Consider the following 57,318-nt stretch of genomic DNA (forward strand, 5'->3'; position numbering starts at 1 on the left):
AAACAAGCATCAAGACTGATAATGGGTTTGAATATGGAAACATTGGGGTAAATACAAATGTTTGCAAATGTCCTTGAGACCACAGAAGAAGCTTGGCAGATGAAAAATGAATCAAAAAACTCAAGGGTACAGAGAGCCGGGGAACACTGGGAAGTGAACCAGCAAACAAAACAAAGTGATAGCAGGGGACACCACTGTAAGTCAGATGAGAAACGGCTGGGGAGTAATCATGAGGCCGTATGCCGAGGGATCACTCAGGTGATGTAGGTCAACAACAGATCTCTTAGTCACACCTAAGAGACGTACAATCCCACATCTCATGGTTAACCTGTATACTTACAACCAAATGTCATGATTCATAGATGGATGCACTTTGAGATGCAGATGTTGGACCTGCAGCAGCATTTAGGACCAAATTAGGTTAAATTACAACATGAAACTGCTCGCAGTCTTGACCAAAACTAGCAAAAAGTGATTCAATGTTAACCTCAGAGGATTGTGCAACATAACAGGTTTCACACTGACAGTAAATTCTAGTTTAGAGTAAGTCACAGTTGTTTATATTAGACACTTTACCAGCAACTCTTGTCGAAGACAGGAACGGGTACATAAACAATGTGTACATCCACTTTGGGCAGACAGTAAGAGACATACACAGTCTGGTAGGTGGAGCAGCTGAAGTTCCTGGTGCTGAGACAGGACAAGAAGTGCTTGGTGATGGATTTCAGCAGCGGTTTCATGTTGACCTCCATCCACATCTTGAACAGATCTTGATTCAAACTCCAGGCCTCAAGGGGCGGTGTCCTGCAGGTTTTAGATGTGTCCTTGATCCAATACAGCTGATTTAAATGGCTAAATTACCCCCTCAACATGTCTTGAAGTTCTCCAAGCACTGGTAATGAACTAATCATTTGATTCAGGTGTGTTGACCCAGGGTGATATGTAAAACCTTCAGGACACCAGCCCTCGAGGCCTGGAGTTCGACACCCTGCTGCAGAGGGACTGCTGCCAAGTCTAATTCCCTCCACACTCAACACTGTCCCGACAGTCATGCTTGATGTCTGTGGCAGCAGTGAAGGAGAGGCTTTATTCATGTGTTTCACCAAAAAGCTAATCAGCATTCATATGGTTACATATAACCTAATGTTTAGAGCAGTAAGTTAGCATATCATGGGATGGAAAATATCCATGTTGTGACACAGCAAAACAAAAAGAAGGAGCAGAAAAACTCATTGTATCCCTCACTGGTCTTCTGAAGAAAGCTTGTTGAATTCATACCATAAATGATGCACGTGTCTGTTGTGTTCAAGAAAAACAAGTTCAAGATAGCATCTGGGACCTTCAAATTTATGACAAGTGGAAAAGTTAAATGGGAAGAAAAAAAGAAACTTACGGGAGAGCTGAACATGACCTGAAAGCAATGTGTTAATTAACCCTAACATCTGACTGTGATTCATTAAATAAATAGCCCAATGCCTCCCAAACATCCATGAATATCAATAGCCATGTTCTTTTCATAAGTAGCTAGAGAGATGTAATACGATACACTGAAAACAAACAATGTGCATAAACAAACCGTCAACTTTAAGAGGAGCAATAAGACTTGTTATACACCAGCGAGTGTGAGTTAGGATTGTTTTTCTTGAAGTGCTCAAGAGTGTGTCACTCACAGATGAACTGCGGACAGATTTGTGAGGCTGTCTAAAGGTTCTCATATGTCCTTAATAATGAACTAATGTTAACTCGCCGTTAATTCACCGGCTTAAATTAGTACATCTGGACATCACGTTGTAATAAGAACCTGGTGCGTGACATCAAAAGTAGTTCAAGGTTGCGTTGCGTGTGTGAAAATGGCTTGATTATAGTGAGACAAAAAGGTAATGGAGACATGCCGTGATTTCTTCTCCTTTTTCATATTGTGAAATAACTTTGAAGTATGTTCTCACTGCACCCGTCGGACACCATTTTTCCTGAATCGATTCACTCTGGTAAAACCTGTATTCATTTCTCTTTTCAGCCAGAGCAGCAAACCAGTTTAACTGGATCTGCGTGTGCATGCCATGCTGTGTACGTGTTTATGATAACAGGCAAATGAAGCCTCTCAAAACCCAAAATAACTTGTTTTCAAAATGATTGGACGCAGCATTTACTGTAGATATGTTGATTTTACAGAGCGAACGACAAAAGTTACTAAATGACAGAGGAAAGCCTGAAGACTGACAAAATCTCTTTTTCATCATTGGGAAAAAAGTCAGCCTTTATTTTGGTGTCTACAACAAGTTGCCAAGAAATCCAAAAAACAAAGTGGAAGTGCAACCTGCTATTCAGAAATAACTTTATGCTGTATGTCTCTTGCTCCACTTTATACACACATTCACAGACAAAGCAGCAGATTCCTTGCCGTCATCTACATAAAAGCTCTGATTACAATATGATACACTCCTACAAAAAAAGAAAAAGGGCCAGCCCTCTTGAGCAACAGGTAGGATTCAGCCATCATCACCGGTGTCACAGTCACAAGGAAACACACCCTTCACTCGTGCGCCGGTGCCTCCAGTGTCAGAAGACAGTGTTTAACAGAGGCGATTTACAAGACCTGAACAACTCTACCTACAGACGTGATCTGGTAAGAAATCTGGCTTTGATTTGATTTGCTGTTTTATCATTTTAAGTTCCTACTCAGCCTTGAAACTCCATCAAAAGGACATATTGCTCATTTTAAAGCTTATCACAGACTTAACTCATAGATCTACTTCTATTCAAGAGATGTTTTTAATCACTGCTGCATGTAGGCTTGTTATTCAGTAGCAAACAGACGCAGACAAAGCAGAAAATCCCTTCAGCTCATAATAATTTGGTCTTTCTTGCCCTGCGAGGGTTTACCTCCAGTGACAACGCGCTATTTGCGGATTGCATGCATGGGAATAACAGCTACCTTATTAAACCAAGAGTCTTCAGGTTGGTGTGTTATCCTCGAAGAAATGGCATCACTGTGCTCTTTACAGTGGTACCAATAAAAAATATGACTTTCTAAAGGAGATCAAAATATTTTACTCTTGTTCATAAGAAAATATACTACACTGAAAAATCTTTAAACACAGAAGCAGGAAAATATTAAATTCAAAGTGCATACAGCAAATGGTACAAGTTATTACACGTCTATAAGTAAAGCATAAAAAATAAAGTACTTCTTATAGTTACTTATTTTTACTCAAACATAAAAGGCATCTTTAGCGGGGATGGCTTGTTTTATTTTTTTCACGTTTTCTTATTCTCTATTTTATTCTCCACAAACTGACAGTTCAGATGACTGCCAGTAACAATGCAGTACTATTTGCTTTATATATCTCAAGCTAACATTTAGAAAAACAACAACTCTGAAATGTCATTTTTTATATATATATATTACATGTGTTTATTTTGAAATGTTTGCAAATTTGGCTATGCTGTGTAACCAGCATTAAAAGTACTAAAGTTTTCCAACACGTTCTGTCTTTGAAAATGGCAAATTATTCACAAAGTGTCTCAGTGGTGTTGGTCTTTCATCCGACAGGCGTACAAAGGGCCGAGGAGGAGGAGGACTGATACTGAGCAAACATTTTAACCTTAAATAATTATTTGTTCTCGCTGTTGCAACATATGATGAGGCATAAACAGGGCGAGAGTTTTGGGGGGAGCCGATGTGTAAAATATTTGTATGATAAGAACTGCACAATTTATCTATAACATTATAGGTTTTTCTCTTCTTTTAGTAAATGATTACATTTTGACTGTTGCTGGATTAGAAATGGTCATTGTGTGTGGCATAAGTAAAAATCAAATTTGACCTCTTTTTTAAATTTTTTTTACAAAAGTCTTGTAAAATAAAAAATAACAGTTGAGGAAAAACTCAAAAAGCTAAATAAGTCATGTTGGTTTTGTATGTTTCGTGAGTGTGTGGCCGCTTTGTGGAAACAAACAAACCTCCCAAATGCAAATCAAAGCTGCTCCTTATAAAGTAATCACATGTATATTGATAAAGCTTTTGGTCACCATATCAAACCCCTTACAAAAGAATTGACATGTAGGTGGAGGCCCATGTTTGGTTTGAGTGACTAACGTGTAAAGGAGCAGCATTTCAAGATACCAGCATGACTCTCAATATTGCGTGCGAGAATGTTTGTACTTCTTTATATGTTTCTCAAGGAACAGAAGCAAGTGCCTAACATTGTGACAATGGTGTCCACGGCCAAGCGTAACGATGAAGTCATCGGTGCATTGCGTGATTTCACTGTACTCAAACAAACGGACAGTTCTGTGAAAAGCAGCAGCAGCAGATTTGGATAAAGTTTTAGGTCATTTCTGAAGGAAAGTGCCACAAAAGTCAAAATTAGAAGGTTTGTTAAAGGAATCACTCTACTAGTGATGACAATTTGCAATGTGGTTTATGAGCAGGGTTATGTGAAGGTTATCTTTGTTTTCATTGTTATAAGCCGTGTGAGGCAGGGTTTCAGCATTCTTTCCACTAATGCTTCAGTTCTCCCATCATGCTTTAATGTCACTTTGTTATGGGTTACTTTAGGTGGCTGTATGTAAGACATCTAACAGCCACTCCCTGATTCCTTTCAGCCACTAAACACACAGGCATTCGAGTGAAAGGTCAGTAATAGACTGACTTTTCATTGTTTGCCTAAAAAGATTGGTTATATAATGTTTAAAGCTTTAGATGGCTTGAGCCACAAGCGGTTCGCCCCTAATTTGATGATGTCTGACCAAGATGTGATATATAGCACTTTGATACTGAGTGCCAGTTATTTAGACAGCCCGATCATTAATCCACCTGTTAGTTATGTGATGCCTGTAGTTCCTGTAATGCCTGGATGACTGTGTCAGCTGCTTTCTCTTCTTCTCTCCCCAGTGATTTTCAACACAAAGCCCTCACATCTCATGAGACTGGTTGCATTATGAGAGCTCGCTACCTGTTCCTATTGGTTTACCTACTGGGGAGCTCCTTTGGTAAGAGGAAGTTTTGTGTGTTTAATGTATATATGTATAAGAATCAGCAGCTCATTAAAAGGAAAGACCGGTGGCATGATTGGGGGAAAAATCTCCTAAACTGACAATAAAATCACATCATTACAAATGTTGTTGAGATATTTTCATGTCCCTTTATTCCCATGACCTATGAATCATAAGGAACATGACTATTGTAGCCCCACAAACATTACTCTGCTGCTGTAAATACGCACTAGAACAATAAATCTGCATTCATCCACACAAGCTTTATTTGCTCAGGTTCAGTTAATGTTGATTAAAATCTTGCCAGAGTGTGGAGGGAAAGTACTCAGCTGATGTGCTTTGCTGACACTCACATAAGACCAATGGCCATTTTGCCTTGGACAGTAGATTAAGAAACTTACACATGATACACTTTAAATACTATAATCTAAAATTAACGTATTAATATTTATAAGATAATATTAATACTTCTTTTTTTTAAAAACCCACTCGTGTTCAGGTGGCTCATGAACTTCTCGTAACTGTCAACTTTGCTTTTGATGCTTTTGATGAGGACTACTTTCAGCTGTGGATTTATACATATTTGTTTTTTCATGACACCAGTATTTATTTAAGCCATGAATAATGAAAATGAGTCAAAATGGTGCAACAATGGTGCGGTTCATGGGTGTGTTTAGGTAGTTTCTAGACAACAATAACGGGCTTAAGCAGATAAATAACAATGGGTTATTTCTTAGAATCAATTCTTACCACTGGTTTTACAGAAAATGTTTTTATCCTTTTACTGTTTATATTTTATGCTTTGTAAGGTGGCCTTGGGCTTTAGAAAGGTGTCCAGAAACCAAATTATTATTATTAATATTATTATTGTTATTACAAAACCAGAAACATTTTGACCAAATATTATTTCAGCAGCACAATTTTAAAGCTACGTGTACCTTCTTGGTCATTTTGTGACATCTTCTCCCGTATATGATGCCAGTATTGTTGACAGTTTCAACACTTCTCTGTAACCAGTCTCTTAGAATAGAATAGGAGCTTCTTTTTAGCATCAGCATTTTAATAATATACACTCGGGAGAGAAAAAAAAGCATTTTACTATTACAAATATACAAATCCGGGTGGTTTTTGATGCCCTTCTACAACCTCATTAAACAACAAGCTGGGACTTTGTGTAAAATTGTAACTGAGAGGTGTGGATTGTATGCTTCTGAAAAACTCAAACCAAATCATTTATACTAAATCATGTCACTAATTAGCCCCACACAGCCTTTAAATCAGCAATTTAAAAAACAAGAAAAGAGTTTAAACATTTGGTATGCTATTTCCTGGCTAATTTTGCATTAAAAATAGGACTTAAATAATTTCCAAACTCTGCTGCTTAAACAAGTTTTGGGGAAATGCATTGGTAGGATTCAGCTCTAACATGCAACTCTGTCTTATCCCAACAGCAGGATCCAGTGCACAGAGGTAAGATCAGGACACAGAAACAGACATAATATTTACACTTGTAAATTTTACACTCTTCTAAATGCAATAACCTGCATAATCTTTATTTTCTGTAATTGGTGGATCGTGCAGTAATGGAGTATGCACAAAAGATGCCTGCACACAGGTTAGTGTAACTGTAGCACAACACAACACAAAGCTACAAGTACAAACGTCATATTGTTATTGCTTTCTATTCTTTTAAAACATTTTTTCATGCAACATATGTTGAGCTGACTTTGAATATATGCAAACAGTCAGTATGGCTAGGATATTATTTCGTTAGCGTGGTTGTGAGATCACAAATACCGTCATGAGATTCTTGTTATGACTAAAGTTGTCAAACTGCCCAAAACGCATACCAAAAAGATCAAGATTAGCTCATGACCTGTTCACATCGTTTTTTTCACTGAGCTTGATTAAATACTTTTGAAGAGTGACTGTGAAAACACTGGGTAGTGCACTGGTGTGGGTAAACATGTCAAACAATAGATTTCCCAGTATTTGATGCGAGTATGGCGAAATGCTTTATCACGTTAAGAAGATGAAAGATTATGTTTCATGACAAATATTTTCAATATTAAAGATTTTTCTTTAATATTGAAAATATTTTTCTGTGTTATCTATGAATACATTTTATTTCGGAATTAAATCACTTCTACTTTAATAACTTTTATTTTGTGACATATCCTGTTTTAAGAGCATTAAGCAAATGTTGTAAAAAGATTAATTTAGCTAGCTAGCAGCTAAATTAACAACACCTACCTTATTATAAGAACAGGAGACAGTTTAGAAATTAATTCAAGTGGCATAAATCTCACAGCATAGCATAATATTGTTCCGATTTGTAGTGTCAGCCCAAAGTTCGCTAAGATATGCATCTGAACAAAATCTCCCCTGGGCAACTGGAAACAAACTAAGTGCTGTTTATATGTGTATATGTATATAACAACGATCAGCATAGAATCAGCACACCTAAATCAGATACACTTGCCATAAAAACTGCGTCATCTATGGTGTGAACCTGTTGTTTAAACTAAATGACAACAGTAACTTCAGGACTTCTGACATAGTCACATTTAAAAACAAACTCTTTATATATCTTGCTATAATAATTCAGATCATTTTTATTGTCTTATTTTATTATTTTTTATTTTAACAGTTATTTCACATAATAAGGCCTTCAGTGTGGTGCTGTGGTGTTTTAAACAATGATGTTTTTATTGTTATTCTTTATGCTGCTGCCATAATACAGCAATTTCCTTTGCGGGATCAGTAAAGTATTCATATGTACAACTATATGAGAGGAATTATTAATCATGTAACCAGGCAATCAGTGTAATAAATCACAATCAGGCACAATTAATCTCATTGCTTTTGCTTTTTAGTTATTGAAATATTATTGTTGTTTTTGGTTTCCATCTTAGTAATTTTTCCACTTGTCATAAATTTCAAGGTCCCAGACGCCACCTCGAACTTCTTACAGTGTGTGGGCCTGCCTTCGACAGACACGGGCGCAGATGAAATGCGAAAGCTGAAAGGAATTCTTGAAGCCACAATGGATGTGTACACGTTTATGGTATGACTTCAACAAGCATTCAGCAGAAGAACAGATGTTACAAATTCCAGTATGACCAGTCAGGGATGGACTAAGTTTGTTTTTTTATTCTGTCACAACACTGACATTATTTGTTGGTCACTAACTTATAAATCCTGTTGACAGTAGGTTTCATGTAAGCAGATGAATGCTGAGTAGCTTATTGGCGAAACGTGTGAGTATAAAGCCTCTCCATCCCTGTTGCCACAGAAATCAAGCATGACAAGAGGACCAATTTTGAGTGTGGAGGGCGCTCTGGAATTAGACTTGACTGCAGACGCTCTACAAAATCAAGATCTGGTCAGGATGTGGTTGGAGGTCAACATGAAACCGCTCCTGAAATCCATCACCAAGCAGTTCTTGTCCTGTCTCAGCACCAGGAACTTCAGCTGCTCCACCTACCAGACTGTGTAGGCCTCTTACTGTCCTCATCTTTATTTCTGTAATTTTGAGATTTTAGTATAATAATCCAACATCCCACGTCTCCTCGCAGAGTGGAGGAGCTCAGTCAACACTATTCTGAGATGGATCCAGTCAGGCAAAAGTGGATCTACACATTCTTTATGTACCCGTTCCTGTCTTCGGCAACAGTTGATGGTAACGTGTCTAATACCAATAACTTTTTCTTCCTATAAACTAGACTTTACTTTCAGTACAAATATGTCACACGGTATTGTGAGGTTAGCATTTAATCACTCTTTGCAAGTTAAGGTCAAAAATAGAAACTGTTTCACATTCATATTCCAGCTAAACCTTAATTTATCGTAACTGCTGCTATAGGCCTAAGCGCTGCATTGTGCATGTGTTATCAAAATTGTACTTACACAGGTTATCAAAGTGTTATCTAATAGCTGTTAAAGTACTGTAAGCAGATTTGGAAATGACCGTGTGCCGGGAAATGTATCTGTATCGCCTTTCAGACACTCACACCGTGGCCCTTTACATGAAAGTTACAGTGCCAGTCTTTGTAGATCAAACATGTTAACATCATCTTAATATTTACATATTTACAACTCAAAGGCATGCAATGGTATTTCCTACAACTTTTTTCTAGAAGTGTCTCTCATTATCATGTGACCCTCAACAACTCTTTCACAAGCAACAAAGTTGCTTCTTGCTTGTACTGGCATGGAGACAGCACAGCACACAGCTAAGCATCTAATCATTTACTGAGGTTTGCTAAACGGTGTGTGGATGTGTTCAAAACAACAAATAAATAGGTTTTCTCAAAAGTTTTGAATGTTTCTGTACCAAATTAGCAGCTGTCACTAACTGAAGGTGCCAACGATGTTATAAATGTCATTCATGCAAAAAGCCTGTTTGCATAATAACGTCCAAATAAGCCTCTTGCAACAACTTGTGTTACTTTCTTGAGGTCTTTATTTGGTGGGTTTTGAGGTATTAAACAACATTTGTAGACAGAAAAAACAAATAGAAATAGCTTTTAAAGTGTTTAAAGGCTTTGATAAAAAAAAAAAGGAGGCACCAAACTTACTAGATTTGGAGCAGTCACACACACAAAAACCCCGACAGGGAACACTGTGCAGGGAATGGGGTGGGGATTGCATTCTTCTGTGACAAAGAGGAAAATCATTGTCCAGAAGTTAAACAACACAGGACAGGGTCAAAGTGCAGCTAGGGCTAATAATGTGTTTTGTTCTTAATTAAGTTATTTGGGTTTTTAAAATGGATAAAATCAAATTTAAAAGAAGAAGCAAAGTTCTCATGTTAGACAATAAAGCATCAGAACCAATCAAGTGCTATGTTTTACTAAAATATGTTTGCAGTTTTTATCTTTGACAATCTGCATTTGTCTGCAGACAGACTGAAATTCATTAAGTCACAATTAAAGCTTCAGTTTGTTCAAATGTTGGAGCTAACTGCTAGTATGTACACAGTCGGTCAATGTGTGATCTGTGTGCAGGCTGTGTGAGGCCAGATGAGGGCAGTGCGGAGTGGCTGATGAAGAACTTTGGTGCCTTCAGTGTCATGGCCCGCTTGAAGGACTTTTCAGAGCTCAATGTGGTCTTCAATGGAGTGAGTTAAACTGAGCCTTAATTAAGATTTTATGAATTTTATACAGCTGTTTTTATGGCAATCTGGACACTACAGAGAACTCCACCACAACAAATATCGCTGCTCCACACTTCTTCCTGTTCTTCTTCTCTTACTCCTTTTTTTTCTTCATTCACAGCTGGAGGTTCTTAACTTGTTGTCTCCAGCACAAAAGGCCGAGCTGCTCATGAGCCCTTATGTTGCCAGTTTAGACAATGGCACATTAGCCTTGGTCTTCCACAGTCTGCTAACAGGGGAATCTGGCCCATCACCCACTGCTGGCCCTGGATGGGGCCCCAACTGGACAACCCCTGGGTACCCACCCTCCTATCCAGTACAGCTGTCACATCAGCCAGGCCTCCAACAGGTACAGTAACAGAGTGCGCATCCACCTGCAAAATAATTGAAGATGTTTTCATCTCTAGAAAAAATATTCATAAAAAATTTAATTCAGTAAAATTTAACAGCCTCTGCTTCATTGCACATCCAGGTCGTAAATGGATTCATGTCAGCCTTCAAACCCATCGGGAGCTTTGTTCATAATTTTGTGTCCTTCACACGTGAGGTACACAAACACACGCGCACACTCATGTGTTGCCACTCTCTAAGCTGTCTAAACAGCTCTACAGCCAGTTAGAAAAAATGACCCCTGACCTGTTTTTTCCAGAGAAATCCGTCAAATATAAGAAGCACCACTTTGACCCAGTTCCTGCTCAACTGGACTCTTTCTGAGCTGGCTGGCAAATACCAGCCAAGCGCACCTGAGGTCCCAGAGGGACCTAAGTTTGATGTGACAAATGTAGTAGACTGGTATCATTACGTTGTAAAGCCGCTGTTACGGAGGTTTTTGCCCGATGAAGAACTCCTGATGCATGAAAACATCACGCTCGCTTTCCACGAAGTGTTGTAAGTCGGAATTCCTCATTTACATTAATGGTTTCCATTGAAAATAGGAAAACTATCAATAATGCATCAGTGATGTAGACACATCAGCGGCTCTAAAGCTCTATCCAGCAACGCTCTGTTAAGCCTGTTTTAGCTTGTTTTTTTGGTTTGCTATGCTGTATAGTGACCCCATTCTCTTTGCTGTGCTTTTAAAAGCTCAATTTCTTCTTACGTATTAGTGCAGACTGAAATTAAGCTAAGAGTGGTATTAGAAAGCCAGTCTGCAACTAAAACAAATCTTTAAATAAATACCACAGTAATTAGCAGTCAGAGGCTTTAGCACCATTTAGGAATGATTATTTTTCTAATTAAGTAATTATCTGGTTTCAAAATGTGAGGAGAAATATACATAAGAGCATCTCATAGTCACTCAAGGTCAGAAGAAATTCACTAAGTCAATGTTACAATTTGCAGTTTTACGTTCCTTGTAGAACCTTCGTACTTGTCACTCTTTGAGGAACTTTTGTCAATTTCACATGTGCTAGAACACCTTTTAAAATGTGTCTGTTTGCCAGCATGGTCAGTGTGAACGTTGCTGTGCTGTAAGATGATGCATCACTATGTCTTTTGTGTTCAAGCGTGTTCTTTACTTTTGTGCAGCCGTCTGGACAACAGTATGGACAACATGACGGTGATTGAAATCCAGGATGTCTGTAGCATCACCCTTGATAAGAGCCCTTGCGGGGTGAGGTTTTATTTACCTTTGATTATTGACACTCGAATGTTTTGAATTCTTCACTTAAATTCCTGACATATAAAAAAAAATTGAATGTCAAAAGTTTTTCTAACTTCTGTGCCGATGATTTTTCTTTCCGTGCCGTCAGCTGACCGACGCGGTGGCAAACGTGGCTCATGTCTTGCACTGCGCTGCTCGTAACAACCTGACCATGACAGAAGCCGTCGTCTTGAAGCTGGTTCTAGAGCTGACTCAACGTCTGAACTTGCTGATCAAGGAGCTCTCCACAGCAGTGAGTACTGTCCAACAGCTCCACGGTGACTTATAGCTTCACAACATTGCTTTCATAGGCTTGTGTTTTCACTACACACATTGCAGCTTCAGCAAATCAATGCTTCCTCGTTCTTCATCCTCTGTAGAACTTCACGCAGTTGGAATCCGAGTTTAAGCAGATCTTCAGCGAGTCAAACTCAGCAACTCTGACCCAGGAGCACCTGACGGACCCAGCTTTCATCCAGCTCTGGTTCAAGGTCAAGCTGCTGCCCCTCCTGCCCGACGTACAGCCAGAGCTCCTCTCCTGCCTCAGCACCAAGAACTTTTCTTGCCCCGTTTACCAAACCCTGTGAGTCAACCGTTTTCATTTCTCTTTCATTTAACGAGAACGTGGTTTGGTGCAGTCGTTCTCACTTTGTCTTTGCCCTGCTGTGTGCAGTGTGGCGGCGCTCAGTGAACGCATGAACTTTTTGGATGCTGATCCGATGTACAGCAGCAACATCTACGAGTACTTCATCTACCCCTTCCTGCTAAATCACAACACCTCGGGTAAGAAGAGGACACAGACAACACAGATTAACACACAGATACTACAAAACCAGTTCCTTTGGCATTTATGTTAATGTTTGTACAAATGCTTCAGACCCCCAGTGTGTCTCTGCAGTTAATAACAGCGCAGAATGGCTGCAACTCAACTTTGGTTTCTTCTCGAGCTTTGCCTCTATCTTCGACTTCTACGCACTCAACCCTTATTTCTCTGGAGTAAGTTTGCAAAACACAGATGTGCTCAGACTTAACAGAAGCAGTAATTTTACTATACAGTAATTGTGCTCTCCTCTTCTGCTTTGTAACCCGCTCAGCTGGAGGCTCTTGACCTCCTGACTCCAAATCAGACGGTAGAGTTGCTGCTGTTGACTCTCCCAACTCCACCAGAGAAAGACGTTGTCATCAGCCAAGTGTTTAACTTCCTGACGGAGTCACCTGCAGCCAGGAAGTACCCAGAGGTCCTCAGCGCTTTGGTCAGGCTCGCTGGAGAGGTAACAGCTTTGGCTGAGATGTGTACACAGCAAAATCTCCCGTGTTAAATTAACACTAGAGAGTGTACTGGAATATTTCTAACATTTTGAGTTATTTTCCAGTGTTAGAAGATCAGCACTGCTCGGTGTTAGTCATTGTTAATCTTCAAAACTGACTAGGTTACTTTTAAACATATAACACTGTCAAAAGTGTTAATTTAACACTCAACAGTGTTGTATTTAACACCCAGAGGAGTGGACCCATATAGACACTCTCTAGTGATAATTTAACACTGGAGATTTTGCTGTGATAGGTGTTGAGCATGCTTTAGCCTTTCTCAAATATTAATCATAAAATATGCAATTTTTCAGATCAATCCTTCCTGCGACATCTACAAACAAATGTGAGTAACTTTAACCGGTTTTCTGACTAAATGAACCTCACAATTCTTTCCAAGCTGTTTTGTTCAGTGAATCAGGAGAGCTCTCTCACTGCAGACTATACCTGCAACCATGTTCAAGCTAAGGCTTCGTAGCAATGCATTAATGGCTAAAACTGAACCACTGCTATTGCTATTATTAATTCAGAAATGAAAACAGAAAGAGAAAGAAATGAGATTACAATATACATTGTGGCATTAATATAGCTTATTAACTGGATTAATACAGGATAATGTAGAAAATTAATTACATGACAGGTAGTCATTTTTAATGCAGATTTAATTTCAGCTTTCAATAGTGGACATCACAAAAACAAGGTCTGAAGGTCTGATTGGGTAGCTCTCTATATACTCTTTATTTACATGTGTGTTTTGTGTTCTTTTGTATTCCAGCTTTACACAGCTCTATGCAGCCATACCATCTCTGCCTCCAGAAATGGAACCAGTCACCTGGGCCACTATAGAAGCCCTGATAAACATTGCACCTGTCGGTACGTTTCACTGCCTCACAAACACAAAGACAAAAAACGACTGAGTGCACAATGTAATGGCTTAAGCTAGTCCATGTAAGTAGACCTAAACCTGTGCTTTTGCTGACTGAATATTTTTTTATTTTCTGATTTGGACAGAGTGCGTGCCGGCGAACCTCAGGGTGAGATTTTTTCTTCTATACAATTTAGTTTAAATCCTAACAAATCACAACAACTGTTGTCTTTTCTGCTCATATCACATCTTAATTTGAATGCTCTTAAGCTGTGGTTGTCACAACGGTTTGAATAATATTTCAATCATTGTTTTAATTTGTTAATCCCGTCTTTTACAGTGCCCGGTAATCCCGCTCAATGGTAAGACTTTTTTTGACTGTTGCCAGCGTAAACACTAATACATTCTGTTTGTATGATTTCTGAAAAGAAATAATTTTCTGTTTTTTGACAGAAACTCAGAGCTGTGCAGGAGTCAACAGGTAACCCTTTTAATAGGATTTACATAGTAAGCAATGCTACTGCAGTTGTTTTCTATTCTGACGTGTATTTCCTGTCTTGTGTGACCCAAAGCTCTGATCTGCTGTCTTACTTGGACACCTTTAATCAAGTTCCCTGCAACGTCCCCTTGGAGGAATATGCCTGTGCACAGGTAATGATTTACTTTAACAGAGCCGGTGAGGACTCATTACTGTTTATTGCAGAGAATAACTACACGTCCTCTGTCTCTTTCACACATCCAGCTGGACAACTTCACAGCCAATCAACTGGCATCTCTTCTGATGTGTAATCTTTCTGGGAACAGCGCCCACTCCAAAACTCTGTGGAAAATCCTGCTCACTAAAGTCTCCAATGTTTTAAACCCAGCCCTGGACATCCTGGCTAACATGGTTAATGACTTTAATAAGCTTTAACAAACAAATAAGGATTCATGAAATGAATCATTCAAACACTAAGTTACAAGAATTGTGACCTGGGGAAAAGTTAATCCGCCTTTAAAATAACTCAATTATCTCTTGTTTAGCCGATGCCCGTGATTCCATCAGCGCCACAGGTCTTGGATGTGATTGGAGAGATCAGAGTGTCGCTGCTGACAGATGAGCAGCTGCAGAACAGCGAAGTTATCAGGTTGTGGTTCTCAGGCCGCCTGAGGAGCTTCTTGCCTTACGCATCAGGAATGTTTCTGCGCTGTCTCAGCAGCACAAACCTGACCTGTCAGTCATACCAGGAAATGTGAGTATTTGTCAGAATTGCTGCTGCACACGCCCAACAGCATGCATCCAGTGTGGTTCACAGTTCACGTTTTGATTTCCAAGATTCATCTGTGAAGATGAACCCTTCAGAGGATTTCTGCAATTAATATTTCTAAATTTGATCTGAACTTCATTCAGGTCTAGAATATTTCGTGTCGTATCCATTAATTAAAAAAAAACTGTCAGCGAATGGAGTGTGGAGTTGTTAAAGAAAGACGCAAAGGGCATGGCAAATCATAGGGCATGGCAGAGAGAATTAATCTGCAAAAGTTCACAGTTTTACTTACAATGAAATCTCAGTTAGCTGTTAGTTTGCTATTTTTCATATTTAAGATGAGTAATTACATAAAAAAAATCAGTCGTAAATGTAAGGAAGCGATAATAACGATTCATTATCAGATGAAAACAGTCTGGAAAATCACAAACAAGTCAGTAAAGCTGGCACATGGCATGAAAGTAAACCAACCTTCGCTGTAACATCAAGAACAAAAAGACAAGTAGGACAGGAAGTGTAGAAGGCACGCAGATGAGACTAAATCAAGAGTCGAAATACAACAATACAACAACGGTTGGTTTAGTCAAAAATCCAAAGGGTTCTCTGTTATATCCATGCAGTACAAATATAAATTTGTTTTTCAGTTACAAAATGTTATTGGTTAGTTAGTTCTCTTTTTTTTTCTTTTTGCCGTGATTTCATTTTCAGACTGCAGACGTTTATCAGCCAGTTTAACCAGATGACCTCAAACCAGCAGCAGTTGGTCTTGCAGGATTTCATACTGCAGTTCCTGACGCAGCCACGCTCAGGTACGCGCATGCTTCGTATTTTAATTTAACAACTAAAAAAATAAAATTAAAAATCAATCATTTACAGTTATTTCTACTTTTTCAAAACTTCTTCTAGATTCCAGCTGTGTGTCCACCTCCAACAGCACTGCAGTGTGGATACAGCAGAATTTCGGTCCATTTTCAGCACTTCTGTCGCTCACTGAGCTGATCCATCTCAACCCACAATTCAACCCTGTGAGATGGGACTTCGGTTAATTGACGCGATTTTAAAAAATACAAACAAACAAAGCTGTGAACTAATAGAAATAACTCTCACTTGTTTCGTATCTCCTTTTAGATTGAAGTCTTGACACTCCTGACTGCACAACAGAGCGCAGAGCTGCTGTCGCTGTCGCTTCCAAATCTGCCGGACAAAGCTGTCATCATCAACGCGCTCTTTGACTACCTGACCGTGTCTGCTGAAAAGAATAAATTCACAGAGTTCCTGACCAACCTCACCGTGTTCATTCACCCGGTAAAAAGAGCAGCTGCCTTCCTGTTAAGTCATCATTTTTACTTTCCTGTGCTTGTTAAAGTAATGAATGATGTTTGCTTTCTTTCTCCTCCAAGGAAAACTTCACTTGCTCTTCATACAAAACGCTGTGAGTTTCACATCTACTTATACTCGGCACTTTTGAAGTGGTTAAACTTTTTTATATATATATGGCACTATGATTAAAATCTGTGTGTTTACATGTTACAGGTTTGCCAGACTGGACTTGGCCATACCTGTGGTTTCTCTTGGCATTGTTGCAACTATCACACAGACTAAAGAGGCTCTATCCCACCAACTACCACCTGGTGAGTGTTACATCAACATAAAGATTTAGAACACTAATTCTCAAAGTCTTATATCCAGCTTTGTCTCTTCACTGTTTCATCTTATTCCACACACCACCTACTCTATGGACACGCTAAATGTAAATTGTCAATAATTAGCAAGCGTCAGGAATAACATCCAGTCTAACTGTAGCTTATTACTGAACTGATTTTTTTTTTAAATACATTAAACTGATTTGCATTTCCTGTGTTTTTATTTCAGACTGCATCATTGGAGAGGTAATTGTATGTTTTAGATTATTTGTTTTGTCTTACATTAGTCTTAATATAGTAGATTTGTAATGTGCTCTGTGTCTGTTTCTCTTACAAGTGTAATGTCAGCACGGCAAATGGTAAGTTCTCCACTTCTTTATGCATAAAAATGCAATTTTTTTTATTGTCAATTTATAACTTTTTTTTCTCCTTTTTTTGGTACAGAAACGGAAATCTGTATCGGTTTGAACAGGTAGGATTTACATGAACCTGTTGGAGAGTTTACTTTTTATGCAACGTTGTCCCAGATGTCAACAAAGTACCAATCACATGTTTTATTTTGAAACCACAGAACAGCAGTGCAGCTCCAACTCACCAGTGCACAGACGAGCGGAAACCTCTGTGACTTGGCCGTTGAGCAACTGGCTTGTGCCTCGGTAAGAGCGTCACATAATCTTTTTTAATTAATTTATTTTTTTGCCTGTCCCATTTGGTTCTTTAGCCGTCAGAATTGTTGTCTGAAGACCAGCAAGGATACCCAACGGATTTACTTTGCCAAATGGATCATCACGGCCTTGCCGTATTGGTCCATTTGATCGACCTTTGTTGTTATCATTTATTTTATTTTATTTTCAGTTGTTACAGACGAGACAGACATGACTGAGGGATAGAAAAGGGAGAAAGAAAGATGAAGGAAAAGAAAAACAGAAGGGAAGAGGGACAGTGAGGAAGGGCACTTAAAAAGAGAAAGAAGAGAAAAAAAATCTCCTGGATCACCTGTTGAGAGAAAAAGAAGAGAAAACAAGCAAAAAACCAGAGCAACATACTAAACACAACACCGTCACGTTAATCTAGCTAAGTGTAAACAGCAGTAAATACTAAATATTGAATGTTGTTGTGTAGCAAGCAGGACCGACAGCGCACAATGTGCTTGGAAGTAGCAGCCAATAAAGGTGTAGTTTATGTCTATGAACAGTGGACACCCGCGTGGACACCTGTGTGGATCAGCGTGCTTGTATTCAAAAGGTTTGAGTGTGAGTGAACCGAGCCGCAGGCCCAGAGGCCCGAGGGCCCCTTTGCCCCGGAAGAGGCCTGACCAAGCAAAAAAAAAAAAAAAAGCGTCACATAAGTCAACAGCCGTCTGTGATTCAGCTCGTTTTCACTTTCACTGTGGAGTCTAAACTGTTCTCTGTCGTCACGCAGCTGTCAACAATAACAGCAGAACAGCTGGCAATGATACTGAAGTGCAACCACTCCTCCAGCTCGAGTGGGTCCAAATCTGTCTGGAAACTTGTCCTCTCCGAAACCTCTCAGGTCCTGGACCAGGCTCTGGATCTGCTCGTCAACACGGTATGAAAGCATTACACAATATTTTGTAAGACGAGAAGAACCTTCTGCAAACCGTCTGTTGTTGAAAGATAAGAAAAGTCAGTAGTTACATCACATTTTGATCTTTGTTATAGACTCTGGACGCCAACAACCCAGCAGTGTCCGTGATTCTGGACACCATACAAGAACTCCGAATAGATACTGTCAACACGGCCACCCTCAATAATCTAACCTTCATCCAGACGTGGTTTGGCCGCCGCCTTCTCCCATTTCTGCCAGCTGTTTCACCTGACTTCCTTTCATGTATCTCCACAAAGAACCTGACCTGCAGCTCCTACCAGGCCATGTAAGAAATTAGACCATACAAATTACATCAAATGTGACTGCCTTTCTTGGTATACCAAAAGCCTGCCATTTTTTAATTAATCTAATCCCAATTTCAATTCAGTCAGCAGATTTTGAGTCAACTCCGGCCACAATTGACGTTTGCCAGGCAGGTGTCTGTCTACACGCACTTCATTAAGGTTTTCCTGACCAGGAACAACAGCACAGGTACACTGCTGTATTACAGCCCAGTAACAATCAATGGCAGCCTATTAACAATTACAGTCTATGTATTGTTCACGTCACATCTGAATTAATCCAACATTCACACATGTTGATAGAATTGGTGGGATTCAGGAATACAGTAATCCAGGGTGGTCACGTGTATTGCAAAGTGACATAACAATGTATGATAGATGCTTTTCCTTCAGCACAATAAAGCTGAATTTCCTCTGTGTGTGTTTGTGGTTCAGACCCCGCCTGCAGCTCAGGCATTGCCACCAGTGCACAATGGCTGCAGGTGAACATGGGAGGTTTTGCCTATCTTGCGACGTTCCAGGACATTCAGACGATCTACTCCAACTTCTCAGCGGTGCGTTATGATGCACTGCATTTTCTGTCTTTACATCTGTTTTCTTGTGGGGTGGGGTTTCCCTCTGTGATAACCACAACTGTCACTGACAACATGTGTGTTTGCATATGCAGATGGAAGCCCTGTCACAGCTCACGGTCAGACAGCTAGCCGAGGTGTCCACAACACCTGGCCAGCTCACAACTTCTGAGCAAGTCAACATGGTGATGAAATATGTGCCTGACCAGTCTCTGGCTGCCTTCTTTGATGATTTCTCATCTGTTCTCCTGGTGAGCATGCATCATGTTATAAAGTCACCTGGTGTGTTTTGTTGATACTAGAGGTCAAGTCAAGCTGAGTTTATCTGTTCATCACATGTAAAACATTCATACGTTTTGTGTTTATGTTTGCAATGATGGTAAACTCTAACATTTTTCTGGTTAGTCTTCTCACACAGAAGTTGAAGAAGGTCCTGTTACACCTGTTACATCTAAAAAACATGATTATTACTTTTGGTTTTTTCTACAGGCTCCTGAAGACGCATTGCCTTCAGTCGTGAGGTCAGCCATGTTGCAAGTTGTGTTTGATCGTGCAAACCTCTCCCTTCCTTCGATGAGTGATGCGGACGTAGAGGTGTGGCTTACCTCCCGGCTGCCACCTCTGCTGGTACAACTTTCACCAGGACAAGTTGCACCTTACTTCGGAATACTGGCAGGACGGAGCTGCAGCATTGAGCAGCTGGGGTGAGCACAAAGCTTCAAGCACCATATATGGAAGTATTTAAGCAATCTGACTGGAAATAAACCTTTGCATTTTTTTGTTTCAGTGTACTGAACCTGAACATGACTATCTCAACGCTCAGCACAGACACACAGCAGAAAATCTATGATCAAATCCTCCAGACCCTCGGAGGTAAAGCTAACCCAGGAAACCAGTAAACTCAGCTTTAATTTTTTTTGTTGGATGCTTTATGAAATTGGGCTGTAACATTCCTGTAAGCGAGTAGCCCATTCACATTTCTTAACATAATGGCTGCCAGCCTTGTGAAAGTGAGAGAGGAGTCAGACATTGAGTTTTCTCCTATGCTCGCTCTTGTTATTTTTTCATTAAACATGTACTACTAAGGACAGGACTCCTCGGACTCGGATGGCCTTATTTAATGTTAGGTCTCTTTCTAATAAGGCCTTCCTCTTAAATGACTGTGCCTTTTTTAGCTCATCGAGGCTTACTGGTAGAGGTGGTGGCTTAGCCTCGGTTTTTATAAATAAACTTGAGGCACGGCTGCTACCCTCCCCAACCTATTCTAGCTTTGAAGCTCAGCTATTGGAATTGACTGGCCCTCGAACTACTCTGTGTGTCGTGGCTTATCGTCCGCCTAAATATCATAAGATGTTCATTTCTGAATTTGCTGATTTTTTGGGTTCTATTCTTTTTAAATATGATTCTGTAGTTATTTCTGGTGACTTCAATATTCATGTTTGTTGTATGGATGACCACCTGTCTAAAGATTTTTCCAGAGGTGGGACCAAGTCATTGTTTTGCAAGTCTCAAGTAAGTCTCAAGTCTTTATCCTCAAGTCTCAAGTCAAGTCTCAAGTAATGTCAGGCAAGTCAGAGTCGAGTCTCAAGTCACTGGTGTAAAAGTCCGAGTCAAGTCACAAGTCTGAAACTTTGAATTTCAAGTCCTTTCGAGTCTTTAAAAAAAAAAAAAACGAAAAAATAATGTTGCAGTTATGCTAAATGTAAATATTAGACCATGTAATTTAAAAATCTGTGTTTTTCTCAACACATGACAAAATAGTGAACTTAGAAAATATACACAAATTGTGAAATTGCACCTCTTTAAAATGCAGCTCAATTAAACCTAGCTCCAAGAATAATTTTCACCGACAGTTCTGAGATAAGCTGCATGTTATTCTTGGATGCGGTTGTAGGACCGGCTTTAAAATCGCATGACAAAAATATCATACACATTAAAAAAAACTGTATCACCAACGTAGCCTGGACAACATTTGCTAGTTAGATGAAGTCAGCTATCTCATTGTAGCATATTTATATGCATATTTATAATTATACGGTTCTTGGAGTGAGTGCACACACTCATGAAGTTTAGTAACTTCCGGTCACTGCAACAAGCCCAGGTACAGTTTACCGACGGATGGGTACAGGACCTTGAAATGCACAGTGTAGAAAGTAAAGACCATCGTACGTATCATAAGTTTACCAGTCTCACAAATCGTCGTCATAAATACACATTCGTTAACCGTTTATTAATAGGACCTTTGAGCTCAACGGTAATTAATTAGTAGTGGAAATAATTTCTGGTACCCATCACAGAAATGTAGCAGTAACAACAATATTGTATGCTGTAATCGTACTGGGCAATTAGTGATACAAAAAACCTGTTTTATCCTGTGAATAAAAGTATATGTTTTTGTCAATGTACCATAATAACAGAAGCGAAACGCAATATTGTGTCAGGATAATTCACTATTTATGCACAATAAATAAAGGAGCATAGCGCGACAATTTCTGTTCAGCGCCAGACTTGCTTGTAACCTATATCACCAATTATGTTAAGAAAAATGACGCATTAACTACTAAAAAACACTGACCTTCGTGTAAATGCTTGGAGCAGACTAACCTGTGAGCTGGAGTGTTCTGGGACGTTATATTTGATCTTTGAATGGCTGCAATCCAGGCCATCCGTCGCCTCTTTGTTACTTCGGAAACATGGCTCGAACAATTTCTCTTCAACGACGTAATCCGATAACAACCGATCTCTTTACCCGTCGGCTTCCCGTGGCTGTCATGCGACCGGCTATTGCAGTTAATAATACAACGGCTTCTTGACATTTTTGTGTTTCTTTTTATCGCTGTATAACTGATTTTAATTGAAAGCCTGCGCGTACCGCTTGCCACGAGTTCCCAGAATCCTTTGCGGTTCTACCCGTGAATGACGTCACATTTTCAATCTCTATATAATATGCATGTTAAATTTTATATTTGGGGTAAAATATCAAGTCTTTTCAAGTAAACCGGTTCAAGTCCAATTCAAGTCCCAAGTCATTGGTGTAAAAGTCCAAGTCAAGTCACAAGTCTTAGAACATTTTTTCAAGTCAAGTCTAAAGTCATAAAATTAATGACTCGAGTCCAAGTCATGTGACTCGAGTCCACACCTCTGGATTTTTCTGCACTGACTGATTCTTTTAATCTTACCCAGTGGGTAAATGAACCTACTCATGTTAACGGTCACACCCTTGATCTGGTTTTTTCATTTAACGTGGATATATGCATTAAGGAAATTAGAAATACTGGACTTTCTGATCATTCCCCGGTCATCTTTGACGTTGACCTGGGTATCACTGACCCTTACTTGGAGGTTCCTCTCCATCCTACTCGGACTATTAACGCCGATACTGTGGTCAACTTCTCTACATCTTTTGTTAATTCTTCATTTAATATGTCGGACTGTTTTATCCCACACACACTTGAGAATTTTACCAATACTTTTTTAACCACATGTTCCTCGATTCTTAACACTGTTGCACCTATCAAACACAAACGCCCCAGAACCTACTCGCAATGCTGGTTAAACGACTCTGTCCGTGTTCTACGGCGTTTGTGCAGGCGCGATGAGAGGAGGTGGAGGAATGATAGACTCCAGTCATCATATGACATTTTACGTATTAGCCGCTCGAAATTCCAATCTGCTGCCAGAATGGCTAAAGCAGCCTTCTTCGCTAAGATTATTACTTCTAATGGTGACAATCCTCGCATCCTATTTAAAATTTTTAACTCAGTGGTGAATCCTCGTCCCTCTATGCCACTCTCGTGCTCCCCAGGTCTCTGTGAAAAATTTTCAAACTACTTTCTAGATAAAGTTTTATCTCTTAGATCTACGCTTCCTTTGGTGGCTGACAGTATGCCTAATCCTGACTGTTCTGCTGCCTTACATCAATTTGAATTAATTTCACTTCCCACTCTGAAGCGTATAACTGAGAAACTAAACAATACTAATTGTGTACATGATGTTCTTCCATCTCGTATAGTCAAGGATTGTTTTAATGTAATTGGACCCTGTCTATTGTCTATATTGAACCTCTCCTTGCTTTCTGGTTATGTACCTTCAGTTCTTAAACATGCTTTTATTCAACCCGTTTTAAAGAAAAATAACCTGGATCATAGTGATTTTGCCAACTATAGACCGATTTCCAAGCTTCCTTTCTTGGCTAAAATCCTTGAGAAGGTGGTTCTACTTCAACTGCAGACCTACCTGGACGAGAATAATATAAATGATAAATTCCAATCAGCCTTTAAACAACATCATAGCACTGAATCAGCGCTGCTTCGTGTTTTTAATGATCTTTTACTTATGGCTGATAATGGTCGTCCTTCTGTTTTAGTTCTATTGGATCTTTCATCTGCATTTGATATGGTTGACCATAACATCCTAGTCGCAAGATTAGAGCACTCTGTTGGCATTAAGGGCACTGCCTTGGACTGGTTCAAATCTTACCTCTCCAATCGGCTTTCTTCGGTACATCTGGCCTCATCTTCCTCTTCCCCTGTACCTGTTTGCTGTGGTGTCCCCCAGGGTTCTGTGTTAGGCTCGACCCTTTTCTCACTGTATATGCTTCCTTTAAGCGCTATCTTTGAGAAATACCACATTGCTTTTCACTATTATGCGGATGACATCCAGATTTATTTTGAGTTACATGATGATCTCGCTTTATCTTTAAATAACTTTCGTGAGTGCATGAGTGAGGTCAAGAAATGGCTGTTGGCAAATACTCTTATTCTCAATGAAAAAAAGACTGAAATCATGATTTTTGGCAGTAATGCCCTTCGCGCCAAACTTCAAGATGCCTTTGGCTTTCTTACTAGTTCTTTCTCTGATACTGTCAGGAATCTGGGTGTCTTGTTTGACAGCTCCTTTAAACTTGATAAACAGGTGTCTGCTGTTGTCAGATCTAGTTTTTATCAGCTTCGTCTCATCTCCAGGGCCAGACACTATATCCCGTATAATGACTTAGAAAAGCTCATTCATGCTTTTGTAACGTCAAGACTAGATTACTGTAACTCACTCTATTCTGGTCTCCATGTTACCCTTCTACATAGATTACAGATAGTTCAGAATGCTGCGGCACGTATTCTAACTAAAACCAAGAAGTTTGACCATATTACTCTGGTTCTTGCTGAGCTGCATTGGCTGCCTATCAAATACCGTATTCAATTTAAAATTTTGCTGCTTACTTTTAAAATTATCAATAATACTGCACCAACCTATCTTAAGGAACTTTTAAACCCTTATGTCCCTGCCAGGGCTTTAAGGTCATCCTCGCAGTTATTGTTAGTTCAGCCCAGATCTCGGTTGAAATCTAGAGGCGATCGATCGTTTGCCTTTGCTGCACCTGAGTTATGGAACAGCCTCCCGATTGGCATTCGGGAGTCTGATTCTATTTTTTCTTTTAAAGCACACCTTAAAACTTATCTTTTTGAACTTGCCTTTTCTACCCGTTAAATGCTGACTGTTAACTGCGACCTATTGCATTAACTTTTTACTATTCCTTCATTCTTGGTGTTCTCTATCATGCGGCACTGGGTCTGCTATAATCTATGTGCTGCAGTCCATTTTATTAGTGGCTTTCTACTGTGAACATTGTCTGCTGTTCTTATTATATTTGATATTAATGCTCTTAACTGTATTATTTTATTGTTTTTTGTAAAGCACTTTGGTATGCCTAGGCTTTTAATGTGCTCTATAAATAAAGGTTGTTGTTGTTGTTGTTGTATGTTTGTCACATTTTATGTGAATACAACAACAAGTAAAACTTTATTTATTTATTTTATTCCAGATGGCTTAACAAAGCATGAGGCAAAGTTCCAATATTATAACCTAGTTTGTGTCTCCACCTTTTCCTCTAGGTCCAACACCTCTCCGCTGCTACAGTGACAGCTACAACACCAGTTTCTATGGTTTCCTGGAGCAATCTTTCATGGGTTTCCAGTTTCCCAACCTCACCGCCTTCCTGTCGCTCATGCCTCCTGACAGAATGAGTCTGGTGTGTTGACTTGAAAGATATCAGGAGTAAATATGATAAAGCAAGAGGGGAATGTCTTAATTTATGTCTTCTAATCTTCTAGATCATAAATTCCATCCCTCCATCGGAGCTTGGGGATTATCTACGACGTCCTAATGTTGTCGACAACAACGCACAGCTCTGCATGCTCTTCAACAGCTACAGCCAGACACCACAGTTTCTAGAAACTGTACGTAGCCCAAGGAACAAGCACACGCAGAAATGCAAACACAATGCAATGATTAAACACATTAATCTGTGCATTGCCTCCAGGAGTCTCTGCCGGAAGCGGTGAGGCGCTACATCCTGCCCTGCGTCTGGCCCATGGCCCTCAGCAGCACCCAAACGTTGGAGGTGGATGCTTGGTTTGACCAACGCCTCAAGAACTACTTGCCCTTCCTCACAAAGAGCCTGATCAGTCCCAGTGTCATAAACAGCACCTCCTGCCTGGCCTTCCAAAAACTGTGTGTTTTACTACAGCACTAAATCCTGCTTTATATGTTTTTTTGTTTTGTGTTCTGATTTAAATTTGTTGTGTTTCAGTGTCTCAGTCCTTGGGGTATACAACTACACTACTGCTGACTTTGTGAGGGGAGACGTGTACAACACCATCAGGACTTACCTTTACGTCGGCTCAAGTAAGTCTTTCAAGAATGCCAGGGTCAAGGATCAAGTGGGATGCTAATTCAAGTGGGGGGGAAAAGACATTGATCAAATGATATTCTACATGAAACTGAACAGCAACCACATGTCACCTAAAAGCACAACTGCCTGAGCACAATTTAAATTAAAAGGAAAATTTAGTTGTACACTGTTAATAACAACACTTCACCGAGTTCTTTTGATTCCTCAGAGGCATCCGATGGAAGACGAAACACTGCTCAGTAGACCATTTAATACTTTATTACTTCTAGAAGGGAGATGCATCCTGCATGACACGCTGCCGATCCCAAAATGCTGCTGTGCCCCTAACAGTTTTATTATAGAGGCTCTCTCATTCTAGTCTAAACAACAGTGTCTCAGTAACTTTCCACTAGAGATGGTCCCCTCTTATCTACAGGCAAACATGAGCGAGAGTCTGCAGCTTTCTACTCCCAAGGACACCTGGTCTCATGCCTTTATTTTTCAGGGCTGTGTCCGCTTAAAATACACTATATAACTTTATAACACTTATTATTAAAAAAGCATAGCATTATTGAGGCACTGCACATTATTTAATTCCAACAATACAAAATTCAGGGAATTGCAATTTTTCAGTTTCCCTTCATTTTGCAGCAGATTGTTGTGCTTTGGATATATCTGTATATATCTAATACTCAACTGTGTGTAACAGTAGAACAAAGTCAATACACTCAGTAATGTGAATTACGAGGATACAGTATATCTCTTAAGGTTTGCTGATATTAGCCAACGTTGTCACTCTCTGCCTTGCTACATTAATACCCGAGAAAGAAGCAAAGCATTAACATGATAACAAAGAGCTCAGACAACCATACACATATAAAGTAATTAGCTCCTTTGCTGTCACTGGTAGATCTTCATTTTTTGCAGTTAGCAACCCTTTATTCAGGACTTGCTTTTCCTTTAGAGTCATTTTCTTTAAAAAAAATTTTTTATTTTATTCACATACACATAGTATAGTACACATACAGTATAAATACATTAAAAGCAAGACCGCAGCAATTTTTCACTGATGCTTGTCCCCGTCATCGTTCTTAATAAGGTTCAAAGTGTCACGGGTTGCCAGGGCAAGACGTCCGAATTATAAAAGGACCCAAACTGCAGGTGGCTTCTGAAGTGAGCGAGCTTTATTGTGACAGTGATGTACGAAACAAAGGAAAGGGTGGCAAGAAACAGAACTGAAAACACTCTAAACTGGGGAAAAACTAAAACTTAAACAACAAAACCTGAACATAAGTGAGGGTAACTAGCAGGGAGGACAGCGCGGGGAGAATGCACAGGCAGACAGAGGAAGATGCACGGAATGACAGAGGGGAATAACGCAGACGAACCATATTTAAAATTAAAGGAATTTGGAATGTACATTGTGCCTGGGTTTAGAGTGTTTGGAAGAGAGTCCTGTCTCAGTCAATTATAGATGATGTGAGAGGGAGGGTGTGTGTGTTTAAGGCCCGGATGGCTTGGGGATAGAAGCTCCTCTTGAGTCTCTCTGTCCTTGCCCGGATGATGCGGAACCTTCTACCAGATTGCAGAAGTTGGAACGGGTCCTTCAGTATCTGCGCTGCTCTAGTCCGGCATCTCCTGGTGTAGATGTCCTGAAGCGGGGGGAGAGCAATCCTGCAGGAGCGTTCTGCTGTACCTGTCATGCGCCGCGGCGCGCGTGCACAAAAGGATCCAGACGCAGACTCAGCGCTAACAGAAAAGACACTTTATTATAATAACGAAAGGCGACCCGGGAAAACTAGGGAGCAAAACAAGGAACTAAAAACCCAGGGAAACAAGGACACAAGGAAGCCGGGATCGGGACCGTGGGAGGCTGCAATAGAAAGGGGAGAGGATTACTAGGGAGCCGGGAAGCGGGGAAAACACATCAGGACTGAGTTAGAGTAGGGGGCTTACGATAGAGCGGGACCGTGGGAGCTCGGGAGGGAAGTGTGGCAGTCCGTGAGCAGGAAGTCCGTGGAGATAGCGAATGGGCAAGATGATGCACCAAATGATCCAGTTGAGCCGGATGACAGGCAGGTGGCAGACGCCGAACGCCGGGTCGAAACCTGGACACAAGTAGGCGGATTAAACACAGTTCCAACCAGAAGTGAATGCACGCTTTCGTGGAAGTCTAGTTACCACTGTGAGGTGATTAACAGACTGGCGTGGAGCATCCGTCAGTGCCGGGTTAAGTAGCTCTTCATGTAATCACCGCGATGGAGAGCAGGTGTGTCGGTGTTGGCCCGGCCCGGGGGTGTGGCTACCCGAGCATCACGCATTCCACAGACACAGGACGACGGACCATGACAGTACGGATCACTCTCTGGAGAGCTTTTTGGTCCTTCACACAGCTGTTCCCAAACCACGATGTCATGTTCTGTGTGAGGATGCTCTCCACAGCGCCTGTATAGAAAATCCTGAGGATCTTTGGAGAGACCCTGAACTTCCTCAGTTGTCGTAGGTGATACAGGCGCTGCCTAGCCTTTTTGGTCTGGACCTGAATGTGGGCAGCCCATGTCAGGTCTGAGGAGATGTGGACACCAAGATACTTGAAGGACTGCACCCTCTCCACTGGAGCTCCATTGATGATAATGGGCTTGTAGTCTCTGTGCTGACTCCTTCTGAAGTCCACCACCAGCTCCTTGGTCTTGCCGACATTCAGCTGGAGGTGGTTGTCCTGGCACCATAATGCCAGATTCTTCACTTCGTCCATGTAGGCTGCTTCATCGTTGTTGGAGATGGCACCCAACACCACTGTGTCGTCAGCAAACTTCACAATGGTGTTGGAGCCATGGGTGGCCACACAGTCTGAAGTGTAGAGGGAGTAGAGCAGTGGCGAGAGGACACATCCCTGAGGTGCTCCTGTGTTGATGGTGATGCTGTTAGAGACGCATCTACCCACCCTCACCACCTGAGTTCTGCCAGTGAGGAAGTCCAACACCCATGCACACAGACGGCTGTTAAGTCCCGGATCCCTGAGCTTTGTGAACAGTCTGCAGGGCACTATTGTGTTAAACGCTGAACTGTAATCAACAAACAGCATTCGCACATAGTTACCCTGTTTCTTGTCCACGTGGCTGAGAGTGGTGTGTAGGACGTGGGCGATGGCATCCTCTGTGGATCTGTTGGATCTGTAGGCGAACTGCAGCGGATCTGTGGTGTCTGGGATGGAGGAGGAGATGATGTTCTTCAGCAGCCTCTCAAACACCTTCATTACTACCGAGGTCAGTGCAACTGTTCTTGGGCACAGGGATGATGGTGGATCTTTTGAAGCATGTGGGGACCACAGACTTCGCCAGGGACTTGTTGAAGATATAAGTGAACACACCTGCTAGCTGGTCAGCACAGCAGCGCAGCAGACGGCCGGTGATGCCGTCTGGCCCCGCCGCTTTCCTTGTGTTCACTCTTCAATGCCGCTCGGACGTCATGCTCCGCGATGCTGGTCACCGGTCTCTCGCTGATGACGTCACTGTCCTTGGTAGTCAGGCGGTAGATAGCATTAGCCGCCTGGCTAACCTCAAAACGGGCATAGAACTGATTCAGCTGATTGGTGAATGCAGAGTCGGCGTTGATCGGCGCAGTGTCCCTGGCTTTGTAGTCCGTAATGGTGCGTAGTCCGTGCCACATACTCCGTGTTTCGCCCTGGTGGAAGCGGTACTCCCGGTACCGGCATTTGGCATCTCTCACTGCGCGCCGTATGAGGCCGCTTTGTAGGCGCTCATATCGCCAGTGGCGAGACCCGCGTTGTAGGAGGCGGTCCTGGCGTTTACTGCAGTGCGGATCGATCTGTCCATCCATGGTTTCTGGTTTGGGAAGCAGGGCTACAGCTTTGTAGCCCTGCTTGTATGGCGTGTAGCAGTGATCCAAAATTCGATCCCCCCTCGTTGGACACGAGACATGCTGGTAAAAGTTTGGCATGACTTGTCTGAGGTTCGCTTTGTTAAAGTCTCCTGCTACAATGAGGGCTGCGCCCGGGTCCTTGTTTTGAAGCGAACTCAGCACATCATGTAATTTGGACAAAGCCATACCTATATCTGCTTGGGGTGGGATGTAGACCACCGTGGCGATGACCGAGGTGAACTCACGGGGCAGATAGAAAGGACGGCACTTAATGCTCAGGAACTCCAGATGTGGCGAGCAGCCGCTGGAGAGAGTAGAAATGCTCCTGGCATCACACCACTTTCTGTTTACCATGAAACACACTCCTCCACCTTTGGTTTTGTTCGACTCTGCTGTTCTGTCCACGCGGAGCACAAACAATGAATCCGACGGAGTTACGGCCTGGTCCGGGGGTCAGCCATGTCTCCGTGAAGCACAGAATGTTGCAGTCCGTCATGTCACGTTGGAAGGTGACCCTTGCTCTTAGGTCATCAAGCTTGTTCTCCATGGATTGTACATTGGCCAGTAGGATACTGGGCAGTGGTGCGCGATGCGCCTGCTGTCTCAGTCTGTTCCTAATACCAGCGCGTTTCCCCCGGCGCTTCTTTGTTCTACGCCTCAGATGAGCGGCCCGTCCTTTGTTGTTCTCCGCGCCGCGTAGAATCTCTGGCAGCCAGGAAGGGTCGGGTTTAAAAGTGTCCAAGATTAGATGTGCAACCTTGTCACCGATGTTTACAAGTGATCCGCTGTCGTATACTATAAGACTAGAGGATTTTGGGATGTAAACCAGAGCAAAAAATAAGTAAAAAACAAGAAAAGTGGATAGTCGGAGCGGAGCGGTCAGGAAGGCGTCTGGACGTGGCCGCGCCATCTTGGTTAAAAGACACGAACCTTCAAAATAAAACAGGAAACACAAAGACTGAACACAACACACAAACTTAACACAGACTGGGGGACACAGAACACAGGAACATGAAATGAAAGGAGAGTACAAAAACCCAGAATAAACAAAACCACAGAATAATAATAAACTTAAACATAAACACGGAGTCACAGACTCTGGACCATGACACAAAGATTTTGCCTTTTGTAACTTTGTCTTGATTTAACATTTTTGGATTTTAAATAACTAAAAAAACAGGACAGTTAATGATTGCTTTAACTTTAAGGAAATTATATTTGCTTATATTTAGACCAATCGGCAGACTGTTGGATAACATTGTTTATTCCAGTAAAATCTGCCAGCTACTGTAGTAACAGTTTGTTATGGGCAGCATTTTTTATTACTTACTTTCTAGATTTGACTTCGAGAATTTACAGCAATTTAAAAAAGGCTATGCTGGAGTAAAATTACTATAGATTATATTTTTATTTATTCTGATCTTTATCATTAGTGTTTATTGTTCACATCTTTTTTTTCTAGCCTCAAATCCAAAGTGTTACTTCCCCAGCGACTCACAACTGAATTCCACAGCTTGGTTTGCTCAGTACATCGGGTCTTTCGTCTCTTTCCTCACTCTGGACGATGTTGTGACATTTGGATCTGAGTCGGTAAATAATCAACATTGGTGGAAATTTTGAACTGACGCTTTTCTACTTGGATTCAAATGCAGCAAAAAAACAGTTGATAATTTCATGACCTACAGACGTGCTTTTCTCCCCTCCTTGCAGGTCATTCAGGTCTTCACAGTGAACCTTCAGAACATCGCTCTTTTCAACACCTCTGTCTTACCTGCAAACCTCACAAAGTACTACACCACCCTTTTGTATCAACAGGACAGCAACTTCAACCCCTTACTGTGAGTTTAAATCTATACAATATGTTGCGTTCTCCAGCCACAAATCCTGCATTTTTCTGTAAGTGTTGTTTAACCTTCTTTGCAGCCTTCCTATCTTGTTTCGGTGTGTCGCTCCTGGTCCAGCATTTACCCAACTGAGTCCAAGCAACACTTTGATAGTTCTGCAGAATCTCACAGTTCTCTGTACGAACCTGGACCCACAAGTAAGAAACATTTAAAGAAAAGAAAAACAGCTATTTGTGCAGTCTGCTGCAAAAACCTAACTACATTCAATACAGGATAGGTAAGGTCAACTAGACGTGAATGTTATAAGATTTCAATCTTTCAGAGATTCAGCATCTTGCCTGGTATTTTGGTAAAAAGTAGTTTATTATTTCCTTAAATTTGTCACCCACATAAAATTGGGTTTAGTTTCACTTGCAGGCTCCTGTTTTGAATCTGATGTTTATTATTTAGAGTGGTGTAGAGCTCTTTGTTCTGGCGGTATGTGATTTTAAGAAGGGTGAAATGGAAAGATGAATAAAAGAGCACTAAGCTCTCCTTTTATTAACTTGATAAAGTTTTGTTCCCCAGAATATTTACACTGTAGACATAAATTTGACTCTACTGACAAAGTTTTTCTCACACATGTGAAGGTCACAGCTGCTTTGGCAGGTAACTTTGGTCAGAACATTGACTCCACAGTCATTTCTGCCCTCGGCAGCCAAAGCACTGGCATGTCGCTGAATCAGATCAGCTCAATCAAACCCCAGGACTTAATAAACTCCATCGGCACTCTCTCCACTGTGACGGGCTGGAGCGAAGGCCAGGCCATGACCATCATCCAGTCTCTGCTGTCTTCGGGCATCATACAGGTTGCAGATTTTAGACTGAATCCTGACTTTAGAAAAATCAAAGTCATCTTTGTGGTCATGTTCACTTATGCGTGTGCTGCTTCCATCCTTTCCACCAGATCAACAGCTCATCATCGCTGATAAGTCTGGGCACTCTCATCATTGGTGTACCTTCCAGAGTGTTCTTGAGCATCTCTGGTAATCAGCTGATAAGTGCCTCCCAAACTCCTTCACTGGTGGCAAACCTCCTTTCTGGTCCTCAGATCATCCAGCAGGTCTTTGTCAGTCAGGTATGACAGGTTTTCTGTTATAACTTGAGCATGATTTGAACTGCACACTTCCATCAGCTGCTTTGGATAAAGATAGAAAGCTTTCCACAGAGAGTTAACTCACAATGCTTCCATCTTCTCTCAGATCATATCAGTGAACACCAGCAGCGTGCAAGTGATCCAGAACGTTCCCAATGACCTGGCCACTGAGATCCCTCGATCCCTGCTGGTGGGCTTCTCCAGTAGCAACGACGTTATAACCATACTCAACAGAAAGGAATGGAAACCGCAGCAGGTAGAAGATGAAACCCTCAGCTTAGTTTTTATTCTCGTGTTGTGCTACATGCCTGTTATTACAGACTCTTTTTGTTTGTTTGTTTGTTTTGTTAGGCTGAATTGTTCTTTGAGTCGGTAGCTACAGAGAGCGCCTCTGCACAGCTGGGAGGTCCAAACAAGTGAGTTCAAATCAGTCTGGGAGATCAATCAAATCAATCAAAACAACCTGCAAATGGGTTTGAGTAGAGCTAACAATGTGTGTGTGTGTGTGTGTGTGTGTGTGTGTGTGTGTGTGTGTGTGTGTGTGTGTGTGTGTGTGTGTGTGTGTGTGTGTGTGTGTGTGTGTGTGTGTAGTTTGTCATCCTCTGTGCTTCAAGGGTTCACATGCACTGGAGCGAGGAACATTGGCAATGGGCAAGTCAAGAACCTGATCAAAGCCTGTCGGAGGTCAGGCAGCAGGAAGGTTAAACTAGTGGAGTCTCAGGTACAGTGTTCAAGGCATTTATGGGATATTTAAAATCTCCTTCATATCTGCTCAAATATTAAAAAGTGAACATATTGGACATCAAAGGAGAAACTAACAATTGTTTAAAACACACTTAAAACAATATATACATACCCTGTGAATCGGGTTATATAGATTACACCGTATATAACTCTGGCACATAGAGTTAGGGTAATAAATGTTTGAACAAAGATGCAATTTTTGCATGTTGCAGCTGCACACCACCACAGTGGATTAAAGTGCAGACTTCCAGCTTTGGTGGAGAAGGCAAATTACAAAAATGCGTTACCATCCAACAAGTCATGGAGCTTTCTTACACATGTTCTCCGTCATAAACGGGGACGATACAAGGTGCTAATTATTTTGCCTTTTTTTTTAATCAACAGCTGACCTGCATGTACACTTACATTAAAGACGATGCTGCCAACTTCAACCTCTACCCTCCAGATGTGCTGCTGTATTATGAGTAAGAATCCTGTCTGTTTGTTCTGAATTAAAGCTGAATGGTGGATGCTACAGCTTGTCACACTTGTGTTTCCTCTTGCAGTTACTCACTGGTGCCGCAGGCCAGCTGCAGGGCCTATTTCACAGAGTTGGGAAATGCAGACTTCTCTGTCTTCTCTGCAGCGCTCAGCTACAAGCGCACTGCCCTGTTTGAAAACGCAAAGAGCTGCTTGGTGAGTCCTCGAACCACAAATCACTTCTTGAGCTCTAAAGATTAGATGTATTAATAATTGCATGAAATGGAAATAACTGTCATCACACCAAGGTTTTGTTTAATGTTTTGAGTTGAAATGAATTTCTGTTTCTTTTATTTTCAAAGGGCATAACAAACACAAGCTTAACTAAAGATGAAATATCAGTATTGGGAAACATGTGCTGCATCCTGGATGCGTCCTACATCCTAAACTCAGATTCATCCATCTTGGAAAATCTCAAAAGCTGCCCCAGCCTCACTTCTGCTCAAGCAGCTGCTGTTCAGGCTCAAATGACTAATGGCAACACAAGATATGGGTACGCAAAACGCTTCACCGCTGTGGCAGATTTTCATTCCTGTTTGTTTGTTTCCTTGTCAGCAGATTTACATTTTTACATTTGGCCCTTTCTGTCCTTCATAATAATAATCACCGTTCTGTTTTCGTGATAACCAGAGCTCCTTCAGTGTGGACTGAGCAAACTCTGAAAGACCTCGGGATGCTGCCGCTGTATATGTCTTCAACCTTCTATGATCACTTCAACACTGTGAGTAATACATGACCGCAAACATTTACATTTTTTGATTTTGGTTTCTGTTTTTTGCTGTTAACCTTGTTCTTTATGCGCATTTCCTTCTTTCCCTTTGTTCTTGTGAGCAGAAAACAAAGAACAACTACTTGAGGTACTTCCTGGGTGTTCTCAAGGAAAACAACGTGGACAGTCAGAAGATCGGGGAGCTGAAGAGCGCAATAAGGATGTCCATTCCTAATGAGGAATCTACAGGTTGGTTTCTTTCTGTCAACTGCTTGGTCCATGTATTAGAATCCAGAGAGAATTTACTGTTTAACCAAAAATTGTTTCTCTTTCTGTGTTTCAGCCACTGACTGCACTTTGGGATTCATAAACCGTGTGACTCTCGTTAATCTAATATTCCCCTTAAACTATGATATAAATCAGTTCACCAGCTGCCTCAATTCCACCATTGTCAAAGACAACTTGGATGCCCTCGTTAACCAGGTGCAGGAGCAGAACTACACAAAGATTGTTCTCAGCAAGTTGCAAGAGGTAAGTGGCAAAAAAACTCCTGGAGCCTATCCCAGCTGGCATAGATTTAGAGGCAGGTTAGGCCCCTCCTGGAGAGCAGGTTTAACACACAGAAGCATTCAGAAAAACATAACACACATTCTGACCTACGGTCAGTTTAAAATCAGTATTCGACCAAACCCCGTGCATGTTTTTGGACTTTGGAACGAAGCATGAGAACCAGCACAGACACAGGGAGGGCATGCAAAGTCTGCAACGCTGACAACTTCTATTATTTAAGCTTTTGCTATCTAAATTTGAGTCTAAATATCTTCTGACTTTTTTATAGGCTTACAGTGCCAGCGGCATCATCCCAGAAGATCAGGTTCAGATCTTAGGAGCAATGTCCCGTAGTGCCACAATGGAAGACATCAACATGTGGACTATTATTCAGATCGACACACTCGCTTCTTTGATGGATGCTTCAAACGGGCCGTGGGACCCGGTTCTGGTGAGCAAACAGAAGAAAAAATCTGAACGTGAGCTTACTTTACATGCTTGTGTCTTCACACCGATGCTTGGTTCTCCTCATCAAGGCCAAAGCCATCATCTCCAAGTATCTGAGTGTAAAGGGGAACAGTCTCGGCAGTGTGGAGCTCAACGCCATTGGAGGACCAAACCTGTGCGCCCTGGATGTTGTTGTTATCAGGAACATTTCGGTTGAAAGCATCAAGTAAGGCGTCAGAGCTGTGACTGTGCATGAGTGTGTGTGTGTTTGGAGGTTATTTTTACATCACATTAGCAGCAGGTTCTCAGAGTTTTACCCCTAATACTGCTGGATAAACAGAAACTCACTCAGGAACAAGGTCACACGGAGCTCAAATTTTCACTCGCGACAGGGAAGCAATTGTCTCCAACCCATTTCAACTTGCTTTCCCCCTGTAGGTTGTTTTTATTGGTTACACACATGAATATTCATAGAGCTTGTTGCTGTATTACCTATGAGAAATTACTATAACTGGTTACAAAGTGTGATTGTGTTGTGCAAGCGTGATTATACATTGTGTGTGGTTATATGATGGGAGTGCAGCTCTCCCAGATTGTTGTTGGTAGAATCTGTTCTTCTCAAGGCTGCTTGTTCCCTTTATCAATGTCATGCACGTAGTCATATGCGTAGGTTACCTAGATAGCAAGCAGAAGCATTCTAGCTTTCTAAATGGCATTGTGTAGGTTTTTAAATGGCAACCTACAACACGTACATTAAACCTAACACAGGTAATATCTGGAAGGTACAAGAACATGTTGGCTAAAGGTCTGTCAGGGATCCTGTACTTACAAAGGCAGGTGAACCCACATAAATCTTTAAATTATTATTTAGATAACTAGAAAAAAAAAGTCTGATTTAATGATAAATAATGTTATATGAATTCCATAAACTCAACACACCATTCCTGTGTGTTTTATCTCCTGCAGGAACGCCGATGCTCTGGACATATCCAGCTGCACCACTGAGAAAAAGCAAGAACTGTTTTCCCTCACATATGAAGCATTTATCCCAGACAAACACTCAATCACTATCTCCACTTCCAGTTACCAGCTCATACAATCTTACCTACGTAAGCAAACAGACCCGCATTCAAAAAAAGCATCATTTAAACAGCTGAAAGTTAACGTACCATTAATTTTTTTCCATTCTTGCAGCGGGTGCAGATCTTAGGTTTATCCAAGATTTAGTGTCTGCCAATATCAGTATGGACGTCCCGATCTTCACTGGGCTGCTTGAGAGTGTTATACAGGTCAGTGCTGCATGTCTGCACTTTGAATTCTGAATTTTAGACTAATTTTGAAAAAAGGTTTTTATTTTTTTTATTTATTTTGGGGTGGGGGTCTTGCATCATAGTTCCTCAATTTATTTACTTCACTCAAACCATTAGATGGGGCTGATAAGTTGTAAAACTAAATTGTTTTTTGGTTCTGTCAAAGAATAAAGTAAGTGTGTTTATTTGCTCATACGATAAAATGTGTCTGCTCTGTTCTCCATAGAACCTGACTGTTAGTGATGTTAAAGGTCTTCTTGGCACCAACCTCCCACTTTTGAAGTCGTATGAAAATGTGACAGTGGTGCAAACCTGGATCAGTTCACAGTTTCAGTCCGATCTTAATGGTCTGGGAGTGGGGCTTACAGGAGGCAAGGTTAGCCCCACCACCACCACTACATCAGACACATCATCAACAACATCAGGGGCAACTTCATCGATAACATCGGGGCCAAATTCATCAACAACATCAGGGGCAACTTCATCGATAACATCGGGGCCAAATTCATCAACAACATCAGGGGCAACTTCATCGATAACATCGGGGCCAAATTCATCAACCACATCAGGGGCAACTTCATCGATAACATCGGGGCCAAATTCATCAACAACATCAGGGGCAACTTCATCGATAACATCGGGGCCAAATTCATCAACAACATCAGGGGCAACTTCAACGATAACATCGGGGCCAAATTCATCAACAACATCAGGGGCAACTTCATCGATAACATCGGGGCCAAATTCATCAACAACATCAGGGGCAACTTCATCGATAACATCGGGGCCAAATTCATCAACAACATCAGGGGCAACTTCATCGATAACATCGGGGCCAAATTCATCAACAACATCAGGGGCAACTTCATCGATAACATCGGGGCCAAATTCATCAACAACATCAGGGGCAACTTCATTGACATCATTGGGGACAACTTCAACAACCACATCAGGGGCAACTTCATTGACATCATTGGGGACAACTTCAACAACTGGATCCAGCAGCACCACGCGTAAGTATTACAAAAGGTAGCATGGGGTAAAATATTCAAAGACACCTCAGATAAAGCAGCAGTACCCAAGCAGGGCCCAAGTGTTAATCGAGAGCACAAGAAGTAAGGGAGGCCGAAATAAAGCAGGAAAACATGAAATGTTAAGCTAGCGGTGGACCTTCTGCTGCAGATTCAATCTTTTAATTGCTCATTTTAACATTTTGTCTCATATCCTGCTGTTTTGTTACGAGTATGTAGAGATCATCTTACATCAGAAGCACTGACAAGAAAAACAAAACAAAACAAAAAACACATTGGTGGTGAAAGGGAACTTGGTTTTTACTTGCGAGATCTGCAGTGTGATTAATGATGGCAGCATGAAATCTCATATCCTGCTGTGTTGATGCATAAAATGTAATTTTTTGTCAATTTATAACTTTTTTCCTCTCTTTTTTTTGTGGTACAGCAACAGATATCTGTATCGGTTTGAACAGGTAGGATTTACACGAACCTGTTGGAGAGTTTACTTTTTATGCAACGTTGTCCCAGATGTCAACAAAGTACCAATCACATGTTTTATTTTGAAACCACAGAACAGCAGTTCAGCTCCAACTCACCAGTGCACAGACGAGCGGAAACCTCTGTGACTTGGCCGTTGAGCAACTGGCTTGTGCCTCGGTAAGAGCGTCACATAAGTCAACAGCCGTCTGTGATTCAGCTCGTTTTCACTTTCACTGTGGAGTCTAAACTGTTCTCTGTCGTCACGCAGCTGTCAACAATAACAGCAGAACAGCTGGCAATGATACTGAAGTGCAACCGCTACTCCAGCTCGAGTGGGTCCAAATCTGTCTGGAAACTTGTCCTCTCCGAAACCTCTCAGGTCCTGGACCAGGCTCTGGATCTGCTCGTCAACACGGTATGAAAGCATTACACAATATTTTGTAAGACGAGAAGAACCTTCTGCAAACCGTCTGTTGTTGAAAGATAAGAAAAGTCAGTAGTTACATCACATTTTGATCTTTGTTATAGACTCTGGACGCCAACAACCCAGCAGTGTCCGTGATTCTGGACACCATACAAGAACTCCGAATAGATACTGTCAACACGGCCACCCTCAATAATCTAACCTTCATCCAGACGTGGTTTGGCCGCCGCCTTCTCCCATTTCTGCCAGCTGTTTCACCTGACTTCCTTTCATATATGGCCACAAGGGAACTTACTTGCAGCTCCTACCAGGCCATGTAAGAAATTAAGACCATAAAATTACATCAAATGTGACTGCCTTTCTTGGTATACCAAAAGCCTGCCATTTTTTAATTAACCTAATCCCAATTTCAATTCAGTCAGCAGATTTTGAGTCAACTCCGGCCACAATTGACGTTTGCCAGGCAGGTGTCTGTCTACACGCACTTCATTAAGGTTTTCCTGACCAGGAACAACAGCACAGGTACACTGCTGTATTACAGCCCAGTAACAATCAATGGCAGCCTATTAACAGTTACAGTCTATGTATTGTTCACGTCACATCTGAATTAATCCAACATTCACACATGTTGATAGAATTGGTGGGATTCAGGAATACAGTAATCCAGGGTGGTCACGTGTATTGCAAAGTGACATAACAATGTATGATAGATGCTTTTCCTTCAGCACAATAAAGCTGGATTTCCTCTGTGTGTGTTTGTGGTTCAGACCCCGCCTGCAGCTCAGGCATTGCCACCAGTGCACAATGGCTGCAGGTGAACATGGGAGGTTTTGCCTATCTTGCGACGTTCCAGGACATTCAGACGATCTACTCCAACTTCTCAGCGGTGCGTTATGATGCACTGCATTTTCTGTCTTTACATCTGTTTTCTTGTGGGGTGGGGTTTCCCTCTGTGATAACCACAACTGTCACTGACAACATGTGTGTTTGCATATGCAGATGGAAGCCCTGTCACAGCTCACGGTCAGACAGCTAGCCGAGGTGTCCACAACACCTGGACAGCTCACAACTTCTGAGCAAGTCAACATGGTGATGAAATATGTGCCTGACCAGTCTCTGGCTGCCTTCTTTGATGATTTCTCATCTGTTCTCCTGGTGAGCATACATCATGTTATAAAGTCACCTGGTGTGTTTTGTTGATACTAGAGGTCAAGTCAAGCTGAGTTTATCTGTTCATCACATGTAAAACATTCATACGTTTTGTGTTTGTTTGCAATGATGGTAAACTCTAACATTTTTCTGGTTAGTCTTCTCACACAGAAGTTGAAGAAGGTCCTGTTACACCTGTTACATCTAAAAAACATGATTATTACTTTTGGTTTTTTCTACAGGCTCCTGAAGACGCATTGCCTTCAGTCGTGAGGTCAGCCATGTTGCAAGTTGTGTTTGATCGTGCAAACCTCTCCCTTCCTTCGATGAGTGATGCGGACGTAGAGGTGTGGCTTACCTCCCGGCTGCCACCTCTGCTGGTACAACTTTCACCAGGACAAGTTGCACCTTACTTCGGAATACTCGCAGGACGGAGCTGCAGCATTGAGCAGCTGGGGTGAGCACAAAGCTTCAAGCACCATATATGGAAGTATTTAAGCAATCTGACTGGAAATAAACCTTTGCATTTTTTTGTTTCAGTGTACTGAACCTGAACATGACTATCTCAACGCTCAGCACAGACACACAGCAGAAAATCTATGATCAAATCCTCCAGACCCTCGGAGGTAAAGCTAACCCAGGAAACCAGTAAACTCAGCTTTAATTTTTTTTGTTGGATGCTTTATGAAATTGGGCTGTAACATTCCTGTAAGCGAGTAGCCCATTCACATTTCTTAACATAATGGCTGCCAGCCTTGTGAAAGTGAGAGAGGAGTCAGACATTGAGTTTTCTCCTATGCTCGCTCTTGTTATTTTTTCATTAAACATGTATGTTTGTCACATTTTATGTGAATACAACAACAAGTAAAACTTTATTTATTTATTTTATTCCAGATGGCTTAACAAAGCATGAGGCAAAGTTCCAATATTATAACCTAGTTTGTGTCTCCACCTTTTCCTCTAGGTCCAACACCTCTCCGCTGCTACAGTGACAGCTACAACACCAGTTTCTATGGTTTCCTGGAGCAATCTTTCATGGGTTTCCAGTTTCCCAACCTCACCGCCTTCCTGTCGCTCATGCCTCCTGACAGAATGAGTCTGGTGTGTTGACTTGAAAGATATCAGGAGTAAATATGATAAAGCAAGAGGGGAATGTCTTAATTTTCGTCTTCTAATCTTCTAGATCATAAATTCCATCCCTCCATCGGAGCTTGGGGATTATCTACGACGTCCTAATGTTGTCGACAACAACGCACAGCTCTGCATGCTCTTCAACAGCTACAGCCAGACACCACAGTTTCTAGAAACTGTACGTAGCCCAAGGCACAAGCAGAAATGCAAACACAATGCAATGATTAAACACATTAATCTGTGCATTGCCTCCAGGAGTCTCTGCCGGAAGCGGTGAGGCGCTACATCCTGCCCTGCGTCTGGCCCATGGCCCTCAGCAGCACCCAAACGTTGGAGGTGGATGCTTGGTTTGACCAACGCCTCAAGAACTACTTGCCCTTCCTCACAAAGAGCCTGATCAGTCCCAGTGTCATAAACAGCACCTCCTGCCTGGCCTTCCAAAAACTGTGTGTTTTACTACAGCACTAAATCCTGCTTTATATGTTTTTTTGTTTTGTGTTCTGATTTAAATTTGTTGTGTTTCAGTGTCTCAGTCCTTGGGGTATACAACTACACTACTGCTGACTTTGTGAGGGGAGACGTGTACAACACCATCAGGACTTACCTTTACGTCGGCTCAAGTAAGTCTTTCAAGAATGCCAGGGTCAAGGATCAAGTGGGATGCTAATTCAAGTGGGGGGAAAAGACATTGATCAAATGATATTCTACATGAAACTGAACAGCAACCACATGTCACCTAAAAGCACAACTGCCTGAGCACAATTTAAATTAAAAGGAAAATTTAGTTGTACACAAAATTCAGGTAATTGCAATTTTTTTCAGTTTCCCTTCATTTTGCAGCACCATAGATTGCTGTGCTTTGGACATATCTGTATATACCTAATACTTCATTTTATTAAAGATGAAAGACTTTAGACAGTTTAGTAGGTAGAACAGTGGTAGTACAAAATGGCAATAGAGTACACATACAGTATAAATACGTTAAAAGCAAGACAGCATCAATCTTTCACTGATGCTTGTCCCCGTCATCATTCTTAATAAGGTTCAAAGACTTTGTCTTTTATAACTTTGTCCTGCTTTAATATTTTTCAATTTTAAATAAACCATAAGGACATCTTATTTTCGATTTGCTTATATTTAGACCAATCGGCAAACTGTTGGATCACAATGTTAATTCCAGTAAAACCTGCCAGCTACTGTAGTAACAGTTTGTTATGGTCATCATTTTTTATTGCTTACTTTTTACATTTGACTTCAAGAATTCACAGCAATTAAAAAAACGCTACGCTGGAGTAAAATGATTATAGATTGTAGAGCAGGGCGATATGATCAAAAATATTTATCACGATATACATTTGAAAATTTGCGATAACAATATAACTGACGATATAATTGACACTTGACAAAATACTTTATAAGTCCACGACTTTATTCGTGCAAAAAAACAAATCAACGTATTTTCACTTAAACAAGCAGCTGTTTTTTATGAGCATTAAAGTTATATAAAAATTTAACAGTGCAAATGCAAATTCCTTGCTGACAGTTTAACCAAAAGGCATTTCCAGTACAAATTGGCCGACATATCCTCAGCATAACCATGTATAATATCCACAAAACTTAAAAAGAGGTTATACACACACAATACGGTAATATTATGTTGAAGCACAGCACATATCACTCCGCGAGGCTCCTGCCTACGATAGCCGTAATGCTCCAACAATCCATCAAGCGGTGCGGGTTCGTAGCTTAGCAAAGTTGTACTAAAACATTTCACAGATTTTCGAGCGCCATGTACCACATAAAATCGTTTTGAGGTCAGTAAATACAACCAGAATTCATACATAAGGCACATGGGGTTATAAGGGGCACTGTCGATTTTCAGAAAAAATTTTCAGAAAAGGATTGATTTTAAGTGTGCCGTATTTTCCAAAAAACACGGTAATAACAACAGCCTGCTAGCATGCTCTACCAAAAATAGTGCTTTGTTGTGTATCTGACGGACGAAAGCTAAACAATTTCCACACCACTGAAGTTGCAGCATTTTTACAAACCAATTCTGGTTTATCCGTTTCATTCAACGATCCGCTTTCACCCTTCTCATTCTCTGTCGGCGGCACGCTTTTTCCGCCATGTGCGTATTAAAAAAAGGCACTGCGCATGCGCGTTTTACCCATATTCTATTGCGATATTTAATTTTCTTATCATTGCCTGACATTATACCGGTATTACCGTGAATGCTATGATATGGCCCAGCCCTAATAGATTGTATTTTTATTTATTCTGAACTTTATCATTATTATTTATTGTTAACATCTTTTTTTTTAGCCTCAAATCCAAAGTGTTACTTCCCCAGCAACCCACAACTGAATTCCACAGCTTGGTTTGCTCAGTACATCGGGTCTTTCGTCTCTTTCCTCACTCTGGACGATGTTGTGGCATTTGGATCTCAGTCGGTAAAGAATCAACATTGGCGTAAATTTTGAACTGACGCTGATTTTTTTTTCTACTTGGATTCATTTCATGACCTACAGATGTGCTTTTCTCCCCTCCCTGCAGGTCATTCAGATCTTCACAGTGAACCTTCAGAACATCGCTCTTTTCAACACCTCTTTCTTACCTGCAAACCTCACAAAGTACTACACCACCCTTTTATATCAACAGGACAGCAACTTCAACCCCTTACTGTGAGTTTAAATCTATACAATATGTTGTGTTCTCCAGCCACAAATCCTGCATTTTTCTGTAAGTGTTGTTTAACCTTCTTTGCAGCCTTCCTATCTTGTTTCGGTGTGTCGCTCCTGGTCCAGCATTTACCCAACTGAGTCCAAGCGACAGTATGATAGTTCTGAAGAATCTCACAGTTCTCTGTACGGACCTGGACCCACAAGTAAGAAACATTTAAAGAAAAGAAAAACAGCTATTTGTGCAGTCTGCTGCTAAAATGAATAGTTATGTCTATAACTTCTGTTCCTTGAAGGAGAGGAACGAGGTACAACACATAAGTATAGGATATCACGCCCTTGCATGTCCTGGCTGAAGAAACCTTTATTCACGCCTGTGGTGACATGTGCACAACCCCGCCTGGACTGTCATCACAGTCATCCCTCAGTTTGATAGCCGCTCTTCACCGACCCAAACTGCTCAGTGGGGCCACCTTGTGTTGTACCTTGTTCCTCTCCTTCGGGGAACAGAAATTATAGACAACTATTCATTCCCTTTCAGTCGATTTACTCGGTACAACACATGGGACATACATACACGCCCTGCAGAGCAACCAGAATTGAACCACCACCACCTTAGTGTGCGGTAGACCCAGCATAAAGAACAGTATGAGCCACCGAAGGGGCTGTAACGTCCAACCGATAAGACCGCACAAAAGTATGCGGTGATGCCCAATTAGCTGCTGCACAAATACCAGCAACAGTCACTAATTTTCATATCCACTGACTCCACTGACACCCCCTCCTTCCTGTGCTGAATTGTAGCGTAAGCGAATCATTCAGGACTCACTCACCCCCTCCCTCCTGGCTCATAGCTTCTTCTTCTTCTTCTTGGTTGGCAACCAATGTTAAGGGGCATTACCGCCCCCTGGCACACAGCTCAGTGGACATTTAGATGAGAAAATATATATTTGACACATTTGAGGAAAATACTAATAAAATAAAATAAAAATAAATAAAATAAATGTTCCCTTTAGAAATATATATTTTTTGCTCTTTAAAAATAGTTGTTTTTCTTTTTCAATCACTCATCCTAGAAGTAAGATTTACATGAAAAGAGAAACAAATTAAGTCTGAGTGAAAATGTACATTTTTTGCACTCTCTGGTCAACTGACTCAGTGAATCAAATGACTCAAAAAATCCGATTCACTTTGGTGAGTGACTCATTAAAACTCGATTCAGTAAAAAGAATCAAATTTACCATCACTACTCCACATCAGCCACGCCGCTTTGCTAGCTGGAACACCAGTGTCGCCACATAAGGACGCTGTCATAGCCTGTCAATGACGTTGATTAGCTGCGTATGTACGAATGTGAATCGCATCATTGGCTGGACTATGGGATAAGGTGGCATCGTTCTAATCCCATATGGTAGCAGCCAGTCACTTACTGACTAACACTGCAAAACAGAATTGTTAAAGTTTTAATTTTAATTCCAATTCAAGTTAGATTTTTTTGTGCGCAACGCAGATTTTCTGTGTGCAGAGGCTGTGCCAGCAGTGCGCAATTGCGCACGCGCGCAGCTTAACATTGCTGATGGCTCTTTTTTGCTTCTCATCCTTCACCATCTTTCACATGATTCAGTTTATTTTGAAAAATCTCAACAGGATCTTGAGCTTTATTCTGAAAGGTGTATGTGGAAAATAAACAAGCGGACATGCGATGGTTTTGCCGTCGTTAATGCTAATGACAACGCATAAAAACAGGCGCTTGTCCGTCTGTAGTTTGGTTATATTAAATATAAGAGAAAGAGAGAACTTTAAGAAATTAATATAGCCACTACAGTGACCATCAAAACGGTGAAAAAATATTGCCATAAACAGTTTATTTTGCGACACCAGGAAACAAACGATAGCGTAAAATAAAACGATAGATGTTTTTATATCGTCATCCGATATATATCGTTGTATCGAACAGCCCTAAATAAAACCACATTTCTGTAACATTAGTAATTCCTTTTGTGCGTAATTTTATATTATTGTTGATAATAAATTACTTAAAGTAGCAAAACAACCTGAAGAGCCAAAAAAAGCCGACTCTTTTTGGTGAGCCAAGCCGAAATTCCCATCACTAGTACCGAGTGATTCGACTGAAAGGGAACCTAACTTAAGAAATGCACATACCTACATTCAATACAGGATAGGTAAGGTCAACTAGACATGAATGTTATAAGATTTCAATCTTTCAGAGATTCAGCATCTTGCCTGGTATTTTGGTAAAAAGTAGTTTATTATTTCCTTAAATTTGTCACCCACATAAAATTGGGTTTAGTTTCACTTGCAGGCTCCTGTTTTGAATCTGATGTTTATTATTTAGAGTGGTGTAGAGCTCTTTGTTCTGGCGGTACGTGATTTTAAGAAGGGTGAAATGGAAAGATGAATAAAAGAGCACTAAGCTCTCCTTTTATTAACTTGATAAAGTTTTGTTCCCCAGAATATTTACACTGTAGACATAAATTTGACTCTACTGACAAAGTTTTCCTCTCACGTGTGAAGGTCACAGCTGCTTTGGCAGGTAACTTTGGTCAGAACATTGACTCCACAGTCATTTCTGCCCTCGGCAGCCAAAGCACTGGCATGTCGCTGAATCAGATCAGCTCAATCAAACCCCAGGACTTAATAAACTCCATCGGCACTCTCTCCACTGTGACGGGCTGGAGCGAAGGCCAGGCCATGACCATCATCCAGTCTCTGCTGTCTTCGGGCATCATACAGGTAGCAGATTTTAGACTGAATCCTGACTTTAGAAAAATCAAAGTCATCTTTGTGGTCATGTTCACTTATGCGTGTGTTGCTTCCATCCTTTCCACCAGATCAACAGCTCATCATCGCTGATAAGTCTGGGCACTCTCATCATTGGTGTACCCTCCAGAGTGTTCTTGAGCATCTCTGGTAATCAGCTGATAAGTGCCTCCCAAACTCCTTCACTGGTGGCAAACCTCCTTTCTGGTCCTCAGATCATCCAGCAGGTCTTTGTCAGTCAGGTATGACAGGTTTTCTGCTATAACTTGAGCATGATTTGAACTGCACACTTCCATCAGCTGCTTTGGATAAAGATAGAAAGCTTTCCACAGAGAGTTAACTCACAATGCTTCCATCTTCTCTCAGATCATATCAGTGAACACCAGCAGCGTGCAAGTGATCCAGAACGTTCCCAATGACCTGGCCACTGAGATCCCTCGATCCCTGCTGGTGGGCTTCTCCAGTAGCAACGACGTTATAACCATACTCAACAGAAAGGAATGGAAACCGCAGCAGGTAGAAGATGAAACCCTCAGCTTAGTTTTTATTGTCGTGTTGTGCTACATGCCTGTTATTACAGACTCTTTTTGTTTGTTTGTTTTGTTAGGCTGAATTGTTCTTTGAGTCGGTAGCTACAGAGAGCGCCTCTGCACAGCTGGGAGGTACAAACAAGTGAGTTCAAATCAGTCTGGGAGATCAATCAAATCAATCAAGACAACCTGCAAATGGGTTTGAGTAGAGCTAACAGTGTGTATATGTGTGTGTGTGTGTGTGTGTGTGTGTGTGTGTGTGTGTGTGTGTGTGTGTGTGTGTGTGTGTGTAGTTTGTCATCCTCTGTGCTTCAAGGGTTCACATGCACTGGAGCGAGGAACATTGGCAATGGGCAAGTCAAGAACCTGATCAAAGCCTGTCGGAGGTCAGGCAGCAGGAAGGTTAAACTAGTGGAGTCTCAGGTACAGTGTTCAAGGCATTTATGGGATATTTAAAATCTCCTTCATATCTGCTCAAATATTAAAAAGTGAACATATTGGACATCAAAGGAGAAACTAACAATTGTTTAAAACACACTTAAAACAATATATACATACCCTGTGAATCGGGTTATATAGATTACACCGTATATAACTCTGGCACATAGAGTTAGGGTAATAAATGTTTGAACAAAGATGCAATTTTTGCATGTTGCAGCTGCACACCACCACAGTGGATTAAAGTGCAGACTTCCAGCTTTGGTGGAGAAGGCAAATTACAAAAATGCGTTACCATCCAACAAGTCATGGAGCTTTCTTACACATGTTCTCCGTCATAAACGGGGACGATACAAGGTGCTAATTATTTTGCCTTTTTTTTTAATCAACAGCTGACCTGCATGTACACTTACATTAAAGACGATGCTGCCAACTTCAACCTCTACCCTCCAGATGTGCTGCTGTATTATGAGTAAGAATCCTGTCTGTTTGTTCTGAATTAAAGCTGAATGGTGGATGCTACAGCTTGTCACACTTGTGTTTCCTCTTGCAGTTACTCACTGGTGCCGCAGGCCAGCTGCAGGGCCTATTTCACAGAGTTGGGAAATGCAGACTTCTCTGTCTTCTCTGCAGCGCTCAGCTACAAGCGCACTGCCCTGTTTGAAAACGCAAAGAGCTGCTTGGTGAGTCCTCGAACCACACATCACTTCTTGAGCTCTAAAGATTAGATGTATTAATAATTGCATGAAATGGAAATAACTGTCATCACACCAAGGTTTTGTTTAATGTTTTGAGTTGAAATTAATTTCTGTTTCTTTTATTTTCAAAGGGCATAACAAACACAAGCTTAACTAAAGATGAAATATCAGTATTGGGAAACATGTGCTGCATCCTGGATGCGTCCTACATCCTAAACTCAGATTCATCCATCTTGGAAAATCTCAAAAGCTGCCCCAGCCTCACTTCTGCTCAAGCAGCTGCTGTTCAGGCTCGAATAACTAATGGCAACACAAGATATGGGTACGCAAAACGCTTCACCGCTGTGGCAGATTTTCATTCCTGTTTATTTGTTTCCTTGTCAGCAGATTTACATTTTTACATTTGGCCCTTTCTGTCCTTCATAATAATAATCACCGTTCTGTTTTCGTGATAACCAGAGCTCCTTCAGTGTGGACTGAGCAAACTCTGAAAGACCTCGGGATGCTGCCGCTGTATATGTCTTCAACCTTCTATGATCACTTCAACACTGTGAGTAATACATGACCGCAAACATTTACATTTTTTGATTTTGGTTTCTGTTTTTTGCTGTTAACCTTGTTCTTTATGCGCATTTCCTTCTTTCCCTTTGTTCTTGTGAGCAGAAAACAAAGAACAACTACTTGAGGTACTTCCTGGGTGTTCTCAAGGAAAACAACGTGGACAGTCAGAAGATCGGGAAGCTGAAGAGCGCAATAAAGACGTCCCTTCCGGATGAGTCAAAGCGATCTCCAGGTTGGTTTCTTTCTGTCAACTGCTCGGTCCATGTATCAGAACAGGGATAGGCAACCTTTCTGATGATGAGTACCATCTAAAATTCCCTCAGAAGTCAGTGTGCCATATGATTGCATTAGCAATAAATTTAATAACACTCTATATTAACAGTTACACACTATATAGAACAACTTTATACAATTATATTTTGTCGCAGATGTTGGCAGCTATCAGCGAATAGTTATCAGGTATTTTGAAACAAAAAAAAGACTTTTTATCCATAACAGTAAATGAACTGTACAACAGAAAATGCAAATGCTATTTATAGTCTCCTCACAACAATGATAAGAAAAATAAACTGGGCCAATATGGCATGTTTGTTAATACAGGGATACACATGTTAATGTGATCTCTGGTCTCCCACTCAGAGACACAGGTCTCCGAGTGACCTGTGAGACCCCATTGAAGAGCCATAGGCTGTGGATCTCTTAGGATCTCACTGTTGGGTTTGTAATAATAATAATGGATTGGATTTATATAGCGCTTTACAATGCCACTATTCATTCACTCTCGCATTCACACACTGGTGGAGGTAAGCTACGGTTGTAGCCACAGCTGCCCTGGGGCAGACTGACAGAAGCGAGGCTGCCATATCGCGCCATCGGCCAACACCAGTAGGCGGTAGGGTAAAGTGTCTTGCCCAAGGACACAACGACCAGGACAGAGAGCCCGGGAATCGAACCGGCGACCTTCCGGTTACAGATACGCTTCCCAACCCCCTGAGCCACGGTCGCCCACAAAGGTGGAACAGAATTGAAAATGGAATCGGAATCATGAAAATCTTATCAATACCCATCTCTACTTATGAATAAAATAAAGTTCACTATCAGTAACATCATAGCACCCACTCAGCTGTATAAAAACTCCGTCATGCTAGCTAGTACACAGTACGAGTTATTGCAACTGACGGTAAAAAGTCAGCACAACAAAAATAAACTGCACCTAAACTTGGTTTATATCTGACCCAGATAGACTGCAGGTCATAACTTCTTACCTGAAGTTCAGTTCACCTGACACTCGGACCGGCGGCCGCCTCGGGTCTCTCCTCCTCCTGACTCCCCTTTCCCTCATCCACCTGCTGGCCTCTGTGGAAGCTCCGTCATAGCCACCAAACAACTGAGTTATTTTTACACATCGACCAGCATCTGGCCAATCCACCACTTTCACTGTTTATAGCGTTGACAAAAAAAAAATCATCGGCCCATAAAAATGAAAAATCACCAGTCCAGCGATGGTGCCATCAGTTAACCCTTCTGGCACGCATGCTCAGGGTTGCCGACCCCTGTATTAGAATCCAGAGAGAATTTACTGTTTAACCAAAAATTGTTTCTCTTTCTGTGTTTCAGCCTGCACTTTGGGATTCATAACCCGTGTTACTATCGTTAATCTAACATTCCCCTTAAACTATGATATAAGTCAGTTCACCAGCTGCCTCAATTCCACCATTGTCAAAGACAACTTGGATGCCCTCGTTAACCAGGTGCAGGAGCAGAACTACACAAAGATTGTTCTCAGCAAGTTGCAAGAGGTAAGTGGCAAAAAACTCCTGGAGCCTATCCCAGCTGGCATAGATTTAGAGGCAGGTTAGGCCCCTCCTGGAGAGCAGGTTTAACACACAGAAGCATTCAGAAAAACATAACACACATTCTGACCTACGGTCAGTTTAAAATCAGTATTCGACCAAACCCCGTGCATGTTTTTGGACTTTGGAACGAAGCATGAGAACCAGCACAGACACAGGGAGGGCATGCAAAGTCCACAGCACTGACTACTTCCATTATTTAAGCCTTAAATTTTAACTCTGTGATACCATGTGTCATACATGGCTTTTGTGAGTCTTTAAGACCTCAACATCACCAGGTCAATTTTGTTTCTGCTGATAAACCTAAATAAATTGTAGAGGAATGTCAGATGTAGCAAAGATGATCCAAATGGAAGGTTCAATAAACACTCCACTTTAAAAAAATATACATAATTTCCTGGCAATTACCTCATGATTCGGGCTTTACAAGGTTAAGTGATATCATCAGCATCTGACTGGGGTTTCTTCTCTCTTGGTCTCTTACTTTTTGTGGCTATTTATTTTTAAAATTCCACAGAAACACGTGAGGAAGTTAAATGATTAGAGTTTACAGTTTTTGCTGACGATCTTTTAGACGGTTAAGCATGAGTCTATACTTTTTTCAAACCCTAAATCCTTGTTTTGTTTTTGAGGTGTTTTTGCATTGTTTTGTTTGTTCTCAGCAGTTTTTCTCTTTGAATAGTTTGCTATCTAAATTTGAGTCTAAATATCTTCTGACCTTCCTAAATTTATAGGCTTACAATGCCAGCGGCATCATCCCAGAAGATCAGGTTCAGATCTTAGGAGCAATGTCCCGTAGTGCAACAATGGAAGACATCAACATGTGGAGTATTATTCAGATCGACACACTCGCTTCTTTGATGGATGCTTCAAACGGGCCGTGGGACCCGGTTCTGGTGAGCAAACAGAAGAAAAAATCTGAACGTGAGCTTACTTTACATGCTTGTGTCTTCACACCGATGCTTGGTTCTCCTCATCAAGGCCAAAGCCATCATCTCCAAGTATCTGAGTGTAAAGGGGAACAGTCTCAGCAGTGTGGAGCTCAACGTCTTTAGAGGACCAAACCTGTGCGCCCTGGATGTTGTTGTTATCAGGAACATTTCGGTTGGAAGCATCAAGTAAGGCGTCAGAGCTGTGACTGTGCATGAGTGTGTGTGTGTTTGGGGGTTATTTTTACATCACATTAGCAGCAGGTAATATCTGAACAAGAACATGTTGGCTAAAGGTCTGTCAGGGATCCTGTACTTACAAAGGCAGGTGAACCCACATAAATCTCTAAATTATTATTTAGATAACTAGAAAAAAAAGTCTGATTTAATGATAAATAATGTTATATGAATTCCATAAACTCAACACACCATTCCTGTGTGTTTTATCTCCTGCAGGAACGCCGATGCTCTGGACATATCCAGCTGCACCACTGAGAAAAAGCAAGAACTGTTTTCCCTCGCATATGAAGCATTTATCCCAATCACCCGCTCAAGCACTATCTCCACTACCAGTTACCAGCTCATACAATCTTACCTACGTAAGCAAACAGACCCACATTCACAAAAAACATCATTTAAACAGCTGAAAGTTAACGTAACTTTCATTTAATTAATTAAATTTTTATTAATTTTTTTCCATTCTTGCAGCGGGTGCAGATTTTAGGTTTATCCAAGACTTAGTGTCTGCCAATATCAGTATGGACGTCCCGACCTTCACTGGGCTGCTTGAGAGTGTTATACAGGTCAGTGCTGCATGTCTGCACTTTGAATTCTGAATTTTAGACTAATTTTGAAAAAAAAAAAAAGTTTATTTATTTATGTATTTGTGGGGTGGGGGTGGAGGGGTCTTGCATTATAGTTCCTCAATTTATTTACTTCGCTCAAACCATTAGACGGGGCTGATAAGTTGTAAAACTAAATTGTCCTTTTTTTTCTGTCAAAGATTAAAGTAAGTGTGTTTATTTGCTCATAGGATAAAATGTGTCTGCTCTGTTCTCCATAGAACCTGACTGTTAGTGATGTTAAAGGTCTTCTTGGCACCAACCTCCCACTTTTGAAGTCATATGAAAATGTGACAGTGGTGCAAACCTGGATCAGTTCACAGTTTCAGTCTGAACTTAATGGCCTGGGAGTGGGGCTTACAGGAGGCAAGGTTAGCACCACCACCACTACACCGGGTACATCATCAACAACAACATCAGGGACAACTTCAACAACAACATCAGGGACAACTTCAACAACAACATCGGGGACAACTTCAACAACAAAATCAACAACTGGATCCAACAGCACCACGGGTAAGTATTACAAAAGGTAGCATTGGGTTAAAACATTCAAAGAACAACACCTCAGATAAAGCAGCAGTACCACATTTCAACATTTAATATAGCACACTGTCTGCACATAGAGCATTCTTGTGCAGGAAGAGTGTGGGCAGGAAGGGATTTGTGTTACAAGAAGTAAAGGAAACCAAAATAAAGCATGAAAACATGAAATGTTAAGCTAGCGGTGGACCTTCTGCTGCAGATGAAATCTTTCAATTGCTCATTTTAAGCATTTTTGTCTCATATCCTGCTGTTTTGTTATGAGTATGTAAAGATCATCTTACATCAGAAGCACTGACAAGAAAAAAAACAAAACAAAAAACACATTGGTGGTGAAAGGGAACTTGGTTTTTACTTGCGAGATCTGCAGTGTGATTAATGATGGCAGCATGAAATACAGTAAATACTTAATATTTTCATATTATAAAAAAAATCCCAAGTCAGAAAAACTAGTACAAGCGCGCACTACAGCTCTGAATACAGCAAACTTGACATATTGATAGTGTAAAGATCACAACTTGATATGAAAAATGAAGATATTAAATATTTGGTTGACTACATACCACTGTTGTGAAATGAAAATGATACATTTTTAAATGGTGTTATAGGTGCACAAACACTAAGAACCATCGGTATGTGGCTGCTAGGCAACATGATGACAACAAAAGACATGATGTAGATAAGAACCTTAAAGGGTCTGAGTTGTGCCTGTGTGCCCATTTTAGCTACTCAACTCCTGATCATGTAGGAATTTGCAGACAGACAGAGATTTGGTGTATCATAGTAAAATTTTCTTTATATATTTTTAATGATGGACAGTTGTTTTGCATACTATGCAAAATATTGTTCTACCTTTAGACAGAATTGGACCATATAAATAAATAAATTATAAAAGATGCTTAAAAAGAACTGGCAGTGATTAATCGAGCAGTGTCAGAGTTTTCTAAAAAGCCCACTTGTTGAGGCTTTTGTGTGGTTGATATGCTAGTGTTCCACAAATAATTCAGATAAAGAAATTAAATCAAGGGCAAAACGTTTTATTGGTCTCTAATGTGACTGTACGTTTCTTTCCAGGCAATGCTCCTCCAGTCCGAGACGCTGGCTTCTCTTTCTTCGCTCTTCTTGTACTCCTCATCACTTCTCAGTATGTTGTAATGTAAAGACAACTTTTCTCATGGAAGATTATTGGAATATGAATTATAAAATGGTAGATAACTGGATAAAGGCTTGAAATAATTTTTTTGTTTTAATTTATCATTAATAGAAGGAAATAATGTTAAACAGAAGGGCATTTGCTTCGTTCCTTGTAACGCTCGCTATGAACAAAATAGTGCAGGTGCAATAAGACAAATTGTAAATGATGTATTTTTGATTACTAAATCTTCCTGAAACCTTTTCATGAACTATTTCTAAGGTCATATTTTTGCTTTATTTGTTTTCTATTTTTTTTATTGCTCCATTTAAATTAAGATATTTAAAAGGATGAGGACTCAACAGAAAAATGACAGGTTCGGGTGACGGGTAACAGTTTTCATGATAGCTCTTTCTTTATTCAGTCTTACTATGAAAATGTATTTGAGAGATCAATAATAAACACATTTTAAACAGCCTTAAAACAGTCATTGGAGCTCGTTATTTGGTGTCAGTGTTTTAATATTCAAAGGTTTTGAGAGAGAAATTGTTAAAAAGGTCGCCTAATTTCATTTGTACACCAACAGCAAATTAGTCACGAGATTATCAGTTATTCAATTATAAGGAAATGTTCATTAGTGTCACCTTTTGTAAGTGTGTTTTGTTTGCAAAAAGCCATGTATAAATTGATGCAGGTCTTTGAGTTATAAGCGTTTATACACCCCAAGTACAGTCTTGCAGATGGGACAGGTGTGCTTGGCATCCTTCAGGCGGTCCACACAGAATGGGAAGAGGCAGCAGCCTAAAACAAAGCTGGAAATGACAGCAGCGATGGTCAGATTTATTTACTCATATCCTTTTTATTTTCTTTTTTTTTTTAACCTTCAAAGATCCATTCATTCATTCATTCATTCATTCATTCATTCATGTAAGGTCATATTTTGTCACCATATCAGGACATGTGGCAGCAGATATCATATTTCAGTTTTTGGACATACTTTTCAAAAAATGAAATTGTCATTTTTACATTTATCAGGTCCGACAGATTCAAAACAGCTAGGATCAATTAAAAATGTATCCCAAACAAGAGCTTGGACCTCAGTTTAAAAGCAAGTATCTGCACATGTGCATCCAGCCTTTGTGTATTTTTCAGTCAGTTTCTCGTAATTACGCTTGGTTTATTTTTAGCAGCTAGTTTAAACATGCTGGCCCACTGGTATGATGCCACAACTGTGTCAAATAAAAAACATAGGGACACCAGTAAACATGCAACCATCCACAGAAGAGGAATCACCTTTACTTCGCCAGGGTTTTCAACGTGTGGTGCTCACTTTAAAAAAAAATATTGGCACACCAACAGAAGTTTAATAACTAAAACCAAACATCTCCTTCTTCTTTCTATCACTGCACCACCAGCTGTGGCACTGTGGTGCTATAGCAATGTTTTTAAGTCTTAGTGTTATTTCAGTATTGTGCACGTTGGCATAAATTTTAATATGCACATAGTGGGAGAGTAATTCTACATCACTCAGTAATTTAAGTAAAACAACATTGAAGGATTGATCCAACTTGCATATCTGCAGCTGGAGGCTGTTAGCTTAGCTTAAACAGCTAATGCTAATGTTTGCTCTCCCTATGCATTCATGTACTAAACAACTAGAGGAATTACAGGAAAGATTCCTTTAAGATGAAATGAATAGGATCAGACTAGCATCAGATTCCAGCACCAACACTGATCTAAAAAACACTGTATCTGTGAGAGCTCAACGGCTTGACAGATTAATACCATCCATTGCTAAAAACTCACTCACTCACTGCAGTGACATTAATCTTTAGTCCAGCTTTTGCATGTTTTCACTTCCAAACAGTTTCCATGAGGTTTTCCAGCCACAGTGTGAGGAGCTGTATGAAATCTGTAAAATTATTTTATTGGCATAGTGAAGCAAACAATGCTTGAACTATTCTTACCCACAGAAGAAGAGCCCTCCACAGAAAATGTAAGTGAGCAAACCAGCAGAGTAGTCCACCTTGGAGAGGACTATCTGATGGCAGTTAGGACAGGCGATCTGAACCGGGCTGTCTCCCAGTGGACCGACCGTAGCTGCAGAAAAACAAGGATAGAGAGCACCAAAAGAGCAAATGCAAAAACAAATCAGGTTTTTAAATAAAATCACCAGAAATTAGAGCTCAGCTTTAAGAGTAACACGGACTACATAAATACAGACTGTATGGCCCAAACTCACCAACAGGAACTTGTGCATTTGCCATTTTTCCTGTGTACACACATTAAAAAATGTGCATTTCAAGATAAAAACTTAAGAAAATGATCAAAGCTGTCCTAAATGTAAAAAAAAAAAAGTCTGAATAACACAAAGATATTCAGTGTTAGACTTGATCTGTGAGTTAAAGCAGAGTACTTACAGTTTGGGGGGGGGCGGATATGTGACCACAGCGAGAAGAGGTTTCAGTGCAGAGCTGAAAGGGCTACCTTCACCGTCAGCCTCCTTTACTTAATAAGTCATGAGATCCTTGGACTCTCAGTGTGAGCCTCACTGACCCACCCTTTTTCTGACTACCATCAGTGTAGTCTTATTCCTGTGTACATGCAGTTCTGCTGCTACACCAATAACTTGGTGTAGTGTTGTAGTGTATCTGTAGTGTATCATATCTGCTGCGAAGTGCAAAAGTATGCAACGAGAGCTAAACGATGCAAAAAGATATGAAAGAGACATTTCTGAGGAGACTGCTGCACAAAACCAGTAACTGAAGCCACATAATCCTGCATTCAGAGTGAAATTAGCAGCACATGTTCCCGCTGCTCCAAATTAAATGAGACGTTTAACCACTGGTGAGCACAGCAATGTTGAATTCATGCTCATACAGTGTCATATCTGTTCTGCATTTATAAAGCCACATTCTAAAACTTGTGCAACAGCATCATTTCATGCCAAATGTTCCCTTACACACGTGTGGTTGTCATTGGAA

General features: G+C 40.9%; 3 protein-coding genes across 4 annotated transcripts; 2 read left to right on the forward strand and 1 right to left on the reverse strand.

Annotated features, from left to right (window-relative positions):
* The first annotated feature begins 4,716 nt into the window (after positions 1-4,716).
* Positions 4,717-17,313, forward strand: LOC145429520 (uncharacterized). The gene is made up of 30 exons (XM_080303156.1): positions 4,717-4,995; positions 6,450-6,468; positions 6,580-6,613; positions 7,943-8,065; positions 8,294-8,493; positions 8,577-8,680; positions 10,008-10,120; positions 10,278-10,505; positions 10,629-10,703; positions 10,806-11,044; positions 11,684-11,768; positions 11,908-12,051; positions 12,179-12,381; positions 12,472-12,581; positions 12,676-12,794; positions 12,893-13,069; positions 13,421-13,452; positions 13,882-13,979; positions 14,118-14,140; positions 14,312-14,333; positions 14,425-14,452; positions 14,544-14,622; positions 14,714-14,860; positions 14,995-15,203; positions 15,927-16,027; positions 16,125-16,243; positions 16,347-16,523; positions 16,619-16,650; positions 16,752-16,849; positions 17,091-17,313. Exons 1-30 carry the CDS (start codon positions 4,860-4,862, stop codon positions 17,168-17,170), a joined length of 3,354 nt encoding a protein of 1,117 aa, XP_080159282.1. The 5' UTR covers positions 4,717-4,859; the 3' UTR covers positions 17,171-17,313.
* LOC113024514 (uncharacterized) lies at positions 17,309-54,818 on the forward strand. Its single transcript, XM_080303155.1, has 65 exons — positions 17,309-17,333; positions 17,433-17,517; positions 18,284-18,430; positions 18,544-18,755; positions 18,858-18,961; positions 19,207-19,325; positions 19,439-19,594; positions 19,833-20,047; positions 20,131-20,216; positions 25,232-25,368; positions 25,451-25,576; positions 25,660-25,850; positions 25,930-26,024; positions 31,355-31,482; positions 31,603-31,730; positions 31,816-31,933; positions 32,366-32,584; positions 32,683-32,853; positions 32,978-33,127; positions 33,223-33,287; positions 33,463-33,592; positions 34,000-34,079; positions 34,161-34,290; positions 34,437-34,627; positions 34,765-34,855; positions 34,969-35,092; positions 35,187-35,374; positions 35,682-35,843; positions 35,929-36,065; positions 36,806-36,948; positions 37,034-37,128; positions 37,376-38,162; positions 38,608-38,635; positions 38,735-38,819; positions 38,911-39,057; positions 39,171-39,382; positions 39,485-39,588; positions 39,834-39,952; positions 40,066-40,221; positions 40,458-40,672; positions 40,756-40,841; positions 41,180-41,316; positions 41,399-41,524; positions 41,602-41,792; positions 41,872-41,966; positions 43,672-43,799; positions 43,903-44,030; positions 44,116-44,233; positions 46,563-46,781; positions 46,880-47,050; positions 47,175-47,324; positions 47,416-47,480; positions 47,632-47,761; positions 48,169-48,248; positions 48,330-48,459; positions 48,606-48,796; positions 48,934-49,024; positions 49,138-49,267; positions 50,653-50,834; positions 51,623-51,784; positions 51,870-52,006; positions 52,274-52,416; positions 52,526-52,620; positions 52,881-53,175; positions 54,277-54,818. The coding sequence occupies exons 3-65, from the start codon at positions 18,314-18,316 to the stop codon at positions 54,360-54,362; spliced, it is 9,327 nt and encodes a 3,108-aa protein (XP_080159281.1). The 5' UTR covers positions 17,309-17,333; positions 17,433-17,517; positions 18,284-18,313; the 3' UTR covers positions 54,363-54,818.
* Positions 54,725-56,872, reverse strand: LOC145429521 (lipopolysaccharide-induced tumor necrosis factor-alpha factor homolog). Of its 2 annotated transcripts, XM_080303157.1 has the most exons (4): positions 56,755-56,872; positions 56,577-56,606; positions 56,302-56,434; positions 54,725-55,146 (listed from the first exon to the last, which is right to left on the reverse strand). In XM_080303157.1, exons 2-4 carry the CDS (start codon positions 56,599-56,601, stop codon positions 55,038-55,040), a joined length of 267 nt encoding a protein of 88 aa, XP_080159283.1. In that variant the 5' UTR covers positions 56,602-56,606; positions 56,755-56,872; the 3' UTR covers positions 54,725-55,037. The 2 variants fall into 2 exon arrangements, with proteins under 2 accessions (XP_080159283.1, XP_080159284.1); XM_080303158.1 differs by having other exon boundaries at positions 56,577-56,783.
* Between the last annotated feature and the right edge of the window lie 446 nt (positions 56,873-57,318).

This window comes from Astatotilapia calliptera, chromosome 6, assembly GCF_964374335.1.
Source record: "Astatotilapia calliptera chromosome 6, fAstCal68.1, whole genome shotgun sequence".
In the NCBI taxonomy this organism is placed as follows: Eukaryota; Metazoa; Chordata; class Actinopteri; order Cichliformes; family Cichlidae; genus Astatotilapia; species Astatotilapia calliptera.

Bases quoted from the DNA above. Each gene is read 5' to 3' on its own strand.
- LOC145429520 (XM_080303156.1), top strand. From the start codon at position 4,860: ATGACTGTGTCAGCTGCTTTCTCTTCTTCTCTCCCCAGTGATTTTCAA. The intron at 12,382-12,471 runs GTGAGTCAACCG...TGCTGTGTGCAG, and splicing joins TGCCCCGTTTACCAAACCCT to TGTGGCGGCGCTCAGTGAAC. The intron at 14,334-14,424 runs GTAAGACTTTTT...GTTTTTTGACAG, and splicing joins CCCGGTAATCCCGCTCAATG to AAACTCAGAGCTGTGCAGGA.
- LOC113024514 (XM_080303155.1), top strand. From the start codon at position 18,314: ATGATACTGAAGTGCAACCACTCCTCCAGCTCGAGTGGGTCCAAATCT. The intron at 25,577-25,659 runs GTACGTAGCCCA...CATTGCCTCCAG, and splicing joins CACCACAGTTTCTAGAAACT to GAGTCTCTGCCGGAAGCGGT. The intron at 41,793-41,871 runs GTGTGTTTTACT...GTTGTGTTTCAG, and splicing joins TGCCTGGCCTTCCAAAAACT to TGTCTCAGTCCTTGGGGTAT.
- LOC145429521 (XM_080303157.1), bottom strand. From the start codon at position 56,601: ATGGCAAATGCACAAGTTCCTGTTG. The intron at 56,435-56,576 runs GTGAGTTTGGGC...GTTTTTCTGCAG, and splicing joins AAATGCACAAGTTCCTGTTG to CTACGGTCGGTCCACTGGGA. The intron at 55,147-56,301 runs GTAAGAATAGTT...TGTCATTTCCAG, and splicing joins GGAGGGCTCTTCTTCTGTGG to CTTTGTTTTAGGCTGCTGCC.